The sequence below is a fragment of the Tyto alba genome, unplaced genomic scaffold (assembly GCF_018691265.1).
Source record: "Tyto alba isolate M040663 unplaced genomic scaffold, T.alba_DEE_v4.0 Super-Scaffold_7, whole genome shotgun sequence".
Taxonomy (NCBI): Eukaryota; Metazoa; Chordata; class Aves; order Strigiformes; family Tytonidae; genus Tyto; species Tyto alba.
In genome coordinates this window covers 4,553,292-4,625,380 of record NW_024881328.1, presented here as the reverse complement: position 1 = coordinate 4,625,380, position 72,089 = coordinate 4,553,292, and positions in this window count along the sequence as shown.

The following is a 72,089-nucleotide window of genomic DNA, read 5'->3' as shown; positions in this document are numbered from 1 at the left end:
CATAAAGTGCAGGATGCCACTTTGACAGAGCAAAAGATAACCCAGTTCTCAAAAGGTACTGTACAGGGGTAATATTCATGCTGTTGTATGAGTTCTTTTTACTCTTTGGAGATGTTGATGTGAATAACAGTTAAAAAACAACTTTTAGAAATGGATTATTAACAGAAAAAGTCTTTATTTGGGGTTGATAGACCTCTGTTTTTATATTCCTTCAAGTTTCATAATATATTAAGGTTGGGTGTTGTTTTTTTTTTTTTTTTTCTAATTTTTTTTTTTTTTTAAAGGGAAAAGGGGCTTTTCATTTTGATTAATCCATTTACTTGGACTTGTTTGGTGCCATGTGCTATAAAAACAGAGGCAAATATAAACATAAAACAAATGATTATGCAAGCTAAAAGAATCTCGAAATAAAATATTCAGACTTGATTTGCAAGTGGCTCGCTCTGTGGTCCTTCTGACCTCAAACACAACAGAAAAACACATTATTGGAAACCGCTAAAAAGTAAATAGCACTTTTGGCTAGTAATAAGGAGGGACTTGATCCTGCCTATGCCCTGAGCATTTTCGCTGACCTCCGCCGGTCCCTCGCCAGGTCGTCTCCCCAGCGCATCCCACATGCTTGGCCGCGCTGCCCCCTTCCTCCTGCACTGCCTCCCATCCAGGAAAATACTTTGTAAACCATTTTGGAAATATTTACTTTTAGTTTAAGCCCTTAGTGTTTGTTTTTGCAACTGCTCTAGCAGAGGAGTTTAAGAGCATGCAGATGGGTACAAGGTATTTGATGCGAAGGGTTTGTGTGATGAGCCAGGTATGTGACATGCTTATGACGGAGCCAGGGCCAGATCCTGCCTTCCTCAAAGGCACAGAGCTCTGATGCAATTACTGGACTTTGAGGTATGTAGTAGTAGTAGCAGTAGTGGCCCAGACTACCAGCACGTTTGAGAGCTGGTGTGCCCTTTGATTTCTGTGTAGGAAAGCATGAAATCTCTTTAATTTGTCATTTACGCTTTGTACTACGGGATGAATCTGCATATGCCAGAGCTTTAGTTTTGCGGAGTAATTTTTGAATCTTGTAATGCAACAAGGGAGGAGAAAGAAGACTGTGCAGCATACAGGAATCCCCCCCAAACGATTCCTATCTCCTTTAAAGAAAGAAAAGGCAAGTGAGAGAAATGATTTCATAGATTTAATAAACAGTTCAAAGTCTCCTGCAGGATTTCTCATACTATGCATGTTTTTCATTGTTCTTTAATGAGTAAATGACCTGCTAATGTGCATAAGAACATATCAGAAGCACATGGCAGTGAAGAAGCTTGGGTGGTAGTAGATTTGATCAAAGATTTTCAAATCTGACCCCAAGTATTTGATGAAGATTAACATGGAGACAATTTACCAAACAAATACAGCATTAAGAGCCAAGAGACAGGCTAAGGGAATTGAAGGCTCCAGATTGCCCACATAAAGAATATCGTTAAACATAAAGAAAACAAAGCTAGGATAAATGTCTGGGTTGTGGAATCCCATGGAACAGGATTTCTGCTGCCGATTGATTCTTTATTTTCATGCTATTTTTAATATGGCACATAAGATATTCCACCCGCCCCTCAAAAAAAAAAAAAAAAAAAAAAAAAAAAAAGTTGTGCCTGTGACCTGGGTTCTAACAGTGTTACTCTAAGCATTTAAAAAGATTTCTGGAGCAGAATTGGTTAATTAGTGCTTTGTGTTACACTGTGTTACATATGACCTGACCAGAGATAAAAAGGTTTAAAGGTCTCTTGTAACCCTGCAATGCCATTTGTAACACAAAAATAACCCCCTTTCATTACTGGCATGCCACTGTAGCAGGCAGGTTATTTTTTCCCTTAGCTGCAATGAGGGCAGCTTTCGCATCAGAAGAATTCTTGGCAAATTAATGCGTTACCTCTTGGGCTAATTAAATTAGAAAGGATCAAAAATACAGAGCAGCTTTTGTGGTGGACACAATGTTGTGCTTCATGCATCTTGCTCAGAGAGGAATTTCTGCCATTTAGCCCCTTTTTGCCTCTAGCAGCGTTCTGGACTCTCTAACACAGTCAAGTTCCTAATTTGCCTCAATGAGAGAGAATTATTAACTGATAATAAGAAAAGGAGCATTCACAGCTCCAGGCTGGGCTGTGTGGAAAAGGGTGAGCTACACAGCACCTGAAGCGCATGCAATTTTTATTAATTCCTGCCTAAAACAACGCATTGAGGAGTAAAATTGCTGTGCAAATGACAAAAACAATTATAATTTTGATTCTTTGGTTCTGAAAATATGAACTGTTTTATCTCAAATAAGACTAGATTAAGCTAGTAATAAGTTCACCTCTCCTTGAGTCTACACGAGGCAGTTGTGGTTGTAGCAAGTGCATTTCATTTTGAAGTTGGTTCCACTTAAATTGATTGTTCTTGTCTTTAGAAATATTTTTGAAAGCACAAGCAGTGTAGTTTTTTATTTAAGCTAGCAACGTAAACGGTATGACTGCTTTTACTCATTGCAAATAACAATCGCACTGTTTAGAGAGAATGATCTATACAATAAAAGGTATTAAACTGTATTTAGGATAATACAAAACAATGAAGCAAGAATGTACATAGATGGACATAACCTTATAGTAGGTGCTTTTTTTTATTTTTTTTTATTTTTTTTTTTTTCCTGGAAGACATTTCTTGTTAGCACAGAGATACGTTTTCTAACAGACATCATTGTCGGAGTCGGGCTGGACTGTGCTCCTCTTCAAAATGTAATTAATGAATGCAACCAAACAGGCACACGGGGCCTTACTCTGCCTGCACTTAGGCAGGGGAAACATTTATTAAAGCTAATGGGAGTTGGCTGGATAGGGAAAACAGGATGAAGACCCTGTATTTAAAGCTTAAAAAATAATTCTTTGTCCAAGAACCACTAAACTTTCTCTTCTTTCAAGCTATTGAAACCTCTGCTGTTTTTTCCTATGCAGATACTGACCATAAAAAAACAGTGTATTTTTGCCCTAATAGCTCCACTCACTGCCATACTGGAGTCTACTGAACTTTCAGGGATCATCTGTATCTGCTTTATTTTTTATTTCAACCATACGTGCTTTTATACGTGTCTGAAAAAAATAAATTCAAAGATCTTGGAATAGTAAGGAGGGCATGTATGCAAGTTACAGCAGCCCCAGGGTAACAGTATCCTGTTCACTAATGATTCACATGGAGTTTGTGACTAGACACACTCATATTTTCTTTTCTTTTTCAGAATAGTATGCTGTTGAAATAGCTTCTATTTCATTGGCATACTTAGCATCTCCTCAAATAATTTTTTTTTTTTAATTTTTTTCATATATTTAATTTGGAGGGAAAAAACCCATATAGTAACATCAAAATCTGGAGTTTGGGTAATTTCTTGCACTTGATACGTGTACCAATGCGCGGCACATGCACTTAGTGTGACTTGTGATGACAGTCTCTATCTGCATTTACATTAAACAATGCCTAGAGGCCCTGGTGAGATCAGGTCTGTGTTGAGCTATGCACAGGGTAACCTCATGGCTGTAGGGGAAGTCCCTGCCCTGAAGAATTGCAATCTAAATAGATGTGGAAGAGAAACAAGTCAGAGGGAGAAGAGGAGGGGGGAAAAGCGACAGGCTTGCCTATGGGCATGCAGGAGCAGGATAGTGCCCAGGCACTCCTGGTACCCGGCCCCACTGCTGCTGCTCTGCTCCTGCTGCTCATCTAAAAACCCTAAAAATCATGGGGGAGATGGTGGGAGGAGAAGTGAGAATTGAAGACTTTAAAAATTTGTCTCCCATATTCCTGATGCTTCAGAAGAAGCAGCTTGAAGGGGGGAAAGAGAAAAAAAAAAAAGCCGCAGCTCAATAAACAGTGCAGAGAGCCTAATTATTTCAATTAATTACTTTTGAAATAAAATACTCTTGGCGTATATAAAGGTGGGAGATAATGACACATAGTTTATAGCTTTTTCTTTTTTTATTTTTTTTTTTTTTCAATATTATGGTACTGAATAAAGAGCCCTATATAGAGCTTTTAAGACTGCCAAAAACCTGGAGGTCCGTGTTATTTCACTAACAACACTTGTCTGTGTGTTGGGGTGTGTGTTTGTTTATTTTTGTGAAAAGGAGGGGGGAAATGAAAATGAGAGTGTGTGCAGCTCACAGGCTCAGAACTTGGAGACTAAAGATGTTTCAGTGGGAAATGGCACATTGGTGCCTGAGCCCCGGGCCATGCTGGGAGGATGCTGGTCTGTGGACTTGTGGTTATGTCAGGCCACTGTTATGGGTTGCTGCATTTGTACAAAATCTCTGCCAAAATATCAGATTATAAAAGAATTCTGTTGTCATTTTTAAAGATTTTTAGATGATCTGGGTCATAGGACAATTGGATGAGTCACAGAAGAAAAATGTTCTTTCTGTGTGTCTGAGAATGGGCAGAAATAGAGTTTTATAGCATGACTTTTGAGATGGGAGGGACTTGAAGTCAAACTCCAGGACAGCTAGAAAAGTTTCCAGGGATGAGTAGACACCTTTTTGTTGCTGGGTTAGCAAACTGTAGGTAGTACAGGAGCAACTTCTCACCATACCAACATCAGCCCTTGACATGGCTTACCCATTTGCTGGCAAAGGAGATGGCTTCAAATATTTCTGGCTGTTTAGTTGAGGGATCAGTGAGGCTCTTATAGCACACTATGATGGAGTATAGGCACAAATGAGGTAAAACAAAACTATTTAAAAAATAATCTCTAAACTAGAACTGAAAAATATTTTTATCAAATTATTCAAGAGAGGGAATGATCTCTTACAAGTCTGTAGAAGTCTTTTGAAATATTACTTCCTGTACACTCATTAGAGTAATCTGGTATAAAAGAAAAGATGATTATGCACATAATTTAGGAAAGAGAGAAAAACTTGGATATTTCAAGCAAAACTGAAAGGTTTGTATTAGTCAATCATTATAAAAAGAGAAATTCCTGAACTTGCATTTATACATTTACATGAAATAATTTTGTGGAAACATCACTTTTAATTTCTAGACTCTTATCAGGAAAACTGTGAAAAAGAGATGGCCTGATGGCAGTTAATTTTTAGAGCTAGCTGAAGTTCAGTTGCCAGGAATTTCCACAGCCCACGGATGATAAAGTCTTTCTATCCAGGTGACTTCCAGTAATACAAGACTGGGCATGAAAATCATATCAGAAAATATCCCATGTACATGCAGAAAAATGAAAACCTGGGCAGGTTCTGATTGCTTTTTACAGTTTGTGATGTGAAGTGAGGCTTCTGGCAAAGAAAACCATCCATGAATTTTAAAGAGATAGAGAACCCACTCTGCTGGTCCTGCATTTCCAGGTCTTCTGTCTGCAGTGTGGTCCCCTCTTGTGCTTGGTTTGCACCGTAGGAACGGTTTCTGTCTCCTGTGGTGGCTGTGATATTTTATTATCAGGACTTCAGTGATTTAAATAGAATATCACATACATCACGTTACCATATGCATAAAAAAAGGTTGCCCTTACCTTGCTTCTACTCGCCGTGGCAAGAGGAGCGAGGCTCATGGGTTTAAGCCCCTCGGCGCATGCCTGAGGTCTTAAACATGTTGCTTGTTTTGCTGCTCCTCTGTTATTTAATGGGAGCCATAGGGGATTACGCAGCTTTCAGACCGGTGCAAGCAGCAGGGCTTGCCTGGGGGGAGATGCAACAAACCCGTGAAAGCTGCGTATGTTTTTCTGGTGCAAGCATATTACCGATCTGTAAGAAATTGTCTGTATGTATGGGGAATAATAACAGTTTAAGTGACCTAAATCGAAGTTCAGCTGCCACTACAACTGCGTTTCCCAGTCAGTAAATCGCAGTGAGATGTTGTGAGGTTGTAAATCCTTCTTTGCTGGGCTCAGCCCTGCGAGAGGAGCCGCAGTCGGACCCTCAGCCGGGACCAAAGCGGAGCCCTGCTCGCAGCGCTGCGATGAGCCTGGCTTCTCCTCCCCTCGAGAGGTCAGATCCCTGCCCCAAACATATGTGCGCTTTCCTTGAGCAAATTTTGTTGATGTCTGTTTGCTAAACGAATGTCGTCCTAGATACACAAACTGTTGCATGCTTTTAAAGCAAAACCAGTTTGGTGCTGATGATTCACTCCATGCAGCTCTGCCCAGGCAGAGGGATTCTCTTTTGATTTTTTTTTTTCTTTCTTTTCTTTTCTTTTTTTTTTTTTTTTTTTTTTTTCCCCATGAAATTTCATTTCCTGACAGTTTGAAACATTTCTGAGCTGTATTGTATTTGCTGAGGACTCCCTCTTTTTCCAAGGTGCTATAGCATAATATTTAGTTACTGGCTTAGCATGTTGGAGATGCAGATTTAAACGTGCGTTTTCCTGAACTTGGAAGTTGGTAATGAAAAAACGTGCTCTGCATCTAAAAGGATGGTTCTTGATCTGGGTATGTGTTATTTGAAGGGCCCTTATACTATCTGCATGGAGGAACTGAGGACTTGGAAGCTTGGAAAAGTAAAAAAAAAAAAAAAAAAAAAGTCTGACAGCTTTTTTCTTAATGATCGGAAGTTTTGTTTCATTTCCAGTCAAAAAGAATTTTGGGATGATATAAACTGCTGTGGAAGGAAATTCATTTTGCAGTTCTGCTCTTGGATCCTACTGCAAGTTCAGGATTGTGTGAGGACTTTGCATCTGTATCTGAACTGGAAGTATTGATGTTCCAGCAAGGCATTGATGGGGAACTCTGTCACTTTTGGATAGAAATTTTTCACATGGACATTGTCACTGCTGCTTTTGCTCAGCTCTGGTATCCATTTGGGAAGTCCTACAGTTTACAAATAATTCAATTTCTAGAGGAACAAAGGTGACAGAGAAAATTTTGGTGTCCCGATTCCCCATTCTGGGTTATTTTTGACTTTTTTCTCTCTGAAATTGCTAATAACAGATGCTTGAATTCTAGTCAAGTGAAAAATTCCAACTGATTTCAAAAGAAGTTGGATTGGATCCTAGCATCAGTTTGGCACCTATGAAAATACAAACATATGCAAGGGCTTCACTTTCAACTGCATTCAGATATAATATTAAAAAAAAAAAATCTCACAGCAAAATTTTGAAATTACTTATCTAGAAGAAAAATCTTCAAGATTTATGGATTTTCTGATAGGAAGTTTAAGATACTGATTTGAATGAAAACTTGAATAAAGCTTATATTGCATATTTGTCAAAGAAATTGCCTTTGATCTCATCCCACTTTTTGTGGGTTTTATATTCAGTAATACTTGGTTCTGAAGATACCATACTTTGGCTCGGGATTCCCATGTATATGTTTGATTTGGGTTTGCTCTTGGGGTGTTCTGTTCTAGTTGGGCTCGAGCATATGGTTTGATTTTGAGTTAACTGACACCATTTCTTACATATGCACATTACTCATTCACCATGCAAGTTCAATAAAATTATGGCATCTTTTATTTTTTTATTTAAAGCTGACAAAGAAGTCATACTTAAAACCAATCTAGGAAATTACTTCATTGTCAAAATTATTTCCTCTGATCATTTCCATGCTTTAATTTTATATTATTCTTTCTGTAGCTGTGGTGGAGGACTTTTACCACTGGAATGAATGGGAAAATGACATCATAGTAAAATGTCATGTTTTTTCAGCTCTTAAATGACTGAACTACAATTAATCAAAATTGGTGTGATTTTTATGAAGTGGTATGACCAATAATTTAGGATTTTAATTGGTACCTGAAATCTCTTTTTTTTAGGCATAAACATTTAGAAATAGCTGGAGTTTTTAAAGAACAGCACAAAAATAATATTACCATGCATTACTAACACTGAATATAGACTGTATGGTCTGAAATGGTAAATATAACATGGCTAAAATATGTCTATTTTTCTTTGCACTATCCAAGAGGATGTTGTGCGTAACTCTATGCAAAAGATAGCTTATTTCATTTTAAGTTGCACTAAGCAGCGTATGGGATGGCAGCCTGCCAATTAGTGATCCATTTTCTCAGAAACCTAGTTTGAGGCCATGCCAACCAGTCACATACATCTTATCTTCAGCATCATAGTGCAGTCTCGTAATTCGTGCAAAATTATGTTTGACGTTAAATTATAAACCCTTAGTGTAATAATAAAAAAAATAAATAACCCTAAAAGCAAATTAAAAATTATGTTTTCACTGGAGCAGGTTATAAGCCCACTAGAAATGTGATCTGTAGTCATCAGTCTATGGGCAAAATTCCATTTCTCAAGGTTTTTTTTTTTTTTTCCCCCTCTACTGAGCAAAAAAAAAGCTGCAATTCAGAAAATTAAGTTTAGTTAGTGCAGGAATATATATATGTATATATATATATTTTTTTTTTCCTCCCTCTTTGAGGTGATGAATAAGACCTTTTTTTTTTTTTTTTTAAATTAAAAAAATAGTTAGCTGTGATGCAGCAGGAGGGTGCATCTCTGCCATATCCCTACCCATTTCATGAAGGGTTTAGCTTTTTTTTAGTTGAAAAGAGGGCCTCTTTCAGAAACTAATAGGGAAGAGGTAGATCGGATGCTGTCCCACATCCAAAATTTTGTAGCATGACCCCTTGGAGTGGTCCAGTGTTGCCAGCTATTGGTTTTGGGAGGCAAATCTGCCTTGCATCCCAGAGATGTGATGCAGTACCTTGTTCTTTAAGCCTTTAAGAGACTTGCAGAGGCTGAGAAAGAGAAGATGGAAAGACTACTTGAAATTAAAGCCAACTGGAGGGTTGGAAACTATTTCCTTTTCTTTTTTTTATTTTTGTTTAATCCATGACAAATTTGGTAAATTACAGCTGGGTACTTTGTATCATCTTACGCACATAACACATTACTTTTACACCTAGCCTCAAAAATTTTGTTTCCAACAGAACTGTGGAGGATTATTTATTTTTCAGAAACATTTTAAGATAAGGAAGACTTCTCTACTAAGCAACTTCAAGTCTCCCCACATAGATGAAATCCTAGGCCGAGTTCGACCATTTACTGGTTTGCTGGTATCATCTGTCAGGATGAGTTCATGAGACTGAAAATATTAAAATCTTGGCAATGTTTCCGCACATAATTTTACAAATGTTGGCCATATAAGTAAAAAAGATAATTAGTGAGAATATTTCTGAACAGTCTGAGATTGTTTGCATGTAAAATTCTCTTCATTAACTGGAATTCAAGCTTCAGTGAAAATGGTTTTAGGAATACTTCAGTGCCCAAACATGTGAAAATTAATCCAAAATCACTTAAAATCTGACTTTAACTTGCTTTACAGAGTGGACTTCACTTTAAACTCACAGCCTAGATAATTACTTGACACCTCTAAGTTCATACTTATCACCACCCATTCACAGTGTTCATTTAATGGTATAATGGGCTGAAAAGAGCTTACTCACTTTTAATTTGGATATTGTCTCTTTCTTTATGTGGCCTAGAACACCAAGAGTGGGAGTTTATTGGTTTAAATGCCCCAACTGGGCCTATTGCTCTCTTCTCATTGCCTGGCTGTTTCCACCATTCCCAAAGGAAGACCGTGGGTTGGGAGAAGCTCTATTCTCCAGTGGCAGGCATGGGACAGTGTAGATTTTCATCGTAATGGTGTTTCTGAGTCTACATCTCTGCCTCTGCGAGGTGGCACGCACTAATATGCTGCGTCCAAGATAAGACTTCAAATTGATTGCCAGGTAACTCCAAGCACTTTCATATCTTCTAGTGCCAAATTAATTCTAGCATTGGAAATTAATTTCCTAGCATGTTTTGGGAAGGAAGAGGTGAATTAATTACTGTGGGCACCATGATACCATCCAAAGTCTACAGTTAGTCATTGGTTCAGATTAGCATGAAACCAGTTGTAATTGGGTTCCGCTTCTTTATCATTCAAGAGCTCTTTTACATGACAACAGGATATATGCATCTCCAAGGGATACCTTTGGCACTTCCACTGCTCTGATTTCTTTGCACACCCTTGTTCATTATTGAATCTTGGAGCCAAAGCAGGATACGGGGAGGTCTGTCCGTCTGCTTTATTTCACCTAAGCAAACTCTACGGTCCCTTGTTAACACAGGAAGCATTTACAAAAGTTGTTTAAAGAGCAATTGCTCTTCTTCACTGGGGATGTTAGTCTTTGCTCTGAATTTAAATCAGATTCATGACGCAGAAGGGAAACGTAAGGCTTCTGAGCTGTGTTTATGAGCCGAGCACTGCTGATGGGCTTCACAGTGCTTCAGCAGAAGGAGATCTCATCAGACTGGTTGTGTGGTTAGGCAAATATATAGCTCTATATTGCTCTTCATCTCTAGAATTGTGTACAGAAGACAATTAGGAAGCTTAAAAATACATAACGTAAATAATTTCCGAATGCTGTCAGGTAAATATAATCGTATTGCTGAAACTGGAGATCCTAGAGCCGTACTGGTGAAGAAAGCAAGTCCTGTGTCTATGTGAAAGAATTTAACGAATACAGAGTGTAGGTCAACAAGTGGAGCCTACAGTGCCTATACTTGTTTTTATTGTTGCCGTCACGTTTCCTGTGTGTTTTGCTATGAAGTCTCATTCTCTTTATCTGTCTTGACAGATGGAATCAGTAAATGTTACATTATCAAGTTTTATCTAAAAATGTCTTCCACTCATAGCGCATTTTTATCATGTCATAATAGCTCTTTGTACCAAAGCACTGAGAGCTGGGAAAATCCTTGCTAGTGAGTAAGCTTGCATTTTTAAAGTAGTAAAAAAGTTCTTTGTTCTACAGCATCTTATTTTTAGAGTGAACTTAATTAGAGTGAGTAAGGAATTTCAAAATCTGGAATTGGAAAAAATGGGTCATTATTAATTATTATGTATATAATAAATCCAGGGGCTGTGGTCTTCTTTTTCTTCACAATGCATGTATGTCTTTTCCTTCCTCACAGGCATTTTTCATTACCAAACCACTCTACTTCCTTTCTCTAAGGCCCTGGTTTAGCAACTTATTGAGCTGAGTATCTAGCTCTATGCAGACAAGAAGGACTTTTTAGGGCTCTTTCTAGACATTGTCAGGAGCATTTCCATGCTGAATTAAGCATAAACAAAATCCAGTTTCACTAATATATCTCTGCAGCCACTTTTCCTTCTCCCAGCCCTTCAATACCTTCTCCCTTTCACCAGCTCCCTGTGGGTCTTTAGTCAAGGAACAGGTGTTTCTGTAGGCGGGAAGGTAAGGTTTGCACAACCACAGAGAGTATCAATGTCCCCAGCTCATTATTTGCAAGTAGCGTTCATATTCCCTAATCCATCTAATTCATCTTGGTTTTCTCTGCCCACCCCCTTTTTCTCCCTCTGAGTCAGCATTCCTCTTGCCAACCACTTTCTCTCCTGTTTTTTTTTCTCCCCATCACCCCCAGCTCCTGAGCTCCCTTGTGACCTCCATGATTTGATTTTTCCTGTAGATACCTGGTCCTGTTTTGAGTTCCCTTCTGCTAAATTGCCACCGCTGCTGCTGCCACATGAGTAAAACAGCATACTCTGGGGACAGTCAGGACAAAACCAGCCTGTCTGTGTCATCTGGGCCTCCCCTTTGCTTCTGAGTCACTGGGGAAGAAAATGCCCAGGTAAAGCAATGCAGGATTGCCTTGATGAAAACAGCTCATCTGCAGTTCCCAGGTTTGGAGTAGCAAATATGATCTCTTCCAACTTCCACCATGTTTTCTACTTCTGTGTGAGACAAAAACATCGAAATAATTTTTCCTTTTTTTTTTTTTTTTTTTAAATAGTTCCAAACTAGAAAATGAAAACGCATTTCTATATTTTCTCTAGTTTTAAAAACTAAGAGTTTGATTGCAGCTTCTTTTGAGAAATGGAGAAACACTGGGACATGCGCAGTTCCTCTCTCCCCTTCTCTCAAACTTCTCTGCATATTTCAGTTGGAGTTTAGATCTCCTAAATTATTTGTTTTAACTATGCCATGCTGGAAAGAGATTACAATTACGATTCTTTTGGTTATACAAAAATTACTAAAATTCCAGGACTGGACTGGTTTGTGCTATTCAATATCCTGTTTTTCCACTTATAATTCTAGGATTATTCCCTGTGACATCCTGTCAAATAACTTCAGTTTGGACTCTTGTAAATGATGCCCCTTGGGTTTCTCTGAGTGCCTACAAATAGACAGGAAATGTTCAGCAGTGATTAAACCACATCAATATACTCTGTCAAGTAGCTGCCATATTTAAAACTACAGGTGGATAGATTTTTAGCAATGGAAAAATTGGCTAACTAAACTAATTATGCAGTTTACTTTTAAGCTAGATAAAGCACTATAAATACAATACATATAGCATATTTATACAATGTATTTACAGGAATGAAAAATAATATAAAGAAAAATAATCCCTAGTAGAGTTTTTATTTTGCCTCGTAAAACTCCAGTTTAACTGTATATATTAACTACTATATGACTACTAAAGTGTAAAAGTAAATACAAAAAGAAAGACAAGAAAATGAAGTTTTTACTGCCGTTCAGTATTAGCTTTTTTCACTTGACTGTTGGTTTTTCCATATGTGACTTATGCAGTTGTAATGGAATAATGAGAGATCATTATTACCAGCTTTCCAGTAACAGGTGAAGGGTTATTTTTTCATAGGCCAAAATTTCTCTTAGTGGCAAATCTCAGCCTTGCACTGTTGATTTGAGTTTTTAAGTTTGTAACTGACAACTTTTCAGAAAGGACTTTTAATCTGCTCTTACGTGGCATTAGAAGGAATTCTTTTAGAGTAACCTGTGGAGAGAAACTAACTTTTGGGGGGGAAGAAGGAAAAAAAAATCTTGGAACTAGTTGAATTTCCCTCCAAAAAGGTGCACAAATCTCTTGATAGATCCAGTGCTGGAGGTCATGTTTTGCAGATGCAAGAACACACCCTGTCATCCCATCAGCAAGCAAGTTGTGTACTCTAAAGAAGTGCATTAGTTTAAGAATTTCTGTGTCACGGTGCAGATGATTGTTTACTTGGTTCTTCACAGGTGAACTGTAACTCTGTAAATCTATAGTGGCAGTGGGTGGTGGGGCTCAAGGAAGAACACTTTCAAAATGAAAGAGGTTACCTCAGGGCCATGTCTTTTGTTAACTTGTCTCTGTTTTTGGATCAAGGGGGAGCAACTTATTTTGAAAACAAAACAAAACTTTGGTTGGAATGGTCCGTTGAGGAATGAGTTAGTCACAGTCTTGCCTCTTGTTGTTTCTCACTTTGGAGCTTTTGAACACAGAAGGAAAGGTGGTTGAGAAGTAAAACCTGGTGGTATTTCAGATTTCTAGAGCCTGTTGCTGCAACCCCTTACAGAAGTGTGTCACCTCTCTGCTGGGGTGACATTGGGTTAGACATGAAGCCGACACTGTATTTCAGGACTGATTATTGCTTGACCTCCAAACCTGCAGATTTTTGAACTGTTCTTAGCGGTGTTCTTTTTTTTGAGGGAGAGAGAAGTGGGAGGACAAAAAGAAAGTGTAGTGGAGTTTTGAAACTGGAGCCAAATTTCAAAACTCCTTAACTTCAAGGGATGTGACTTCAGGTGCTGGTTTATTTTTAGAGATAGTGGCTGGTGACAGGCAAGATTTAGGTCTGTAGTCACTCAGACTCCTAAACTTTGGAGTCAGGGGTTGGATTCAGTCTCGTAATTTAGACGTCTTTTTTTTTTTTTTTTTTTTTTTTTTTTTCCCCATTTGTTATACGCACATAAAACTTCTAAATGTTTCACTAAGGCCCATACACATGCCATAAATACCTGCTGTGGACGTTCCCTGATGCCTATAGGTGCCAATGTTAAGCTTGCCAACCTATTACTCCAATCTAGGCTTCATGAGGACTGCTCAGATACATTTAATTAAAATGATAGACTAGAGTTCAACCAAGAAGTGTTGAGATAATTTCATTCCATAGGGGAAGAAACAAGATTAAAATCCAGAAGGGACTCCCCTCCCTTTCCCATTTCTCCAGAATTACCATCAGCCATGAGATTATCTTAAGGGTTTCACGTAGATGCATAAACCAAAAGCATGCCATGAACACCTACCCTTGAATGGAATGAATCTATCATTCATTCAAACAAACAAAACCCCTTCTGAGCCTAATATCCTTAGTGTCATCATTAATTATAATGCACAATCATAATCATTTTGGAGGTAGACCTGGGGTTAATTTGGCCAAACAACTGCTGATCGTTAACAGTGGCCTATTCAAGTGTATGAAAATGATCTCCTGTAGTTCTTACGTGTATGACGGAAGTAATATATTGTGTTCTTTTTTCCTACAGGCTGCATGCCAAGGTATTAGTTTTCCCTGCGACTGATTCACAATAACTGGATACTGTTAGCTCTATCTTTTTTTATGAACAGGTGGATAGGAAATCGTTTTGGCATAAAATAAATAGGGAGAGGTGCTGCAATGGGTTGTCTCTGTGTTAAGGGCTTGCTGCCAGTCTTTTTTTGTTTTGGTTTGTGTTTTTTTTGTTGTTGTTGTTTTTGTTTTCTTTTTATAGCAGGCTTTAAAACAATATGCAGGTTTCTTTTAGTCAGAAGGAGAGTGAAGAATGGGTCTTTTGTGGCATTCAGTTATGTCATTCTCCTTCTACCTGCACTGACACCCTGCTGCTCCCCGAGAGCTTTGCTTCGCTTGACAGTAGCTTGGTAAAACTGATCTTAATGAAACCCCAGAAGTAGGAGAAGACATGGCAAAATATTGAAATCAGCTCTGCTTTTGTGGTTGAGCTGTCCATACGGCAGCTAGGGCCTGTTACAATATTTACGTATATGCTAATGTAATTACAGAATGGAGGGGGATGTTGATTGAAAAACAAAAATAAAAGCAACATCCTTTTCTGTTTCACAGCTGCATAGAATAAACAGTTTTGAAGACAACAGTTTTAAATGGTGAAATTTTAAAATATTCCTACAGTACTTGAGCAGATCAGCCTGCAGGATACATGCTAATTAAATTAACTGCATGTCTGTTGATTTGATCCCCTTTAGTGGCACCCCAAAAATAAGTTGTTTGGATGCAAATTTATAAATGGAAATAAGTGGATCCATTAGGCTCCTTTCCACTGACAGATTAATAAGTGGTGGCTGAAATAACTCTAATAAAACAACTGATTATTCAAATAATGGGAAGCTGAATAAAATCAGGTGTGTACAGCACACATTTTTTTACCCTATGCCTAAAGAAGGGTGTCCTAAATTCGGGCAACCAATCATACATTTTGTTTTTAACTACAGTGAATTGAACTGATTCAGAGTAACAGAAGGAAAAAAGAAAATTATATGTGAATGATCATATTAATTCATTTTTTTCTCTGTTTAAGGATTGTTGTCTGGGAGAAGGGGAAAAGGGAATGAATAGATGCTGTACCTGAAAGAAAACTCATGATGGAACAAGGTGATATCATGAAAGGTGAAAAAAGACTTAGTTGGAGGATATTTCAATTCTAAAACATTATTGCCCATGTATGTTGTAGGAAATACACATGGGCATAAATGTCTAATTTTAATGAAAGAAAAGAGTTGATTCACTCATAGGCAGTAAACAAAGTACCTTATTTTATAATAGCAAGAGCCAAGCATATGGTATTCATCATTAGCAGTAGCACCAGAAGCAGCTTCTGCTGGGCTGTGGCTGGGTAATGCTGCTCCAGCCCGAGCCCCCCCCCCGTGCCTGGGTCCCCACCTTCCCGCTGGTAGCGATGCCCTGGCACCGCTCCGATGGGCACCCGCGGCTCCCAGCCTCCGCGTCCTGTCTGACATCCCGACCCCATCAGCTGCTCTTGTGTCTTCTGCCATTTGGTCCTTGGGGTCTTGTCAATGGAACAAGTTCCCTAATTAATTTTTTTATCTTTCTTTGCTCCTTTCTCATACTACAGTTTATGAGCTCTATTAATCTACAGGGCTATCAGGTCTATCTGAAGAAACACTATATGACAAATAGAGCTTTTTATTTATTTTTCCCACCTCCTCTCTTAGTGATTGGCTGGGGAGCTCGGAGACCTGAATCAAAACCTGAAGCTGTCAGCTCACTGAAGTAGTGAGTAGCTTTTAAAATGTCTTTACCATTCAACATTATCATTATGCTTATATAGTACAACAGCAGCTAAACATTGGTTTGATAGTCACAGTGATCATCTGTATTTCTCTATAGCTTTCAAAATGTTCCTCTAAAACACAAATGCTTGGCAATACATCAGGATTCAGACAAATGTTTAATATCCATGTTACTAGTGGTAAAACTGAGATACAGCTTAAGTGGCTAAGCTCAAGTACGTTATGGTGTGAGACAGCTTTCTGAGCTGGGTAGTAGCCCCGGTAGGTCCCTCTCACTGGCCCGTACGGCTCCAGTAACCAAAATTTTAGTCTTACAGACACTTCAGCTCACTTGCCAATGACCTTGAGTACGAGCTCGGCAGTTATTGTGGTGCTATGTTAAATTACGTTTGAGATGAGAGGAAGTTTATATGGCTATGGGTATTCAGATGCCAAGTTGGATGGGAAACATTTTGCTGACTTGTGATGGATTTTTGAGGCAGGAAAACTTGAGCTCTATGCTTTATTATATTTGTAGATATCTAGAAATAAGAAATGAGACACATGTAGATGGCACAAAAAGAGTAGTACCTCTAACATCAAGCAGAAACTACACAATAAGAAGCTGCACAGAATCTAGTTGATTTGGTACCTTTATCCAAAGCAATATTACCTGTCAACATTTTCCTTTGCAACCTTTATTCTTGTTAAAAGACAGTTATTCCTCAACATCAAACTTCCCTTTGTTCATTTCTCTATTCATTTAAGCTACTGAGTGTGACGAATCTAGCAATGGGCAGGTCTGTGAGTAGTCTGTTTTTGTTGTCTTCAAAACTCCAATTCAGTTTGTACTTTCTTTTTACCAAATCCCTTGATATTGCATAATATATTGTTATGTTATGTCAAATCAGGAAAATAATTGGAAGCTACCATTCATCTCAGAATATTTTAATTAGTGGATTTCTTTTTCTGTCTTAAATTACTAACAATTTCCTCTCTGAAACTAGAAAAGAATGGAGGACCTCATTAGTTCTGTCTCTATATTGTACTTTAGCACTTCTAGAAATATTAGTTTGTTACTGAAACATAAGTTTTGCTTTCAGTACCATACATTTACTTTCCACCCTCCCCCCCCACCACCCCCCAATATTCCATATGAAATATAATGTTTCTATTTTTCCTTTTTCTGTAAAGGTTGTTCCATAATGATGATAAGACTGTGTGAATACTAATATATGTATTTGGTATTCTCTACAGTGAAGGCAATGTAATTTTTGTTCTGTAAATACGTACAACAGTTTATTACTTTTATGAAATATTGGAGGAATTCTAAGATGAGTTTAGTAGTTTGGTAGGAAAGCCAAAATCCAGACAATGCTTCAAAGACTTTTAAAATAAATCTTTATGTCGGTGTTGACAAAACTGTGGATAATTCAGCTGAAGTAGTACCCTTTGAGACAGATTTTCCATTGAGAGGCAATTTCAAAAACACAATTACATTCATATTTGGCCAAAGTGTTGTCCTCTCTGAGGCCACCTAGATGCAGAGCAAGCTGAACCCTCTTGGGCTAAATTAAAACATGAGCCTCTACCCAGAACCAAGGGACCTCTGGGGTCCCTCTGGCTTCCAAAGAAGCTTCCTGTTCTCACATAAGCTTACGGAGGAGTTGATGGCAGTTTAGGACTTTATTACTTATTCTATAGTACAACTCATCCCAAATCCTTTGAGGTGAAAGAATTTCTGTATTTCTGTTTTTGACCAAATTGCTTGGCTAAATTTAGGTATCTGCTTGGCTGAGCCAAACCATTAGTCTTTGCCCGACTAAGGCCTGAAAGTCATTAATGCAACAAATTAATAGTCTAGGGTGAATTTTAGGGTTTTTAATTTTTTTTTTTTTATTTATTTTTTTAAAGAGTAGGGTCATTTCTCCTTCGTTTCCCTGGGGTCTTTTTGTATTCTCAATCCTTGTAAATATTTGTGAGAAAACTGCACTGAACAGACTTGAGTTTTAACTTGAAAAGGAGGATGTACTTGATCCAGCCTCAGTGTTCAGGTGATGTTGAATACCCACCTAGGACAACTCTTGTCCTGTGATCCACCGAGCAGGGTGGTAATTTCTACCTGTCAGGCCCCCAGCTTGCAACAAAGCAGGAGCAAGATAATTAAGATAATTAATGAAATTGGAACAGGGAAAAAGGCTGTAGAAAGTGGGGAGGGGAAGTTCACTTGTAATTCTAAGGATACAACTTCCCACACCGCCTTGCACCCTTTGGATGAAGGTGCCGTGTTTGCACTGAGTTTGTCCCTCCTGGGGCTGTAGTTGATGCTGGCATCCTGGTGAGAGGAAGAGGAGGGTGGTGAGGCTGACAGGAGCTGGGGGGGCAGGTGGGCTTCACTCTGTCCTGCTCTCATCCCTGGGACGAGGGGACATAGCACCCTTGACTTTTGGATTGGTGGCTGCATGGGATGGGATGAGCACTTTGGAGAATTGGTAGGAGCAGGCAGATTTTACCAATTTATGTTGCCAAGCTACATACCACAAATGTGTCTGTAAGCCCTGAGAAATAAATATGACTGCAGCTTTGTTTATAAGTGGCATAAAAACAACAGAGACAGCCAGTCAACCAGCTTTTATAAATTATAATTTTAAACTGAAAACATAATATGAGGTCAAGACTGTTGCTCCGATTTCCAGGAATTTTCTTTTTTTTTATTTTTTATTTCGCTGATTTTTACCTCTTCCTCCCTCATGTACTTTTTCCCTTGTTCAAATGTACAGAATAGATAAAAATGAGGAATAAGGAGTATGATCCTTGAAGAGGAAAAGAGGATTAGTTCAAATTAATTTATGGGGTACCTTATCTCTTTGAGTAATGCCACGTTTTCCAGAGGTAAAAGGTGTGCAGCCCTTTAGCTTCAGTTGCTGTACTTCAGAAATTCAGCTGAAGATGTGTTCGTAAGCAGTCAAAATGGCCTTCGCAGCACATAAGGGAAATTCAGGTTTTAAATTAGGTGTTTAAATTAAAAATACCCCACTAACAACAATTCTATTGCTGCTGTAAAATTATCCCAAAGTTAAAGGTGTAGCACTTCGCACTACTGACATTGGTGGTAGATGGAGGAATTTATACAAACTTTTGCTAATTAATCTCAACTGTTTATTTAAATTGAACAATATTTGCTTTTGTTGTTTAACATGCAGATGTCCTCCCTTTGGATTTTTTTTTTTTTTCAAGATTTTAAGGCTTTTAGTGCTGCCTAATCTGTTTAAAGGTACTGTATATCACATTTATGAAATGTATTGGTACCAGAAAGAAGCAGACGACTTTGTTTTTAAACAAAGACCTCAGGATAAGGGGCAATGTTTTTCCCCTCACAGGTGATGGAGTACGTACAAAGAATGCAGCGGATAATGGCAGTCCTGTCCTCTGAACAGATGGTGATGGTCCTGTTGCTAGGATAAGGCCTGAAGAATTTAGTTTTTAATTCCACATTATTTGCCTCAGTGCCATGAATATCCCTAGGTTTCCTCAGGCAAAAATACAACAAATACACAGAAAGAGAAAGAGAAGTGACATGTGGATAGAAAAGGAGACAGAGCACGGGAAAGGACTGGAGCCAGGTCAATAGAAGCTTTTGGGAAAATGTCTGCTCAGCTGTCTGCAATCACCTGGGTTTGAAAGGCAGGCAGGAAGGAAGATTGGTTTGGCATGAGAACGAGGCCTTTGATGCTTTAGATACCACAGAGAAAAATACGCATTTCTTCCCATTAGAAGTCTGTTGACTTTCCTAATTAAGATAAACATGTTTCTGAAGAAGTTAGCTCTCACAGTACTACATTTGTAAAAACAACCATGCTTTTAAAATATATACACAGACAAGGACGTGTGCCAAGAACTAGTGCTGGTGTGGTCTTACAAATCACTTTACAGGAATATTTTTAAATCATTGCCTTATTTAAAAGTAAGCGAATTTCATTCCCTCCAGTCAATTAAATATCTAATTTCAACTCAAGTAGATAATAACCAAAGTATTTTTATATAAATGAATGAACAGTTAGAAAACTGTTAAACACACAGCCCTCAAGCATGAAAAATATATTCGTTTAACTGTTTTATTCTTTTATCGTTAATTTACTACAGAGATTTTGTACTTACATCATTTTAGTTTGTGGCACTGGGGGAAACAAATCTTATTTCAAAAAGATTAATTCAGATTGAAATTCTCAAGGATCCCTGTGCCACCTGAATTATTTCAGCAACCACATTATGTACGTGGTGGATGATGCCGATAGACGGTCGTGATTTTTCCACAATGGCTGTTTAGCGAAAGAAGCTTGTGAAAACTTCCAGTGACCCAATCTCCATAACAAAGCACATGCAGAATGTTTAAAAAACATGTCAAATTCATAAAAGGGCACAGTGCTCATAGAAAGGTGTAATGTCTGAGGTTTGGGGGATTAACTGTAATATTCTACCCACCCTTTCTAGATGCCTGCACAAAGCCAGACCATATCACGTGATTTAAAGGAGCCCCTGTATCTGTTACTCCCATTGTCAGATGCTCTGTGATTGGTGTCTTGTTCAAATTGTTGATTCCACCTCCGTAGCAGTTTTGTTAACTGGGATGTATCCACACCATTCACATTGTGATCTATCACATAACAATGTAGTGAAAAAGAAACCACATGATGCAAACATCTCGTGTTTTGTGCCTAAAAATAAGTTGAGAAAAATCTAGATGAGAGTATATGACAGAAAACATACTGTGTGCCAAAATACACCATACACATTATTTTTGTGTGTGTGTATGCGTATGTATAATTCATGCTTTTATCCCTAAAAATCAACAAAATCTCATTTTATCAACAACAAAGAAAGTTATGTTTCAGTAAGAGTTTCAAAATTGTCTCAGTTGGAACAGACACTCTTGCAAGTCTTCAAACAGTTGCTGTTTTCATTATGTGTCCAAAAATATTCATAAGTAGTATAAAATGGACCAGAATTTATTGATATCTGACAGTTTGGGTGCCACAGTTTCTTGGAACCTCATAATCTCCAGATAGGTAAGCAAACGTATTTTCCCTTCTCAGTTATATATTCTTCTCTTTCTAATCGCCCATGGCACTACTTCGCTTTTTACCTTGATCCCTCTGGTGAGATTGGTGATTGGTTCATAGACTTTCTTCTTCCACCATCTACAGTGTCTTGAAAAAAATCCAACTATCTGATTTGTTTTCTTAGTGCTTATAGATGCTACCTGGCTGTTCTCATTCTTCTAGGGCACAGTCATTATTTCTACCACATTCAGAGAACTGATAGGCTTTTAGTTAACATTAGATTACAGAATCACAGAATGGTTTGGGTGGGGAGGGAGCTGAAAGCCCCCCCAGTGCCCCCCCCTGCCCCGGGCAGGGCCCCCTTCCCCCAGCCCAGGGGGCTCCCAGCCCCGTCCAACCTGGCCTTGAACCCTTCCAGGGAGGGGGCACCCACAGCTGCTCTGGGCACCCTGGGCCAGCGCCTCCCCCCCCGCACAGGGAAGAAATTCCTCCTCATATCTAATCTAAATCTACTCTCTGTCAGTTTAAAGCTATCACCCCTCATCCCATCCCACCCCCCCGATTCAGAGTCCCTTCCCACCTTTCCTGCCCCCCCTTTAAGCACTGGAAGGCTGTTCTGAGATCTCCCCGGAGCCTTCTCTTCTCCAGGATGAACACCCTGACTCTATAAGATGTCCTAGATGCAGACAGCATCTGACTGTGTAGGGGACATATCTACAAGTTAGATGTCTTAGTGAGGCTGCTGAGTAGATGTATTCTTCAATCTGTTGTGCAAAATGATGAGGTGAATTTGGTTCACTGCCCTTCATGTGTAAATAAATAAATAATAATACCTCTGAAACTTGATCAGAGATGAAAGAAACCATTTCCTTCAGAGAGCTAGAGAAGTGGTTTCCCATGCCGTGTGTTTTATGATACACACAGAAGCCTTTGTGGCTCATGTTGTTTATCCTTCATATTATAAAACGGAGTCAGATGCATGCCTTAAAATGAGATAATGTGTCACTTCTGATGTTACTCTTTTTCTCTAGTTTGTGTTCTTTCTTTTAAATATTGGCTGTTCTTTGAGAAGCCCCTTACCAAGAAGGATATGTGTGCTATTCTTCTCAATTCCTGGTTCATAAACTATCACACAGTTATATTTTTAGATTATCAGAATGGAATTCAAATTGGAAAATACTTTATTTCTTAATCTCACCAAGATTTGATATGAATTTCCTTAAAAATAAGCTGTTTTCTTTGCTTTCTAATCTTTGACATTTTTTTTGTCATACAAAAGCAAAAGGTGCCAGTGGCACAGATACCTCATGTAATGAAACACATAGATTTCTCTTCTACTTATTTTATTTCTCACATTCATCATTCATATTTAATGCCACAGGCATTTGACTTCTTAATTCCCTGTATTGAATTGACGAGGCATGCACAGCATGCATTCCAGTTTGATGACTTGTAATTCTTCTTCATTGATGACATACTTTTTCACCTGAAAAACTTGTGGTGCAAAACTTCCTCTCATATCTGCCATGTAGTCAGTATCCTTAACAAGGTGGTGATGGCTGAAGAGCTGAATGCCTGGAAAGTGTAAGGTGCTAACCTTAAATGCCTCTTAGTTTGAGAGAATATTGGCCTAAGGGTTTTTCTGTTGAAATATATATATATATATTTTTTTTTTTTTTTTCCCTGTAGTTGAACTTCAGTTGTTGACTTCTCTTATGTTGGCTCTAGAACATGACCTTTTGCTTTGTGGTTCTCCTTTTGTGAGCCAAATTTCAAGTAAAGCATAAGTCTCCCACCCTAAGCTAATTAGCATTAATCTACTGAAGAGGTTAGCCAATAATATTTTAAACAAAAAGGTTTCACAGACTTCACAGGACTAGCAGATCATATTAATGACAAATTACAGTATTTAACTTCAGTATTTTGAAATAAGATAAGATAGACTAAGAATTATCCTGAACATTATTATTTACAGATATCTCACAGGAGCATCACAGTTAATTATTTGTAAAAGTTTAAGATTTTAGAATAAAATATTCTGTAGAACTACAAAGTATTATGGGTCATTATAAAAAAATTGCACCTTTCCAGGTTTTCAGAGCACTTGAGAAACATTTACCAACTCTCATAGCCCCTGGGTAGCATTGGGTAGTCTTATTGATTTGCTAAATGTGTAGACTGAGACGTTGAAGAGTTACGGTTTGCCAACTGTGAACACTGATAGCCAAATGCAACGTCTGCAGGAAAACAAAAGTTGACACTGAATTTCCCCTTTAACTATTACAGAGAAACCTTCTGGACACTTTCTCTCTGACGCTTCCAGAAAAACAGAAAAAGCATATATAGAGAGAGATGAAGTTGCCTGGTTATTCAGGAAGAGCACACCTGAATGAACACAGGGGACGGTGGAGGTGTTTTACAATTAAACTCAACTCCAGAGTAGAGGAAGAATACCTTTTAATTCAAAACTTTTTCAAGGTGTGTGTGTCCTTCATGGAAATAGGTGCAGTGTGGATGAATGGGGAGAAGATTTTTCAGAAAAGGAGGATTAGAGAAAATAGGTCCGGTTGGGTTGCTCGTGTAGGCTTCAGGCTAGGCACTAGTTGATGAAAGCTGTGAAGAATGAACATACAGCTTTTTGAACAGTGTTAAAATCTCTGCTGTCTTAGTAGTGTGTTTACTGGAGTCCTCTTTCCCTCCTGTTGTGAGATCCTGTGAAACCATTTACTGCCTGACAGTGACCTCTCTGTACACAACGGCTTTCTGTCTGTGATTCCAGCACAGCTGTCCTGCTGTGAAAAGGCTTTATTCATTGTCAGACATGTAGTGAAGAGGAGGAGAGGTGGAGGTTATCCAGGTACTGGTCCTGTTCAATGTAACATCAATTTTTCAGGAAGCTCCAAGAAGTGAAAGAAGTTATGTTTGAGTGAGTGCAATGGTCATGAGAAAATGAGAATTATTCTGCTAATGAATGGAGATTTAACCTTAGTCTTTGTAATATCCTTGAAGTTTTCCTTTGGAATATATCAATAAAGTATTAGGAAAAAGAAAAGGTACCTATTGCAGAAGAACTTCAAACATTTCAGTATAGAAATACAAAACTTATGCTTGAGGGGGGTTTCAGAGGTCATCTACTTCCAACTTCTGTCCCAAGACAGAAGCAGCTCTACCTAAAATGCACATCCATGGTCAGTTTTTTTTTCCCTCTTGGAAATTTCCTGTTATTTTTATAACTTTCTAATTTTTCCAATACTTCTTTCCCTGCCTTTCCTCCCCTACCCTCCCCAAACTTAATGTATTTAGTGTTCTGATTTCTCCTTAGTAGTTAGAAATGTCTCAGAAAGTGGTTATTAATAAATCATTAAAGGTTTGCATCTCATTTAATTTCCTTGCTGCTTTACTACTCTGTATTTTCAACCATAGTACAAAGCCGTTCTGAAAATCTAAAGAGGAATCTTTTACAACTGAGCCAAAGCTAAATGATGAGGGGAAACCTGTAGATTTTTTTTTCTTTACCTGCAATACTCTTTATTATTCAAGCTATTTGCTTAGATAAAAGATTTCTTAACCTGATCTTATTTTATCTGGCATCTATGAAGAAGGAATAATCATCCATGCAGGGCTTTACAAACCGCACATCTTGAAGAGAACATGGAGTCACTTCACCAATAGGGCTTTCCTGGGAATAGGGAATAGCAAGGTTGAATATAACGCTTGATAACTATAGATATTTTCAGTAGCACCAAAGGAGGTATGGGAAGTGATGAAAAAACTTATGAAAGGTAAACGGACTATAATTCATACTAAATATCTCCCCTTGTGCAGAAGCTCTTTTTAAATTACTCAGATAAATGAGCTCATTTATAGAATATTTTGTACTGCATGAACTTATATGGGCACCTGTCATGTATATATATTTTTAATACTGAACTCATATAGATGGCTTAAAGTCCCCCTTGCCCTTTAGTAAATTTAAATCTCCCACAAAGCTGCTGTACAGTAGTCATAAAGAAACATTTATGGTTCAACATAATTTCCCTTCATTTCTTTTTCTCTTTCTTAAAAAAAAAAAAAGGCAGTTTAAAAGTAATAAAGCACTTCCTTCTGTAAATCTTTGATCTTTTTTCTTCCTAAGGGAAGATTAATTTGTAAATATGCTAATGGATTTGTATAATATGAAACCTTCATAAGAAAAACTACATTAGTTCATATGAATGAACACATCTATCTTATTCAGTTTATAAACTAATGGCTAAGAGCATCAACACTGCATTCTGCTTGGTCTCATGTCCAAAATCACTGCTTGCATTTCTAAGACAACACAGAATTTTACAAAAAAAAAATATGTGTTAACTAGGACCAATTTTGTCACCTCTGACTATTTTGAGGTTTATTTTTTTTTGTTTTTGTGTGTGGGTTTTTTTTTTGTTTGGTTTGGGTTTTTTTGTTGTTGTTGTGTTTTTTTTTTTTTTTTTGTTTTTGTTTTTTTTTTGTCAATATAGTGAGGTTTGCTGCTGTTCCAGCCAGATGAATACCTTGCTGTGAAGAAATCCAACATGATGGGAGTTGCACTATGTGGACATGGAGCACTCAGCCGCCTGCCCTCCTAATAAATCCCACTGGTTTCCAGCAAGGTGCTGAGCATGCCAGCACAGCAATCACTTGGGCGGACACCCCAGAAGCTGCAGGACCAAAGCTGCTGCAGCATCTAAGTCTTTATCCAGGTTGCTTACACAAGCTGAGAAGTTAACCCCAACCAGCACCTCCCTGGAATAGTTGATGCTGTTGCTTTCTTTTCTAGCTAGAAGTTGTGGAGGACTTTGGTCCCACCAGCCTCTCCCTACTTGCCCCCGTCATTGTAGCTGCAGTGGGGGCAAAACTGACCTCCCTGCCCCACGGCAGGAGGGGAAGAGACATGGGCAAGGTCTTCATGTGGGGGGATTCACCCCCAGTAGAGGTGTAGTGGGAATTATTTCACTGGAACCTTCTCTTCCCGTTACTCTTACCTATACTCTGGGAGCCTTCGGGCATCCCAGGGCTCCCTCCTCATTCTCTTTGGCTCCCCAGGCCTGCGCTTCACTTCTTCCCTTGCTTTTTTTCCCTTTCTTTGATTTATCCCAGTGCTTAGCTGAGAATCCAGGGAGGCCTAAGGCTTGCTTCCAGCCTTGCCTGCTAGTGAGGCCATGGTTCCTCTATCACATTTCTTCCAGAGAAACAGGGGTGCAAGTGGAGATGGAGAGGACGAGTAGAGCCTACTGTGTTGACCTCTTTCTTTCTGACAGTGTCTCTTTGCTATTTAATTTTCTCCATGCTCCTTCTCTCCGGGTTTCCTTTTGACTCTTTTCTTTCCTGAACCAAACAATACTTACAGAAACTTGGCACTGTATTAAATCAAGCAGATCTAAAAATCAAAGTCTGTGTGTTGATCCGGCGGGGCTGTGCTGTACGACTGTGTGGTCACCCCGTGGCAACCCAGCCTGCAGGTAAATGCTCTTCTTAGCCATGGGTTCATCCCTCTGTTTCTCCCCAAAGAAGAAATACATGTGTTTTGGTTTTATGCCCTTAAATATATAGTATATCTCTTAACAAAAAGAGTAGGGGGAGGATTTAAATTGATTTTGAAGCTAGCCCTAATTTTGATCCAATTTTGTCTGCGGAATGAAGCTTAGTGCTGGAGGAGTCTAAGTGGTGACCCTGAACCTCTAAGCTTTATAGAGGGATTTTTTAGCATTGCAGGCCTGGTTTATTAAGGTAAGGATAGATATCTTGAACTTCAAGCCAGCATAGTCAATGAAGGACTTGTTTGATGTGCTTGTGGGACGCAGCGCAGAGGAGGCGCGTCGTTAGTGGCTTCAGCGGCAGTGTTTTCCCAAGGGCTGATGGATTTGTGTCCGGCTCCACTGCAGGGCTTTCATCCTGCTAGACATAAACAAAAGGTGTGCATTTCTTCAGGCATGGAGCCTACCAAGATGCCTGCCTGCTGTCATCTGACTGCTCCCCTCATTTGATGCTATTGCACTCTGGATAAGAATAGAATTGTAATGTGTACCTTAAGGCTGGAGAAGAAGGAGCACAAGGAGGCAATCCACAGCTGATTTATAATGGGGGTGGGTGGGAGGGAAGTGTCAAACACTGCTCAGAATAGATGAATATTATAAAGGGTCCTGGAAAGATCAGAAATAAGAGAGATTCAGATCTTTTTTTTTTTTTTTTTTTTTTTTTTTTTTTCCCTCTCCAGGAAATTCTTTCCAGTGCTTCTCAATAATAGTGGGGATAGAGGGTGAGCAAAGCAAAACTGGTGGGAGAGACTTAGCGGTTGTAATGAACAGAGCTTCAGACATGAGCTTGCAACGTGATATAGTCTGTTCTCTTTTTAAAAGAAAAGGCAGCAGGGTGGAGGGAGGCTTTAGGTTTTTCTCTAGCAAAGTTTTCTTCCCAACAGTCAAAAATAATAGAACGTAGACATAGAAGAGATCTGTTAATTGATCTTGTCCATATCTTGCCCAACACAGGGTTATTCCCTGCAGCATATTTACTAGTGCTGAGTTCAGCTTTGTTTTTAAAACCTCCACAGTGACAATCTCCCGAGGGAAGTGGTGAAAGCCTGACTCTATAGCCTACTACATCTCCTTGTCGATCTGCTTTGCAGAGGGAAACTCTCACAATCAGGAAATATTTTCTGACATCCAGCCTACCTCCTCCTCCCTTTTTTTTTTTTTTTTTTCCTATTTTAATTCTGTCTTATTAATTCTATTTATACTCTTCTGTATCATCCAAAATAATGTCCTTCCAGGAGCGCCATGGGTTAGCTTATAACATCAGAAGGCTGGATTCTTGAGAAAGAAGAGCTTTGCCTCATGCTGGCACTGTTTTGAAGTAAATGCATAATTTTAGCTACCTGACCCATTGCTGGCCCATAAATCATTGTTAAATAATCACCTTAACTGCATGTAGAAGTTTTGAGTTGGTACCTGCATTTTTCCTGCCTCTGAAATTGAGATATTCTGCATGAAACAGATCCAAGAAATCAATAGTATGGATCTACAGCATTTTTATAATTTATTTTGTGCTCTGGATCTTTTTTTTGTTTCACATTATCAATAGATGCTTCTCTGTAAAACATGTTCTTTTTCATTGTCTTTTTGCCCCTTCTTAAACTTAGCACTAGATCGTGATTTGGTCAGGGTCCTATTTAAATAGTTTTGGGGTTGCCAACATGGTGTGTTCTGATATTCAGATCTCATAATCCAATTTTGAAATTAAAGAGCTTGGGGCAAAAACATTCACAGAACTGAAATGCATGTTTTTGAGCACTGAGCCAGAGTTTTCTTAAGAAAAATATACCAAATCTCCTTGTTATTTTCCCAATTAATATAACAAATGTCATGCACAAAATCGTTCTTTTTTAACTTGTGCCCCATACGAGGTCAACAGACAGCAGAAGTTTAAGCTGGGCTATGATTCCAGGCAAGGTATCTGAATTCAAGCTGAATATGGAAAATATGCAGAATAGCAGCTGATTTATAGTGCCTCATTTTCTGTCTTAACAGAACGATGTTCTCTGTATTCCCAACAATAAAAGCAACAGCAGGGAAAAAATTAATCCTTTTATATTTTTTCTTTTTTCTCCCCCCCCCCCCCCCCAGGTTTTTCTCCCCTCTGCCCAAGTCATCATTTTAAGTTTCTCAGTATTAAATCTAAAGGTTCATCAACTCACATCTTTACAGCTCTGTCTTTCTGTATACAGGACCCTGTCTGCCTGTTTCCTCTATTGCACTATTTTGTTTGTACTACTGTAATCATTTTGCTGGCCCAGATCTGTGTGGGTGTGCTGGCAGCTTTACAACAAAGTTACATGGGAACTGAGTTAAGGTTGAATATTTATTAGAAGAAGCCATCTGGCGTCAGGCTGTCTGTACAGGGGGGCTTATTTCTTTAGTAGTCTCTCCTTTTTCTTTCTAGCTCTTCCTCTCTCTCCGTTTCTCATTTACACGCCGCATATATGTGAAAAGTGGAACACACATCTTGACATATTGATTTGATTCTTGATATTTATAGCAATTAACCCCGCTCGTGTGATTATCCTTGTCCCCTCTCCCCATACCTCTCTCTCCCCCTCTTTCCCCACGGTGGGGGATGCTCAGGGCTGGTTCCCGTGGTGGCAGCCCCACGGATGCTGCAGGGCTCCTGCCGCAGACCCTTCCCGCTCGTGCTGTTTCCCATAGGCTCCAGGCAGCTATAACTTTGCTTAAACATCCCGCTCCTACTCCTTCCACACTTTCCCTCCTCCAGCCCGTGAGCTCATAAGAGAGTGCTGCGCTCCGAAAACTCCCGACTCACCATATTAAACAAACTAACCAGCAGAAGGGTGTCCGTGCTATTTCACCATTTGTATGACATAGCCAGGCTTCAAAGTGCAGCACTAAATTGCCAAAAGATGTTTACTTTACTTGCTTAAGAGCTCCTCGTAATTCAATTGTTCTCTCTCCCGCAGTAGAAACACACATGCATCCTGAGAGCCGTGCTCTTGTGAGCTCCCACTAGTTATTTACCCATGGGGTTTCCTCCGTTGTTTTTTTGCAGAATGGTCAGCGTTGTTTTTTTTGTTTTTTTTTGTTTTTTTTTTTTCCAGGGGTTTATGGCTCAAGGTAATTTGCTTTTTCTGGGGTGCTCAACTGCAAGGAATTTGAAAAATACAGCTGTCTAGCTGGTTTTTGTTTGTGTGGGTTTTTTTGTTTGTTTGTTTTGTTTTGTTGTTTTTTTTTTTTTTTTTTTCTTCCCCCCAATGATAGTCATTTAGTGGCTTTTCCAAAAGAATTTTTTTGTTTCCTATTTTTTTTTTAAAACATGCATGAAGTTGAACATCCAAAATCGACAATCACCTTGGAAAACCTTGACCTGTTTTTCTTAGCAGGTCAGGGAAGATGATGCAGTCTAGCTGGCAGCCCTTTCCCAGTGTTCCTGACTTTTGTAAGTTAATATTCCGACCTCACCGCCTTGCGTAACCTCCTTGTCCGTCGGTGTGGTGGTTTTGGTGGCAATGCCAGGTGGGAGAAGGGGAGCACTGGGCAGCAGAGATTCTTTCCACTGACAGAAACAGTGAGTCACTACTGTCCTGTGATTGTTCCCTGGCCTTTTTGCAAAAGGCTGCCTGCAGGGATGAAAGGAAAGTCCTTTCTCCATGACCTATGCTGGGGGTTAGCAGCCTACCAAGCTCTGGCAAAGCACAGCACGTGGGCTGATTTGAGTGGCATAAAACAAGGAGCAAGGGCTGTGAACCATGATATCTTGAAGGACAGAAGCTGGGAGAGATGGTGGTTCCCAGCTTCATCCTCCCACTACTTTTCCAGCAACCGCTGCCCCATGATACTACTGGTCGGATGATTGGCAGCATGTTATCTCCTCCCCCAGGTAGTGTCTCTTGGCTTGCTGTGTCTTTTTATATTGTTAATCTGGGAAAGAAAAAGATAAGGATTTTTTCATGCAGTGTTCTAGGATGGCTGAAGAACTGTGCTGCTTGTGGGAAAGAGATGGGGAGTGGTCCAAGGAGGTGGTCCAATATGGGGGCAATGCATGGAGGAGGAACGGTGCTGGTGATAAAGGAGGCTGGAAAGAGGTAGCTGCTGAACTGACCTTCCTCTTTTCTAAGTTTATATGAAAGAGGTTGCTCAACTTAACTAGCCTACAGTTATTCTTCCATCTGCAGTATGGAGATGGGTTCTCTGGTGAGAGCTCCTCTGGGGAGTCTTAGCTCCTGACTCCCTAGCAAAATGGGAGAGGAAGAAGGTGAATCACGTAGGCTTTGTTTTACATGCCCTATGCACGAGAGAACCAGTCCTGGATTTGAAGCTTACCAAGACTTTCACTACCCAAAGACTGGAAGAGTTGCATTTAAGGCATTGGGCAAGAGTTGTTGACTTTGTTACCACTCTTATAGTCTTTGTCCTTTGGCAAGACACTTAAGTCACCTTGCCTTGCTTGTAAAAACATAATGATAATTACCTTCTCCTAGAAGGATTGCAAATTAAAGATTGCTATTGGTAGTAAAATTCTCTGAGATGCTTAGAAGAATTATTGTGCCAAGGTGTATAGCTTAATCTCCCTTGTCAAATTTAGATGTCTAGTAGCTATGCTTTTTCATTGATACAGGAATCTATTTTATGTACAAAAGAACAGACTGAGCTGTTAGTTACTGGTCTGAACAAAATAATAAAAATGTTTTGAATTCAGTTTTGCTTTAAAGTTAGTTGCACTTATTAACTTTCCATGCTCTCTGGACAGGCAGCGTAAGTATTAATCTCCGGTGAAGTATGCCAGCACTCTCCCTGGGTTGGTGTTACACAGACCAGACCAGATAATGCCGGAGCAAGGACAGTAACGGGGCAGCAACTTCTGACGAGGACGAGAAAGCAGCCGTGAGACAGGATGAGTGTTCAGGATGGAGCAGGACATGGGAGAACATCGGTGCCAGATTGAGTATGTTAAGCAGTGAGTACTGTCACCAATTAAAATAACCATAAAAAGCCAGACATTCCTCACTGAAATAACTCATAACAGATCCCGAGCGCTGCGTTACCTTTCAGCAGAGCTCTGCGAGGGAGCCATAGCCTCAGCAATGTGTAGAACTGATCTGGAAAAGGGATAGAGAAAAGCTTGTTCCCATCTCCCTTCCCAGACCACACCATCTCATTAGTGTTACTCCTTGCGATGGCTCTTCTGAGGCTCTTTCCCCATTTTTAAACCCTGTGAAGCTTTTCAGCAATCCTTTTTCTGGTGTACCCCTCTCTTTCTGTTAGCACAGATGCTCCCATCTGGCTGATTTGGGGGTAACTCACGAAGCTGGCAGCTTTACCTTCCAGCTCTCCTGTCCTATTAAAAAACTGAATTTGGCCCACTGTGTTCCAGGCATGGATTGGGAACTCCTCCAGGGCAGAGGTAAGGGGAGTTAGAAACGCAAACCAAGAAAGCAGGACCACCTGAGGTCCTCTGCTTGTCCCCCTTAGTCCTTTTCTTGAAAAAAAATTACACCCAGGAAACCCCAGAGTAGCTAATCTAATGTGTAAACACAAAGTAAGGGAGCATGTGTTTTAATGCGTGCCTTCAAGCTGACAAGTAGCTTGTTTTTCAGTACCAGAAGTAAGAAAATACTTTAGATTTGTCTCTCATCTTCCTGGGTAGTCATTAAAAAGTTTCAGTTCAGCCTTTTTTTCTGTTTAAGAATGACGATCAAATTTACCTGTAGCCAAATTTATTATGTTAGTTTTTAAGCCCACAAGTGTGAAAGTGCTGGCATGTATTTGAATAAAAATACAAGTTGAATAATAATAACAAAGTAAAATACAGACTTCAAACTATGAACTCAAGCAGTGTGATTTATCTTGAAAGAGGAGATGAGTATCTGAATTGTAGTAGGAACACGTGGCCTCTGTGGTGGAGCAAACCCGTCCTCCCAGCCCAACGGTTATTCAGAGAAAGAGCCAAGTAACACAGTTTAAATAACTACTATGCTAAAATCCTCATTGGTTTAGTATTTTGCAAAAGGAGGATAAGAATATAACAAAAATGCTTGCATTTTGAATTTTTAGGTATGATATATATTGCATACCAAATCCAGCATATACAGTATCTATATTCTGTTCTAGTGAATATGTTTTACAGCAGTGAAACATCCTTAGGATCCTAAAATTAAACTTTTCAGATATCAGTGAGGACCTTAAAATTCACTCATTATGCAGGCTTAGACCACATAACTTTTTAAAAAATTTTTCATTTTTTTATGGAGGGGGGAAGGAAGAGGTATTATGTTGTTTGTGTTGTGTTTTTTTTTGGTTTTTTTTTTTTTTTTGATTACTTATTTGTTTGTTTTTTGAGTCTATATTAGCTGCTTTAAAATTCAGTCACTACTCACAATAGCCACCTCTAACACTTGCCCCACAGTTTCAGTGTGCACATAGGGAAAAAATCAGTGCCTCAGGCGTGTGTTTGTGCTACCAGTGCCGCTGTACACACGTGTATGCACGCACACATACATGTGTGCACACACACAGGGTCTCTCTGCCTTCTTGTCCTTTATAGCTATGAACAGGGGATGCTCTTGTTTGCGAGGGGGGTTTATTAGACATTTTCCAGTATTGCCAAAACAGGCGTGCTACAGATAAAATACTTGCATTAGAGGGATTTATGCTGCTTCCCCCGTCACTCAGAGGAACCCAGCCGCTTGAATCAGGCTGCATCAGACCCAGATACTCTGCTCATGAAATAGCACATGGTTTAAAACTCAAACCCTCCTCTCCGCTGCTCACTTAGTCAAACAAAATATTTTTTATTGTTCTTTCTTGACTTTTTCTTTTCAGACACAATTCCTCTGGGCTATTGTTATTTCAACAAAGGAGGGGGAGGATAGGCTCAAAAGAGGGGGAGGATAGGCTCAGCTAGTTACTCTGTGGCTTTCTGGTGAGGAATTAAGAAATACTCTAACAGTTTAATAATGATAATCTCCAAATAGTTCATAACGGCATTAAGGGTAATTAATGACATTTGAACAGTAAGAGTTCTTAATCCCTAGGGAACTGTGACATCTACAATTTTATTTACATCTGAAGTTTTTTCAAAGGTAAAGGGAAAAAAATATAATCTGTTTTTAAAATGGTTTCATATTCACACTCTTTCAGATTTTATCTTTATTTATTGTAAGAAAATAAAAATAATACATTTTTCGCTAATAATAAAAACTGCATTCCATGTTAAATCCAGCATTAGTTTAAAAATAAAGAGGAACTCTTATATGTTTCCTGTGGGATTAAGATTTTCTGAAAATTATAAATCACCAGTGATACTGTGGTTTACAAAGAAGGATAACTTCTTCTAAAAGACCCACATATTTACATTTTAAAAATATTTTTCATAGCCTTTAGAGCCATTAAAAGAACTTAAATAATTTTGATGATAAATGCTACGTACTGTAGCTTTTATGTTTTTGTAGCACTTCTTATTTTTTCTTCACATAGCTGACCTCGCTAAACCTTTGAAAAATGCTGTTACATCCTTTTACGTTTTCACAATTTTACAATGAGGGGAAAAATAACTCCTGTGATAGTTTTCAAGATAATACTTGAGCTAGCCTGATTCAGATGTTTAGGTTTTGAAAGTCAGCAGAAGGAAGAGGGTTTAGTTGACCTTGGGTTTTGAGAATAAATAGGATAACACCTGATTCAAGACAGGAAGCTTTAGTTGGGGTAAATATACAAAGCGAACCAGAGTGTGTCAATCCAGTTTAGCATTTGAATGCAGCCTCTGCTCTTTTGGTTATGCTCTTGAGCCTGTTTCTACTTTTGGCTTTTACATTCCACAGAACTTCTGTAAAATCAGCAGGGACAGTGCTAATAAATTTATAATGTTGTTTTGTATTTCTGAACATAGTACCTCAGTAATTAAGTGAAATATTTATGATGAATATAAAACAATGCAAATTCATTTGTTTGCCTGAAAGCTAGCTTGTTATTTATTTAGATTTATCTTTGAATGATTCTTTAAATTGAATCACAGTATGAATGAGAGTGATATTTAAAGCAGAGAAAATTTGCTATAGTGTATTAATGCATTACAATGTATTATCTAGTGTTAAAGCTATGCAGAGGATGATTAAAATAACCCAGAAAACAAAAAAAGCTTTGACCTAACAAGCATTCTTTAGTTGTTCTCTTTTTTTTTTTTATTTATTTCAGGAAATTCCACAAGCTAAATCATTTCCCAAAAGCTGAAATCCTTGATAAATTTTATGCTTTATTATAGCTAGCTGTACATATGCAAGCTGGATCTTGAATTTTAGGACAGGTAGGAGTAGGTTCAGCATAATGCAATCTCATTTTTGCCTCAGCTGGCTGTATTTTGTTTCATGGACTACTACTTCCACTAGTTTTTGTCATTTACTATTTTCAATCCTCTAACCAATTCTAATCCAATGAATGTTGTGACCTATGAAACGAAATGTCTGTGCAAAGTGTCCCTGTGTTGATGATTAAGAACTAAATTGTTTACTTCAGTCAGACTTTTTTTCTCCTTCCCTAAGTAAAAATTACCTTCCAAAAATAACTTCCTTTACAAATGTACTACTGTTGCTCTCCTCATCTTTCCTTTTGACAGTCATCGTGTTTATGTCATGGCTAAGGAATGGTTATCTTAATATAAAAACCGGAAAATATGTTTGTTTAGTTTGAAAAAGATATTTTATTTCATAACTATTACATGATAAAATGTTGCACATCTACTAATAAGAATAGCTACGTATAGTATTTTATCTGACTCGGGATGAACTGCTATTGTGCTGACAAATTGTTGAGACTCATAGGTGGGAAGCCTCGCCTAAGATTTTAGGAAACTTTAGCAGTGCATGGTATACAAATATCTTCTGTTCCTTGTTTGATCTTGGTTTTGCCAAAACAACAAAGCTGACCGACTCCTGCGTGAGTTGACAGAGTGCAGCTGCCATAGGTTCTGCCTTACTGACGAGCCTACAGCCAATACCTGGGTGCTTGGTGGAACTATGGCCATTACTTGGAAGCTTTATTTAGAAAAGCATGCTGTTCTTCAGCCTCGTCATCGTTTTGTGTTTGTTTTATAAACATATTTTATAATAGATTTACTTCATTACATGAAGGCCTCCCGGTGGCTGTGTTCAGACCGAGGGCAGGGTTCCTGGGCACTGGCAAAAGCAGAGGCTGAAGTTTCCACCTCTTGGCTTCCTACGTTGCCCCCGGAGACCCGGACTGCGACACCCGAGCAGCCAGGGACGCGGGGATGAGCTGTGTGTGACCGTGCGGATCGCAGCGCCTTCAGCCCAAGGCGAAGGCGGGCACCTGTCAGGATTCACAGGTTGGCATTTCTGTTTGGTTGAATAGCTCAAGAGGGGAAAACATTAGCGAGGCGTTAAGAGATACCAAGTGAAAGATGTGCCATGCTGGCCAGGAGCAGAGCAAGGAGTTCTGAATGACTCTCTTGACACTTTTAAGAAAGTTTTAGACACTTCTTTTTTTTTTTTTTTTTTTTTTTTTTTTTTTTTTTTTTTCTTTTAGAGAAAAGAAACAACTTAGACTTAGCAGAAGGACTTCCATATTTGCTTTTATTTTGTCAGTGAATATATTTTATTTTTACGTTTCTCATGACTCAATATTGGTAATTTTATCTATTAACATATGCATCACACATGGACTATCAATGATGTAAAATATAGCCATTAAACCTAGTATTTAAAAGGATAAATTATCAATAAATTAACCATGCATGCTGCTTACTTTCTGGGCTCTTAGAAAACTATATGAAGCATGCTGTAAACATAGAGGAGGGCTCGAGAAGTTCAGTTGGCTTGAAATGTGCTACTGTGTGTTACTATACGAATGCTGTTTGGAGTTTCTTTCTGCCACGTACATGTTTTTGGGAAACAATTTCCTTTTGGAAATGTTAATCAGGCGCTACGATTTGATGCGATAATAGGGCTGTGAAATCAAAGAGTAGACCTCCGTTGATACAGAAATATTAAGCACAGAGAATGGGAAATGAGTGATGTGCTATACCATATATTACTACAGAAATTTAACTTATGATTATGCCTTAGAAAGTTACAATCTAGACATGATGGACAGTCTCTGTCCCTTTTCTTGTTCCTTGGTCAAAAGGTCCTTCTGGGTTTTCCTTCTTTTCAGGCTTTCCTGGGAAGAAGATGAAGTTGTCAGCTTTAGTAAGTACAGTGATGCTTCCCTTTTCCTTCAAACCTCAGTGGCATGAAATTTTCAGCTCTCTTCATTTTTAAAATATAAAAATTTATTTCTCCTGGTGGATTCCCCATGTGGAGAGATTTAAAGAAATATATGAAGCACATTCATAACAGAGAACAAGCAAACATTCCCACTCTCTCAATTACTTTTGATTAAAAAAAAAAAAAAAAAAGTATTTTTGAGCAAATCTCATAATTTGAGGGCTGGCTCAAGGCTTCAGAGCCCCAAACTGGCAGTGTTGCAGAGGTAACAGGGTGTGCTGGGGAAGGGCATGACAGGGAAAGTCCTACCATTATCTCAATCCAGCTTCAGAAAGGAGCCTAAAAAAGCCCTTTTTGAAGGGATATTTTGGTTAATGTTATATTTCCCGATATTCCCGGATTACACGTACTGTCGAGCCAAAAGAATATTCAAAAAAATCTCAAAATAGAACTCAAAACAGGCCTCCAGCAGTACAAATAGCATTCAGACCAGGGTGCAGAAATAGCCCGAGCTCAGCTCCTCTCCGTTCCCGTGCTGGGCCCGGTGCTGGTGGGCTCAAGCCCATGGTGTCCACTCTTGGGGTCCTGGGGCTCCCTGGTCTTGCTCTGGATTTCTAGGTCGCCGTGACACCCACAGCTATGGTTAGACTTCCTAGCCGTTTTGTCAATATAAATAGTGATGCGTTTATGTTGGGTCTGAGGAGATGTAAGTTCTTGGCCTTGGCTTGTTGATGTCATTTTGGAAAAGACCCATGAGAAGTTGAAAGTGCATGTATTCAGAGGAAAAAAAAAATAATTAAGAATATAGTTGTTTACACTAATGATCTGGAACATGTTATCTCAGAAGGGCTTTCGCTATTGAACACTGCAGTATGTTTTTAGTAACGGTATTGCTAGTTCCTCCCTTCCCCCTCAAAAAAAAAACCCAACAACAAAACCAAAACAAAAAACAGAAAACAAACAAAAAACCCAAACAAATCCGCATTAATGTGGTTAGTAGTATAATTGCCTCAGTCCTAAGATGTGTTTCTGTGCTGTGGTTGACAGTGCTGGTGAACTGGCTAAGCGATTCTTGGATTTTAAACCACAAAAGGCTGATCATGAGTCCAATATTCACTTTTCAAACTTGGGAGGAATGTGATTTTGGCCTCAGAAAAGGCACAATGCCTGTATTTCTTAGCATCCTCATAGATATTTTTTTCTTTAAGAGACCCTCCATAGGAATACCATGGTGTGCCTGTAACATTGACTCTTTTTATCTCTCTTTTTTTTTTTTTTTTTTTTTTTTTTCTTGGCTTTTCAGCAGTTGCAGGTCATAGCTTAAAACTAATAGCCTTCTAGAACAGGCTCTGGGTTTGCCTGAGATAAAATGTAGTATATGTGATGGACAGCAGACCCAGTAGATTTGCTCCAGTAAATGATAATATTTTCTGCCTTTGAAGAGATGTTAATTGTTAGAAGCTTGCAGTATGCCAGGTAACTTTTGGTTGGGAAAAGAGAACTTACAGTGACTGGAATATTCAATTATTATGACTGGTTGGTAGGCTTTGATATGCACATGTCTTTATTGGATGCTGTAATGGTGTCAGTGAGCTCACCTGACTGCGGGGATCATGTGGGATCTATGAAGCATGTGAGTATGGCCCAAATCCACCAGGATTTAGTGGGAAGCGATAGATCCCATTTCGGGAAGAGTCTTGGGGGAGGAAGTAAGAACTGGGGAAACATGTAGTATACTAAAACACTAACACTGTTATGCAAGGAGGCAGGTCTAAGTGGGACCTCAGTAGCACACAAATGGATATTATAATTTTGGAAACATTGATAACAGAATATAGTCAATACAAGTGATAGTCTACGTATAGGGCTAGTAGTGAAATTGTGGTAATAATGAAGAATGGTGAAGAAAAACAAGAACAACTCAGAACCCAAATTTTACCTATAAATTCAAATACAGATATTTTCATTATTTTTACTGGATTTCTGAAAGCCACTTGTACTAACTTATCTCCATACATTTAAGTGGAGATCAGATACCATGCCAGTAACAAAAATTTGCCTTAATTATGAAATAAACAAAATTTTTAGTGGAAATTGAAGTAATTTAGTTCTCGATCCTGCAAAGAGTTTTATGTTTGTGTTTAATTAGTGTTAATGTCTCTTAAGTAGTCCCATGATGAATCCTATTCATGAAAATGGTGCTGCTCAACTAGGGTACAGTGAGGCATATAAATATGGCTTTGCAGGGTTAAGGCTTGGTTTATAATCATGTAGATTCGTTTTCACTGGAGATCTCAAGAAGAGAAGCTTGAATTCAGAGTTAAAAATACATTTTGATTTCACTGTTTTATTCCCCCAGTTATTAAGAAAAAGGCGAGACATATTAACCTGTTGCTCCATATATTATGCCATACACAATGCTTGCTCCTGTGCATAAGAAAGAAAAGGTTTAAAATCCTTATCATTCTGCTGGCCTGATTTCCACCCTCTCATAGCCTGTTATTCGCACCAGCTAAAGTATTTCCACTATCCCTCAGAGAAAAGCAAAGCCAAAGCAAATTAATCAGAGTAGCCACCTGCTTATATAGCTTAGATCATCTAATCAAAGAACAAGAGCACTACAGTGATGGAACATTCGGTTCAAATAGCAAATAACACATATCAAAGATTGAGAGGAACAGTGTCTCTGTTTTGAGAGAGAGTAATCCCTGCTTATCAGTTGGCTATGATGAAATGGTCAAATATTCTGAATTTTAGATCACACACTGCATTTGTTGTAACTTAATACTTCTCCCAAATAAAAACAAATGAGGCAAGAAGATGCTTGTCCCATTAGCAATGTGTAAGTGAAAGTCTGCAAATAAGTAGATATCTAGGATACATTACACTGATAAACACTTTAAATTATTAAAAATATTAATAAGGAGCACTAAAGAGGTTGGATTTTTTTTCCAACTAAGAAATGGTTTTCTGATGAAAGTGAGAAAAACTATTCTGTATCAGTGAATAATTTGTATGTGCTGACGCTGAAAATTCCATAAAGCTAGGAAAATTTCCAGTTAATAAAATTTGTTTTCCTGGAAGAACATGTCTACTTGATAGACACGTGTACACACCTGTTCTTATAATCACTCTTAAAATTTTGAATTTGCATTACAAATTTTCCTAAAATTCAGACTATCATAGAGACTTCATTCAATAGGAGCACTGAGATCACAAACACAAGGTCAAGAAGCATTGGGTGTGGGTGCGTGTCCATGTGTGTGTAAGAGTGTGTTATGCCAGATTAGGAGCAGCGCTTTGCCTGCCTGCCTTTGCTCAGTTATGAACACAAGGAGGGATGTTAACTTGCTTACATTTTAAAAATGCAATCCACAGGGGTTATTCAGAATGAACCCTGTCAAATATTGACATACATTCAAAATGAAGGAAGAAGCTTTGTTAGTGCCTGGCCTACTTTCACACAACTAGTGAAAGCCAGTGCCATGAAGAAGTTTGAAGAGGTTAGTGTCTTCTAGCAATCTGCCTGTGTTGACCATTGTTTCACTGTGCCCCTCCTGATGGACCTGCCCAAGGTCTCCTCTGTGTTCAGCAAGAAACTTTTCCTTACAAAACTTTAGGCCTGTGACTGCACTTGCTGCTAAACTATGAAGGCAGGCTTCCACGGGCATTCATGGGATCTTACTGGCCTGATGCAGTGTACATGGTACTGGAGAAGAAATGTGTATCTGTGTGTGCTGCAGTGAGTATCTCAGCTGAAAGAAGGAGCAATTTTATCCCCTTCCTCTCATATTTTTTTTTTTTTTGCTAAAAGGAACTTCCCAACATAGGTGAAGAAATGGCTGGTGTTTTCCTTAATTGAAAGCAAAACATTAGTGGAATGAAATGCACGTCTGCCAGTGATGCTCAAGGTAATTTAACATTGAAAATATTGTCAAGAGAGACCATGTCCTGTATTGGTGGGCAGGTGAAGTCACAGAGACCAAAGTCCTATCATCAGGACTTGTTAAGATATTTGGATGAACCTGTCTGAATGGAAGAGGTGATACTCCAGTGGTGAAGACAAATAGTCTTTCCTACCATCTTGGGTTGACTGATCAGGAGATTACTTCTTATGTAGGTAGGTGACTTGATCTGAAGTGTTACTTCACCTGTTATACATGCTTCTGTTTTCTTTCTAGTTGTTACCATGAGAATAATGTGATATATTGTAAGCATGCAGCATGTTAAATCTGGACTTCACTATTAGCTTACTATAAAAGTTTAAGAGCTCTGTGATTTTCTGCTAAGCCTCAAATTCAAGGTGAAAGTCTTGGTTCTTGCTATCTCAGGTATTAATGAGCATTTCATAGGCAGTATAGAATAAGTCACCTAAAAATTGTTTACCATAGTTGCCATGTTTTCTATGGTTTCTACAGCCATGGAAAAATCACAGAATATTCTTGTTTTTCAGTTTTCACTTCCTCAAAGTGGTATAAATACTACTGTCTTCACCTACTTCAGAGGGGTGTTGTAAAGACAAATATCTTGAGTCTTGCTGACTACTAAGATCCTTCTGTGTGCAAATATCCGTAGTGTGTCTTCAGAAGAAATTTCTGTAAAGACCTGTGAAAGGGCTTTACCTGCTCACTGCTCTCCTATTGCATACTACTCATGCTACCCTACCTTTGCTGGCCACAAAGTACTTGCAGTGTTATTTTTAAAGTCCGTCTGCTTGACTAGTGTCCATTTGCTGGTTCTTTTGTGCTAGAAGTTTCCACCAAGGGCTGAGATTGATGCTTGAAAAAGGAAGGTGGAGGATTTGAAGACCAGTCCCCTGGTGAGATGGCATCCTTGTGAGCAGAGTGAAAATCAGGAATACATTCTACAGGTAGTTGGGCTGATTTAAGGGAAAATGTGGGGAGACAAAAAGCGATCACCACTGCGCTATGAAGATAGGAACAGAAGGGGAATGAGATGCTTTGAGTGGGAGGGTTAAAATGTAAAATAACTGGGTCAATAATACTAAATCTCACAAGACTTTGTGTTTAACTAGGCATACCAAAGGCTGTGTCTTCTGCAGCATGACGTGTGCTCCTTCCTTCCCTCACTTGGTATTTATCCTTTGCTTGTGATGGTGAATCAGACAGGTCACCCCAGTGCATTGCTCCAGCCTGTCTTGCACACAGCATGGCACTGAATTGATGGCTGCTCTTCGCCCTGTGACTTCCAGCTCCTCTCAGCTTTAGCACAGTGAGTTCCCTCTGATCTGAACGTCTTCAGCTGTTGTCCTCCACGCAGGGGGCCCTCGTGTTTGGCAGACACTGCTGGATCAGGCCCATGCAACTGCTACCACAGCTCGTCTTGGCCAGCTTAGCTCCGGGTTACTTCAGTCTGAGGATGAAGTCAAAGATCTTTGATCCCGATGAAGCCAAATGCATTGGCAGCTGGAAGGCAGAGGGACCAGGACAGGTTCCATCAGGAAAGGGGTTGAGCAGTAGAGAAGGAAACTCTTGCACTGAGAGAAAAATGCTCTCAAAAAAATGAAAAGAAGCTTTGTGGTTGATTTATATTTCTATTATAGGCTTATCCTGTTAGCTTGTTCTTAGAGAAGAGCTGTTCCCTGAGGTACGATTTATCCTTTTTAGAAACTCTCCTCCCCCAAGAAACTTGCAACAGAAAAAAGAACAAAAGTTGGCGCTGTGTTTGAAGGAGAAATCTAGCAAAAGTGATTGAGCAGTTGTATTCAGGACTGTATAAAATGTCTAACTCATCTGGGATGCAACCACTCGGCATAAATAGTTGAGGAACACTTGCCCCTCAAACAGAGGGATTTCATGAGAGCTATAATGGTGATTTTAGAGGTGTCTTCCACAGCAACATTTCTCCCAAATTCTGTTAAGGTGATATTTTGAGAGTTATAAAAAATAAAATTTTGGAACTCTTCTCTAGGGATCAGATTATTACTTTCTTTTTTTTTTTTTTTTTTTTTTTTTTTTTTTTTTTTTTTACTCCATGGGAGTCATGGGGAAGTTAGAGGATGGTAAGTGTAGTGGGGGGCTAGATGGGTGCAAGAGACCTGAAAGATAAAGTCAGGCCAAGAGCTTGCAGAATGCAGGAGAGCTTCGCACCCATGAAGACACCACTGCTGAGACAGGCCTGTGGCTGTGTGCACACCCAAGAAATACACATGTGCTGATAGAAAACAGATTTAAAAGGTAATCATGAAATTGCTTTAGAGCTCTGGATGTGTTTGGAAGTTTGTGACTGGTTGTCAGTGATGTCATAACCATATTTATTATAGCTCATAAATGGATGGGTCTGACTGTTTTCCTTATTTTAATGTATAAATTGCAGTTTATAATGGCAATAAAACACTCCAGGCTGTGCATTTCAGGGTGATTATTGCATTTCTCAGGTGGTTAAAGTTACTCTAACTGCCTTTAAGCTCAGATTTCAATAGTTTTTGCCCAGTGTTCAGGCCATTTTTACTTGTATTTTTATGTACAAACCTCAAATTAAAGTGTTTTATTGCTTTTTAATTAAAATGTTGAAGTGTAAAGAAGGAATGGTCACAGGCAGATAGAAAGTCGTGGGTAGTAGGTGTTTTGATGTAAGAAGGGAATGTATGAGAATGTAGATGGGGAGAGGAGAGGCTGCAGAGCCTGTGACTGTGTTTGGGTATTTCACAGGTACCCACTACTGGTTCCAGTAAACACGTGGTTCAGTAGAAACATTTGTGAGCCAGAGGCGTTGGTGTCTACCTCATAAAATCTAGAACAGAGAAATTACAGACTAAATGGCTGTGAACCCTTCTTAATTAAGTGCTCAGCACCAGCATGCCCTCCTGGTTGAAGATGAGACGTACTGATATTCCCCATGTGGTAGCTTGTGATGCTTCAGCTCATGGTGTTCCTGGTTTTTAAAGGGGAAAAAAATGCTCCAGTCTCCTGTGCTCTCAGTCTTGGAGACACTGACCACCTCATGCATAGGTGATTGCACAGGGCAGACTCCAAATCCAGTGGCGATGGTGGGCTTTTAATGGAACATAACTATTCTAGAAGAAATAATTTCCTGGGTATATGAATGAATTAATTCACCAGTTTGGCCCATGTGTAGGGTGAAGTATTTGCTAATTGAAATCCTTTTGGATGACATCATGTCTAAATATCTGCTTGCTAAAGCAAAGCACCAAAGTCCTCGTGTTACACGTATTGGCTGAGTGGTGACTGCTGTCTCTGTGTTAAGGGAAAGATGGTCCCGTAGAGGTAGGACTGCTCCCTGTTGTCATGGGGCTGATGGATCCACAACGATGCTGTTCCCCCACGCCCTTCTTGACACAGTACTGCTCCTTCTCTTACACTGGGACAGCACAGAGTCCTGGACCAACCCACTGGTGAAATGTCCTCTTGCTGGAGGTGCTTACCACCCTGAGGATCAGTGAGGCCCCTTCCTAGCTTGATCCTACAAGCCTCTGAGAGGGCATTGAAGATGAGTGGCACAGCATCCACACGAGGTTTCTGCTCCTTCCTAAGTCCCCAACGCTGACAGATGTTGTTTATGGTGGTATCTCCATCTGCACAAACTTTCTTCTTGAGGTTGGGCCATCACAGCACTTTCGTTGGGTATCTTGTTATTTGCAGTCATATACCCTTTTCCACGATGGGTGTGGGGTTGGATAGTTGTACATACAGGTCAAGCTCTTTAACTGGGATTATCTTTTATGGTACATCTTTACAGGAATTAGAGTCCAAGGCCTCTAGTTCATATTTTGTGGGTATCATCTTAAATAAATTAAAAAAGAAAATCATGGACCTGCACATATGCCCTTAACAGGTGAGAGCATGAATATTACATTTCCTCCTTCATGGGGGAAAGTTAAATTAGGGACTGAGCCTTTTGCTGAGGAGAAAAAAACACCAACAAAACCAACCAAAAAACAACTGATTGGAGTGTCTAATTTTATAGAAAAACTGTACATAAAATATTTTTTTCAAAGCAGGTTTTTTTTTTTTTTTCCATTGTTTCGCCCATCTTTATTTCTATTTCTCCTGTGCAAAATATCCCTCTTGCATACCTCCCCTTTCCTCCCATACAAGAATGGAAGAAATGTTTAATGGGAAGCAAAGCACATTAGGAATATTAAGGAAAAATTACAGTATATACACTATGAAATGAAATGCATCTTTTGTGAATAAATCCCCCCAGAAATCTTATATTTCCAGGCATCTACTCGCATACCTTCATGTAACAACTTATACATTCGTAAAACATTCATTGAAAGCAGCTCTGCAGTTTTATAGAAAACAACATGCCAGGGATGCAAGAATCTTGCCAGTTCTGTGAAAAATGACACCAATTAAAGCTTAAATTGCTTGTTTTCTCATAAGGTACATATTTTCATAACTTTGAAATCAAATAATTGCTGCTTTTATATTAAATACAATAAAACAAAAAGGATGCTAGTTTAGAGGAACTGCTACAAGCATTTTAATATAATTTTCCCACCATTTAAAGTCACAAAATATGGAAAACAAGTCAAGTATGCAAAGTTCCAAGGAGATAGAGAAACTCCTTCAGATTATTACATCATTTGTCTTTTGTGTCAGGAAATGTGTATGTGATTTCATTGTTTGATTAAATGCCAAAAAAAGGCATATTGCTCTTATCTAACTGATTACAGATTTTATTCATCTGAAAAAGTATTTGTTCATACTTTGACATTAGAAGGCAATATTTTTTTTAATGGTCCAAACAAGCATTTTCAAAAAAATATAATCCTAACTTCCCAGGCTTGCTTTTTATTTTGTATTAACAATGCACTGTACTAAAATTTCCCATACTGGAACACAGTCCCTAGTGGTTTTCAAGCTATAAACTGAGTAAACAGTCCCTTTCTTATTGAGTGTCTGTGTGAATGCATGTTGTTTCTGGAATACATCATATTCATTTGCAGAAACCCTGTGTATGGATCTTTAACACTTTTTTTTTTTTCTCCTCTTTTTCCGAGGTACCTAAAATAATAGTATTACAGTCATATAACTTGTTGGGAAAAGCACACTATGGCTCACAATCTGAATTAAGCATGTGTCATTGTGGGTAAGTTTCATTTAAAATACCTATATCTGCTAATTATTTAATATGCTAATGTTATGCTGCTGTACTATCTCTGAATTATGTTAGCATGTTTTTGGCAATGCTGCACTAAGGAGAATATAAGAAAATCAACTAAAAATATTTCCATATTGAGTTCCCTACTTTTTTTTTTTTGTAAGTGCATATAAAGGTGGCACTTATCAGTGACATTTTTTGGACTCTCACCATATCAGGGTTGACAAACTTAGCTTTGCATACTGAAGAATCCTTTAAAAAAATACATAAATAATCTGAGGACAAACACGAAGCTTCATCTGGGGACTTCAAGGTCAGTTACCATTGGCCTGGCCTCCATTAACCCCCACAGGAAATCTTCCAGGATCCTTATTTTATCTTGAGTGGGTGTTCCCAAACTATCAGTCTTTTTTTTTTTTTTTTTTTCCACCAAAATAGAGACACAGTTTCCTTTAAAAGACATGAATTTCATCTGGTAGAACATTTTAAAAATGTTTACAAGTCACAGAGAAATTTGCAGAGAACGGTGATATTTTAAATTCCTCTATTAACAAAACTCTGTCTAAATTTGGAAGAAGAAAAAAGATTTGAAAACTTAGTAAGCGATTAATAATAAGATATTAAAAGACAGCTAAGTATTTTCAGTCACCAGGGAAAATAAACTGGTATGATATAATGAGATCCCTACAGTCTTGTGATCAATCCAAAGTAACAAGAACGTAATACCAATGGGTTAACTAATTATATGTATATATTTAAAAAGTCTCTCAGTAGTCTGAATCATGTCCATTATGAGCACTGAAGATTACATGATCTATTATTAACCCATTAGTACTACATTTTCGGTGTGCTTTGGCAATGAAGAATGTTAGCAGGAGTAAACTGTCTGAAATATGGGTCTTTTTAATAAAGTGGGTAATTTTTTTGTTGGGGAGGGAGAGTATATCTTATTTATGGTGTCATTTTAAACTCAAGTTACAATGCCTTAGATTTAAGAGACAGGCCAGTAATGCAGGCAAGGGTGTCTCCTGCAAGGAGACAGAGATTAATGCCATGTGTACTGATGATTCTCCACCACAATTTAGGATTCTGGTGGCGCCATGACGCCCCTGTTTTTTATGGTGGTTTGCCAAGAGAAAATTACTTAAACCAATTGTGAATGCATTCCTGTTATACTTTTACACAACCACATTTATGTACATAAATAGCATAATGAGTATTTTTTAAATGATCTCTCATTCCAGATTCACCTACTTTGCATAAAATGCCAAGCGCAGGAAGGAGGGGAGTTGGGGTTTTGTTTGTGTTTTTTTTACTTCTTTTTTTTTTTTTTTTTTTTCTAAATGAGAAAGGTTTTCATATGGGAATATACTTATTTTTTTCCCCCTCCTCCTTTCTCCATGACAACTGACCACAATTGAAGTAGATTCTTTTTAACATACTGTAATGTGAGAATTTTCTTCAGCTGGAGGGTGTTTTATTCCCTAAATTGAAAGCTTTTCTACTTTACTGCATAAAATGTGAACTTGAAGATTAAGATGGGTACCTTTGCCAGGTAAAAACTGGTACAGAGTGAGCTTGAAGGCCCTCGAATCCATAATAAAGTTTTAAGATTTTACAGGTCTGAGGTTGAGAATGGCTCATAGGCTGAAATGTTCTGAGCTGAGCAAATGATGTCCTTATACTGAGGAGAGTTTGTACCAGGCAAGCAGAGTATTTTAAGATGTTTTGGCTAACTTCACAACTACTTTTATCAATTTACTTGTGTATGAGTATAGGTATTCATGTAGCATTCATCTTGTTGGTTTCAAAATTTTGCGAAGGAGGCATTTATTCTTTTTCCCCAGTCTATGAAGAGGCGTTTGTGGAGTTGTCTATTTTATGGTGTTATTTCTGTGAGGCTGCTGTAGGTCAATAAAACAAGATTTATTAGCGGCTTTTAGAAATGTTGGTATTCTAATCATTGCTATATTTTTAGGAGCAAGTGTCTTTTTGTTGCCTGAACCACTTAATCTGTCTCCAGGAGTTTGATTCTTGGTTATGTTCTTGTTTGAAGTCACTTCTCAAGTGCAAGTGTGTTCATGCTGGGTGATGGAGACCACAGAGCTTGGTCTGTCCCTCAGAGGGTTTTGAAAACTCAAAATGAAATTACATATCTAACTTGATATTTAATGGGAGAAGGGTTGCGTGTAAGGACGATGGGCTTGGAGTCCACCTCTGCTTTTGGTTTCTTGTACTCTGAAAGACTTGTAATTCTTTTAAAGTTAGTGGTTTCCTACTGTGACTACAAGAACTATGGTAATCAAGCCTGAAGCTTTTGAATGTCAATGTCATCGTGTTTAAATATTAATCTGGCTGGAGTCAATAGAGGTATACTGCTGTAGCTGGGAGAGAATAATATGCATATATAGATAAGGTCTTTGTTCAAGGCCAAAAGGAACATCCTCCCTTAGTCCCTAGGCATGGGCAGTTCTTGGTCTGACATGTGGTGTGGAGGGGTTTGATAAATATTCTCTAGTGAGAGTTATAGTTTTTGTTAAGAACGATGTCAATGAGCGTGCTGAAGAGTGAGAGTATATTGGATACTGTCTTGCAGCTATTGCAACAAACAATAGACAGTTCACATTAAACCCATACAAAGCAGCTGACCTAACCATATTGCTATTTTTATGGTGTTCATGGTAAAGAGGTGTTTACTAAGCAGACCTGTCTACTCCATGCAAAAAAGGTGGTCTCCAGTATATATTTATGTGTTATTTATAAAAATATTTTGGTTTGAAAATTAGAGATTGTGTTAAAATTATTACCTATAGCATTTGAAAAGTAATTTCCTCTTGATGTGCAATTAAGGTCAATGTTTACATATAACTTCAATGTCATAATAACAGTTTTTTACTGCTACACGTGGTTCCCGTAGTTAATATATCCAGTTGTATCAATACTGGCTGTTATACTGGTGCGTATACATGGGGTGGTCCTGGCAATACACTTTCTCTGGATGTTGGAGAAATCTTCTGGCAAAAGTGAAGAAGAAGGGCTAGAAGATAAATAGTTTGGCAACCAGGGCAGAAGAGGTCTACTGGCAACTGAGGGGGAATTATTGGCACTGAAAATGAAGAGGGTCTAGCAGTGTGGAAGGAGAGAAAGAGGACTTTGGAAAAGAGATGGAAGGGCCAAGTACACAGGACAGAAAGGTCAAGAGGAAGATTGGCAGGAGAGCAAAAGAGTTTGCCTCCAGAGAGAAGCAGAAAGGGATGACTTCTTAAAATAGAAAGTCCAAAGAGTATCATCAAAGGATTCAGCTGTGGGAAACCTGTCCAGCTAAAGAGGCAGCAAGTCTGAGATGTTTATTATTTTTAATTTTTTGGAATGCTGCAAGATGTAAACCAGTCAATTTCATTAAAAAAACATGTTTAGCTTCAGACTGACAAATTTGCCTTTCAAATTTTCTTCAGAAAACTCTGGTGCAGTTCAAAATGTCCCAAACTAGAACCCCATGTTATCTCAGGGTCTTACCATGTCTGGGTCATAAACTGCTCAGCTATTTGAAACACAGCTGAAAATGGGGGCAGTGGACTACTTTTCAGACATATGGAGCCTTGTAATAAGGAAAAATTATAGTTTGAATCATGAAATATTAAGTGTATTTTAGCCCAGTCTGACTCTTTTCACTGGGTAAAATTTTCAGACTTATTCATATTTAACTGTTCAGGTACCTTTATGATCACCTATTATACAAACATCAGTACTTAGGTTAGCTTCCAAAGACAGGACTTGCTGTTAAAATTTTGCAACAAGAGGAAATATCTGTTACTTTTTATGAGTGTATGAGATAACACACTGTACATCAACTGTTGCCGAAACATTGACTTATGACATAATTATTCTAGATAGCTTGATTATTCCTTGTTATTTTACTTCTTGATATAAAATTGGTTTCTGTCAGTTTTGAACTCCAGACCCAAACATGGACAGTTCTTGCAAAGTCAGCTATACAGAAGTCTTCACTTAATGAACATATTTACTTTTGTGCTTCTATAAATAATTTATAATGTAAATGTCTAAGGCCTAGAGTCCCTTTTCCAGAGGAGAAGTAATGTTGGTACAGGAGTTCAAAAAATTTAATACATTGCTGCTTCTGCTCACAGCTGTTCAGCTTTATATGATATGATATTAAGTGATAGTATGTTTGCTTTTCACCTGAAATTTTCACTTTTCACTTGATCAATAATGTCAGTGAATATTATAGAAAAACAGAGCTGTAGACTTTATTCAGGTGACTGCTCCCTGGACTGTCTTGCTCAAGGGGACTTCCAATTTGTGGCTGTTAGGTGTATGGAGAGGACACTTGTATAATAAAGGTTGGGTGTTTATGGGAGTTATTCCCAATGCCACCGTGGGCCTCTACTTTTGTGTCCTGGTTTAAAAGAGAATTAATAAAATTTAACCTTAGTGCACAAAATGTTTGACACATGTCATGTTATCATTGTAGTCCCATAAAAATTTTATACTACAGTTTTGATTTATTTCACATCCATAATAAAGAGAAAAAGTTATCATTTTACCAAAATACACACTTAAGGCTTGAGCCCTGTGTGGAAAGTTTTGATGGTTCAACACTGGTATGTAAGAAGGAAAAGAAATTTAAAATGTCCTTCTAAGGAAACTTCTGTTTACTGATGGTTTCTAGCTAAGTAAATCCACTGTACTGGGCTGATTATAATTAAGTATTTCAGAGGAAGAGAGAGGGAAAACATTTTGATGAATTTAAATGAATTTAACAGAAGCAAATGTTGATACAGGAGACTGTCACATGTCCAAGTTTCCAACAGCTGGATGAGAATTGTGTTGTAGAACAATAACCCTACCTAGATTGCTTTCAGTGGGATCAAAGCCCATATTCACTGAATTTATCTAGGATTTCTAGTTAACCATGAAGTTTTGCATGCCTTCTGCCTACCAGTCTCCTCCATGCCCACTGCAGATGATGGCCTACAGCTGAAGAGTCCATGACATAGGTCACCTCAATATACCTCCCAGCGAGAGCCAGCCACCTTCCTAACCCCTATAACCTTTCATCAGGAAGCTGACTGTGAACGTTTAACATGATTATTTATTTCATTATTTCTCCTGGGAGGAACAAGGCTTTCAGGGAGGGCTTTGGGAAAGCAATACGGATCGAGCCATACTGTCATATTCAGCTGATACAGCTGTTTATTGTACAGCCTCCCCTTTGTGTTTGGACAATTGCCATGCATGATTTAAACGTGTCTGGGGTCCTGGTGGGTGCAAGAGCCTTGCTGGGCAGTCTCTGCTGGGACCAGTGACGGAAGAGGGCATCAGTCTTGCTATCTAGTTGGTAAATTCATGCAATGCAAAAAATAAAGGAAATTAAGGGCTAATGCTCTTAAAATGGGAAGCCTGACACATAATGGAGATGGGGCATTGAGCCTGGGTATGTCAAGAACATAATTTTTAACACAACAAGACAAATGTAACCAGGCATGACACATTGATGTGCTGACACATGAACCAGCATATCTGAAACAAAGTCAGTTTGCTGAAAATCATATAGATTCCCTTGCCCTGAACAAATTTCGGTTTACAAGACTTCATGATTAACAAGCTTTCTAGAATATTACAACTTTCTAAAGAGTGAGGATTTTTTTTTTTTTTTTTTTTTTTAAAGAAAGCTAAATGGAACACACACATTGCCTTTGAAATGTAGCCATAGGAAGGTCATATATTTAGGTGTTACATATTAAAATATTGATTTTTTTAAAATATAAACCCCTTGCTTACAATAAATACAATGCAAGTCATAACCTTTATTATAAAAATATTTCGGTGTTCCACAGTAAAGGGTCATTAACATTGCTAAACTGTAGAATTTGATCATTAGTGGAGGATACTACATTTTGTTTTTAATAAGGCAGTGATTTATATAGAATCTTATTAAGAAGCAAGATATGGCTCATTTCTGATCTCTGACATGCTTAAAAGATGTTGCAAATTAAGGGATTGATCCTGTAGATTGCTGAGCTGATATGAAGAAATGTCGATAAACAAAGTGCTCACTCTGTCACTGGCCTTTACCTTGCACTTAAGTAGATGCCCAGCATGTGATGGAGGAAACTGAGATGGTAAAGCTTTCCTGACCCCAGCCATTTCAGATTTCGTATATTAGATGTGAAGCCAAGCATATGATTTTTTTTTTTTTTTTTTTTTTTTAAATCTAGACCACTGGTAGAGCGTTTTTCTGTGAAGTGGAGAAAACCTCACCCTTAAGAGCACATTGGGATGTTCTCCCGTGTGGAGTCCATAAGGAGCTGACTTTGCACCATCTTGTACTCGACGTGCACAGCCAGGCTGCTCGTGTGTGGCCAGCCATTGCACAGGGGCAACTGGGAGCACTGGGGAGGGTGGATGGTAAGCAGAGGTGAGAGGGGATGCAGCTACAGCAAGGAGATGGTGTCTGTCAGACACTGGCTCTTCGTCTCCTTTTAGTGAGGGCTGGAGCTCAGTAGCTGCTTCAATGCAAAAAGTGTCTGAAATTCAACAACACATTGGCAAAGGGAGTTCACGTGAATGACTGTTATCTGCCTGACAAACTCAGGATGAGCTTAAATAATTAATTTAAATAATTCAAGGTGCAAAGTTCAACCAGAAGGATTGAACTGGGTACTGGGATGATCTTGGCTCTCATCAGCATCTCTAGCACTGGGAGCCACAGCGGTACCTGCAGAGCCACTCTCTAAGACAGTGACAAGAAATACAGTGTCTCCTACAAGTGTGACACAAGCCACCTGCCTGGGACGCAGGTCTGCCTGCATGGCTGGGACCTCCTGAGATGGGCAGAGTTGAAGTCTTTGGGTTGAAGGACGCTTGGGGTGGCAGTAGCAGAGCTAAGGGCATGAAGGGAGGGGACTGACGCATGGCAATTAAAATAACTGCTGGAAATGGAGAGTTCCTAGGGGGAAATATCTTGCCTTCGTATAAGACCCTTTATGTGTGCAAATCTGTGGACAGTGTGATGAAAATGTATTGTTGTATGTTACCCAAGAAAATTTCATAGAGGGGAGAAAAAATTTCCTTTGCCAGAATGATCCTGTTGCACATGCAGTACTTATTAATGTGGGTGAGGTTTTTTTTTTGTTTTTTTTTTTTTTTTTTTATTTATTTTATTTTATTTTATTTTTTTTAGGTAGTGCATGTTTTTCATTATTTTAATTGGGAAAAGCCTGATAAAAGAGAATGTACACTTCACGTGTTAAAGAACATGCTAAAGCTTTTTTATTCATATGTGAAACCTGCTTATATGTCACTTTATATGATTTTCTTTTTAAATTTTATTAGCTGAATTTTAGTGCTCTTTAAAGTAAGAGTGATAGCAACCAGGTGCATTATGGGGTAGATGACACAACCCTGCCAACACACCTATGTGAATAATTCCCACATTTACAGTCTTTGCCTTTTGTGCTGGATGAGGTAGTTGTTTTGTGCTGTTGATATATCGAAGGCTCTCAGACAGATACCACTAGTCTAATTTTGAAACTGTAAATTACATTTCACTCTTCTAAAGTGAAATACTAATTTAGAAAAAAAAAACTCAAACAGCATTGTTCTTCACAGATTTTGAATTTCTGTTTACATGATTTTTCTCTAATATTTCTCAGTTCTGATGAAAATGAAAAGAAAACTGAACAACAAACCCAATCCCCTTACTTCACCTGCTTTCTGGCTCAACCAATTGAAGCCTTCCCATGGCTGTTCAAATAACATCTGGAGGGAATGCCAGTTTGTCTGGTAAACAATCAACAATAAATATATATACTTGTGAAGATAGTGAGAGGCACAAACTGCATCCTGTGCAGCTGCTGCTGTCTGTACCTACACGAGCTTGTAAGTACAGCTTAAAGATTTTAAAATTTTCTGTGGCTGTATCTTTTTTTTTTTTTTTTAAAAAAAAAAAAAAAACCTTCAACATACTCAAGCAAAGATATTTGCAACCTGTGTTAAAAAAAAAAAAAAAAAAAGAAAAAAAAAGAAAAAGCTTTTATATTCTTTCTCTTGAAGCCTTTGATCCTGACTCTCCAGTCGTGGGAACAAGGAGAAGTCATCTTCCGTGAACTGTGAGTAGGAAGCTGCGAGGGAATCGGCAGATGAGTTTGAACGTTAGGCCTTGTTTATACTGGGGATTAAGTCATTTGTGGTCAGTAACCAATGCAGCTGGGCTGCTGCAGGCTCCCAGTTCACATCAGATGAGAATACTGGCGTGAAAACCAGGGGTACGCTGGGCTGCTGGAAAGGGAAATTTCTGCCCTGGCCGCGTGCGTGGGGGCATTTCCCTCCCCCCGGGTACCGGTGGTCCTGGGCCGGAGCCGACCTTGTGTTCCCGGTCCTTGTGTTGCCAACATGTCAGGTTGGAGCAGCGCTCCTTGGGTGAACGGAAAACTTCAGAGAAAAAGGGTTCTGAAGAAATTGATCAAAACCATAATTTTATGGGTGTAGCAATAAACAGCCAAGCCAAGCCAGAGCGGCAGAAAGAGCCGCTCAGGGCGGCTGCTGCTTGGTGTTTCTCAAGGTCCTAAAGAAGGCAACAATCAGAAGATAGGGAAGTGAAGGGGGAAAAATGCCTAAATTGCTGCAACGATCTGTCTGCGTAAACATTTCAAACATCTGTCTGCATTTGGAAATATCCTGGGTTGTGCTCTAAAAGTATTAAGACTTTTTCCAAAGGTGATTTTATTGTCAACTACTATTATGGCAGATTTATTATTTTCTAGGAGGCACATGGTTAACATCTTTCTGTGCTTCTAAATATAAACTTGCTTCCCAGTAGTATTATCCAGGTCTCATTCCTTCTCTATTTCTCTTTCATTTTTTTCGGCTCCTCTCTTCTCCCTATTTCTCCTTCTGTCACCGTCTCTGTGCATTTGATGAGGTTCTGAGTTACAAGTGGACTCTGTGAGGATGGATTCCTTTTGTGATCTGTGCCGAGTTATACCAAGACTTTCTGTAAAGTTTTACTTTCGTGGAGTGCTATATAGTGACTTTTTATGTGTCTAAGAAATGGAAACATTTTGTCTCATATAAAAAAAAAAAAAAAAAAGAAATATTTTTATACTGTGCTCCATTCACAGACCACATCAGAGGTATTCTAAGAATAGAATAGATCAAATATATTTTATGGAAATATAATGAGAAAAGGATGTGTTCCCAAAACTCACTCTGAACAAAGGAATGCAACATAGTCAGGAATACTTTAATGCGCCTAACAATTTTCTCATGTGAAAGGCTGAAGGAACAGTCTTGGTTTGAAGAAATCTTCCAATTCTCCCCAGGCACCCTGAACTTGAAATCAGAACTAGGAAAGCTATATATTACAAAAAAAGAAAATGTATGGAAAAAGTGACTGAGGGCATTAACCATAAAAGACGTTTTGAAAAGAAAAATAACATCAATATGAAACATTTTGTCATGTTTCATTTCATTGATCATATATTTATTTTATGTGCTCTGGAGCGCTGAAGCTTAGATGTAACTACATTTCAGGAGCCTCATATTAGACCTGTCATTCTCTTTGTGGTGAAAACTAAATAGTGAGGAAAAAATAAAATAGATTGCAGTTATTAGATTTGGGTTGGATTCCATCGGATTGTGCTTAGAAACTTCAAAAATTGAACTTAGAAAATGAGACATAACATTAACAGCTATTAAAGACACTGCCGATGTGACAGATAGAGAAGTAGGAGGTACACCTACAATGTAAAATAATGCATCTTTTTCACAGTAATGCAATATGTTCACCTTAAATAGGCTTGTAATTAAAACTGTCAGAGTTGATTAGATCGACCATGTAAGAAAGATGCATTTGTATTAGTTCTAATTAAATCTATTTTAGACAAGTTGAAGTTACAGATTGTTTTGTGTGTTTTTTTTTTTTTTTTTTCTGTTTTGTTTTGTTTGACTTCCCGATACAATGACATGTATTTCAGCTGCTGTACAGAGCTCCCAAGTAGTACAGATCTCAGTTTAAAAGACTCAGCCTTTTCTGTAGCTGGTCTCTTCTCCCAGGTTACTTCTATCTCAGGTCTGGACTTCCTTCCTAGGCAAAACCTGCAATGATTTAAAACAGGGCTGTTGCAGGAACACAATAAATGAGACCAGGCCACTGTTAGCATCATCAGAAATTTTTTTTAGCATTGGTAAGGAAAATGAAAGCATTTATCATAACTCAGGCTCCCGAGTTATTTGTCTTAATGTGTTTTCCAATAAATGTAAGGTTGGCTTAGAAGTTAGAAGCAGAGAGAAGCGGGGTAGGGAAAGGCACGAGCTCGGGATGCTCTGGCAGCCCCTAGCACATTCTCTCAGCTTTCTCTGGTGCTGGGTGGCTTTTCTCACACTAGGCATCTTTGAAGATTGCTGGTATAAAGCCCAACGAGATACACTGTGTTTTCAGAACTCCCTGTTGGAGTCTGACACCCTGTTAGAGCTGAAAGTTATACTTTCTTTGAATTGACTAGAATGAGGATTTGGCCCTGAGTGGATATTTTCAGATATATCAGGCAGTGTAATCTATAAACGCTAAAGAAGCCCCACCATAATGGTAATTTAAACAATGGTGTTTTATGCAGTTCAGGTCTCTTAACAGGCTTTCAGAGGTGTAACTCCAGGGGAATAATATCTGTCTTTCTCTTGACTCCTCATCCACCTTCTCAGTGCAGAGCAGACCGTAGGAGCAAAGCGAAAGCAAAGCAGTCTGGAGCCTTTTGTCTCCTCTCTGGCCATGAACCATGCTCTTGGGCTTTCTCCTTCCCACAGTCCTGGTGGCTTTGGGTGAGCACATGCCAAGACCGTTTTCTCCAAGGCAGGATGTGTCTGGAGCACAGAGGGCCATCACTGGGGGGGGTTCCCAATAAGGGGTGATGGCCAGAGTTGCTGATTCACCTCTGGGCACAGTGTGGCTCTGCTGCTTCAAACCTCTCCTTGACCCCCAGTAGCTGAGTGGGTCAAGATTGATGCTTGTGGCTCTGTGCATGCCATCTGTCTTTTTGAAACAACCTGAGTGCACAGGAAACCTCCAGGAACTGAGAGAGCTGTGTTTTGGCTTGTAATGCAACTGGAGAAAATAAGTTGTGCTGTTTTCCTATTGCTTTTCCTTTTCTTGGTGCAAAGCTTTCCATTTAAATGGCAGCAGACTTGAGGCACAGAATGGGAAAATTGTTGAGCTACACAACTGGGAAAAGGGCCTGATTTTCTGATTTGGTATCCATGTTATCCAATTAAGTTTTGTCACTGTCCTGTGATTTCATGTCCAGTGCAGTATTGCTTCCACAGAAGAGCTAATTATAGAGTAAGATAAGTACCAAAGTGCCCATATTTAATTAATATTATATAGTATATACAAGAAGATTTTTTCCCCTAAAATTGTTTTAATTAACTTGAAAGAAAAGCTTTTGCTGACTTTTTATTGTTGCAAGATAGAGAGAAAATTATTTCATGCTAACATTGGACTGTATTTAGCTTCCATCTCTCTATCTACAGAAGAAAAATTGAAAATTAGTTTATGTTAGATTGTATTGCTCCTTTTTATCTCATAAGGGTTTCCTTGAAGTACCATTAAATAATGATAAAATCTTTAGAATATTAGTTAACAGATGATAAATATTTAATTTCTGTTGTTTGGTTTTGTGTTTTGACCCTTTTATATTTCTTAGCTGAGGAAGAAATCTTCCACCTTTCAGAAACCTGATATTTTGCACCAAATCCCTCTCTGAACAGGTTGTATGCTGCCCTTTTCAAAATCAAGCTATCGGAAGATGCCCTTCAGCAGAAGCGTTAAGAGGACTTGGTGAGCTTAACATGTTTCGCCTGCTTAATTTAATTTGGAAAAATTCAACCAGAAAATGAAGTTATTAACAGGTTGGTACATTCAGAGATAAGATGATGTCACAGAAAAGCAGTCAAGTGGGTTGCTTGTCAAAATATAAAATATGTATCTGTCAGAATCAAATGATAGATAAGCTGTGGCTGGGTGTAGGATGCAGTGAAAATAGTGTGCTAAAAATTGAAACTGAATCCCACCAGTCTGGAGCACAAGCTTTTAGTAACTATTGTGGTGATCAGAAATATAACAGTTTTGGGGACATGAACTGAACTGCTTAAACATGGTACGCGTAATTTTTTGGCACTAGTGGCCAGAAGCATGTACATCAGCACTAGACCTCAAACAAACTGGAGAGACCTTGAAAACGTGGCTATTTCAACAGATGACTTTGAAACTGGGACACCCCATTAGCTTGGGTATGCGAAAATAAGGATTAATAAACCTTTCCCTGGGTAACACGTGGACCTCTAAGGCCTTAAAATGTGAAAATAGAGTCTGTCTAGCCAATGTGATGAGCCTTTCTGTATTAGAGAGGTTCAGATCAAAGAGAGAAGTCTCCAGTGTATTCTTCAGGAACACATACGTGTCATGTCAGTCACAGACCTCTTCCTGCCTCCTGGCTTGCCATATAAAATAGCTGGCACCAGGAATTTGAAGTTAATAAACTCGGGAATTTTAAATGGAAATTTGGAGTCTCGTATGAGCAAAACAGAATGGGCTACTTAGCAAGGAATGCAGTCAAACTCCCAAATACTGTGATGGCAAAATGAAAGAAGTACCATTATAATAAATGTCGGTATTGAGTTATCATTGAATTCGGGAAAATGATCCCACTTATGTGGAACTTGATTTGCTGCAAGTTGCAAAAGTGAGCTTTAGGACTGTAAACTCTTGGAGACAGCCCATGAAATCTCTCTTTGCTCAGGATCTTCCATGATGCAGAGTACAGCGGTGACTAGGAACTCTCAGGAGTAGCAGTAATACAAATAATAGAAATCCTAACTAAAATGCTGCTCTTATATTTAAAGGTCAGAAGGGACAAGTCTGACCTCTTGATCTATAGGCCATAGGGCTCTGTTCAGCAATACCACCGTGATGTTTCTAGTTTATGCTTCAGCTTAAATAGTTCCTAAAACCTCAGCTTGGGAAATATTCTTCCTCAGGAAAGACTAAGTTTAAATATGTTGTTCTGATGTTATTTTTTTCAGTATTTAAAATATTTTTCATTGAAATTTCTTTAGCCTTAGCTTTTCACCTTTGAAATTTTATTGTTCTTTGCACTTGAATAAACTTCTCCATCAAAACCCTTCTCTTTTATAAATGAAACAGAGTTTATATCTGTAAGGTAGGTTCCTAAAAATTTTAGTGTGGTTTTTTTTTTTTATTTTTTTTTTTCCTAAGTCAATTCTAGGGTTTTTAACATACTTTTTATTGTGGGAATGCCAGAACTGAATGTTGTTTTTTTGTAATGACTTCCCCAATGCTGTACACTGAGATGACAGCAAATTTCTGCTGCTACGTGTTATCCTCCATTTTATGTATTCAAGGATCATAGTCACCCTTTGGGACTTCATGTTGTTGGAATTATATGTGCTAAGCTTACTCTGTATCACGATAATTTTTATTCAGCAATAATTGTAATGGTGATATAGAATGATCTGTATTGTTGTCATACATAAGTTTATAACATCATAGATAAGTATCAACTTTTAAAGTTGAACATATGATCCTTTTTTTGGTTAAAATCTGAAACTAAATTGCAAATCTCCCAGCATGAGGAACTCGGTTTTAGACTTGTATAATGACAATGCCCTTGTAATTGAAAGAAAAAAGAAAAGGAAATTTGGGAGACTATTAGTCTACATGTGGTATACTTTTTTTTCTTAAATTGCAAATAAAAAAAATCCAATGACACATTTGGGCTGAAAAACTGTTTGCTGCACATGTTTTATATATGTGGGTTTATTACACAGATCATGTGTCTTAATTAGGTAATTTATATTGTGTTATCCAAAGAAGATGTTCTTGTTCAATTGGATACACAATAAAAGTTTCAAGAAAACTTGTTAATCCTGTATTTACAGAGATCAGTGCATGGATACAGAATAACAACTACAAATGTATCTTAATATGCTGGTACAGTTACCTCCTAAATTATGCTCCATTGGAGAATCAGTGTTGTTATATATACGCATGCAATATAGGTGGGCATGAGTTGTCTTTTTAGTTGACTTTTTCTATTTAATTATCTTCCTGAAACTAAATGTATTAGCTTTACCTACTGGGCAACTTTTAATGCAAACCCAAAATCTAATGATAAAAAAACCCCTAACCCCAATGAGGAACGTTCAGTAATTTCATTGTCTTGGGCAATTTGGCTCTCTTTGGTCTGTGCTGTTTCAGAGGGGTAATGGCAGCCTGAACTTGAGGTACCCTGACTTTTTTTCCTCCTTCCTACAAAACCTTTATATTTCCTAAATGAGTGTTTTGTTTCCTTGTATTAATCTGATACTGTTCACCCAGAAACTGAATCTAGTTATCGCTGGTTACGTTAATTGAGATCTTGTAGTTTCTCTTCCCCTTTGTCATTAAGCTGGATTTGAGCTTCACGTACCCTTGCAATTACTTTGAAATTCTAAGTCTCCTTGCAACTACTTTGAGAAATCTGAAAGCTAAATGATTCCCAAGTTTAAAATATGATGTTCCCTAGTTGAAAGGCAAGAAGCAATATTGTTATATTTGTATTCTGATGAAATTCATTATGTACAATATAATTTATGTCTCCATAACAATCTACTTTTCTTCAATTAGGGATTAAGCCAGATACTGAATTTCCTCCAGATCTTTGTAGTAACTTTTATTCTTTTTTCATTGAGAATACAGAAGGAATTTGAAGTGTGTGTCACTGGCAGTAAAATACACGTTTACAGAGGTTTTTCTTCTGTTTATTGTAAATCAACTACAGAACAGCAACCCGTGGCATTAGTCCAGGAAACTGAGATTCTGAAGTTAAGAAGTAGAAAGATGAACAGAAAAATCATGTTTATGAATCTCAATGAACATCTTTCTTGCTATGCAGTGAGGACCTGATTCAGCTCTCTTTGAAGTCAAGGGGAAAACTCCCACTACCTTCCATCAGGAGTTGGCTCGGACTCTGCTCACATTTGTGTCCAGGTTGGGGTGGGATATGGCAAGATGCAGTACACACAGAGAACTGTAACTAATGGGATTGGTCCAAAGACCTTGGATGCAGTGGGAGATGAAGGTGAAGCTATTTATCGCACCTCATCAGACTGATTTCCTTATTCATGGAAACCCAAGAGCACTGGAAATGGTGCCATATTGATGGCCAACTTGTTGATGTGTTGCGAGTCCTAGCTGCTGTCCACAACTCCATTCCTCTGAACAGTATCTAAAGTGTAGCCTAGGAGAAATCTGTTGTAATTTGTTCTCCTCCTTTCTGTATTTATAAGCCTACAATATTGTAAGTTTTTACTGTGGGTGGACAAGCAACATCCACTCATATCAAAGAAGATACAAGTACAGATAAATATAACTTTATACATTCATTTTTATATAACTTATGTAAATGTATGCGCAAGTTAGTCACAGTCCCAGGCTGGCAGCAGATCGCTGATGTGGTCATTGTTGTAGCTTCGTTTGGACACTTGTGTTGCTGGATGATCCCGGTGCCTTTAAGCAGAGCTTTGCATACATAGGTTTGCTCTGTGCTTGCCAGATCAAGGTTTGGTTGGAAGGGAATGGCAGGATGGGACAGAGAGGGGCACTTGTTTCTGGCAGTTGTTCATCTCTACTGCCAAGGTAGGCCTCAGACAAGTTGCACGTTGAGGGTCTTTGCATTTTCTCTCTTGAGGGCATTAACAAAAAGGGTTAAAGTCTGAAAACTGAGGAATGAACCACAATCGGTTGGCGAGTGGACTGTGGCCCTCAGTGGCATCCTTCTCCTTGCTCAGTGCCCCAGTCTGCCTCCTGTGCCAGTGGGATCGTTGCTCTACACCTTTTAAATGAAAGAAAATATTTCTCCCCATCACATCACTAATTGCTTTAGGAATGGCATGTTTTACCTACTTGTTGTTCAGTGCTAACTGACCATCTTAAAAAGCAAATCAAAATATATAGACACGGCAGCTTATTGTTTTTGTTTTATGGAGACTTATCTGTTGTTCTCCAAAGACTAAACAAAACAAAAAGGTCAATTTTGACATGTTAGGTTCACTTGTCCGAATTAGTATTCTTAATTCTTATCCTTATTTTAAACACCCATGAATGACTCGATCCTATTGCTTAAATTATAGGTTTTAGTGCATGAATTTTAATAATTCTAATTAATGGTGCTATCTTTATTATATTACTTTGTGCTTTTGTTCACTCTTTCATCATGAGATCTCAAAATGCTCTATTAAACCACACCAAATCTTTGTAAAGTATATGAATTTTAGGCTATTGAGTTTATGTATCGGATAAGTGTAGAAAGGAGAATGAACAGCTTTTCCAAAGTTCATTTCAGATCTTTGCGTTCATTCTCTGCAATATTTAAACACTGGGAAAATTAGGCTCCAGAAAACTTGACTCCCACTTCTACGCACTAAATTATGGATCTCTTTACTCCCCATTCTGAATTTCAAGTAATCTTTGAAAAATTTGTATTCAGGAGTCTTCAAATATGAATAGTGATAATTATATCAATATTATTAATATGCACTATTAAAAGACATAAATCTACATTTGAAAAGCTTTGATGTGCTTACAAAACTGAACTTTTAAATTAAAGTACATTTTTAAATCATGTATGTATTACAGAAATCTATTAAGACTAGTCTCACAAAGATCTGCATATGCTTAGAGCAATGATTCACGTGCTCCTGCAGTGGTGCCCAGGGAGCATTGTAGATATCTGATGGAACAGACTTGTTCAGCATCTCACAGGTTGTTTCTCAGCCCATTTTTGTTGTGTTTTCTCCTCTTTGTTAATTCTGTTTTTTTTTGTGTGTTTTTTTTTTGTTTTTTTTTTTTTTTGTGTGTGGTTTTTTTTGTTGTTGTTGTTTTTAAATCATTGTTTCTTGTATCATTACATTTATATGTGCTTTTTATAATGCTACAATGGTGAACTCTGAGGATTACCACCTGGAGAAGTTGTGAACTAAATTCATACCAGATCTCCATGGTGGACTCTTATCTCTCTGATAATCTTGCCTTTCAAACACAGACACACCGATCACTGTAGATAGAATTGTACGTTTCTTAAAAGTTACATAGGTCTTCCATTCCTTTCCCACTGCTGTACAGCAAGGTGAGAGCTGGTCTTTCGCTACACGGATTTCCTGCTTCTAAAGGATTTTCATATTTCAGCCTTGTTAAATAGCTCAAACTGGAACATCATTACTCTTTCTTTTCCATTTGGACACTTTAAGACTCTTAGCAAGTTTAAAAATAATGAAATTGTGATATTTGGTTACCATTATAAGCTTGCATTTTGAAAGCTGTGCTTATATTTTGAGGTTGCTGGCTAGGAAAACCAAAATTAACTGAACTGACTGTAATTCTGAATGCTTCCCTCATTTTAATGCTGTTTTTTGCTGTTGGGAATTTTAGTCTAAAGGAAGGTGCATGCTTAAGAGTTGCTCTCTGACCAGGTTGCTGAAGGCACAAAGTTACTGACAGAGAAGCAGAAAAGTTTTGAAGAGCAGTATGAGTCTCCCTGACTCTTTTGCAGTAACCACCAACAGCTGGAGAACAGGCAGCAGAGAGGGAAGAGAATCACATCTTATGGATGTGTGTGCATAGACATGAGACTGAGCAGAGTTTCCAGGGGAAAGGTTCAGGTTTTTGTTGCCTTTACTTCAATTTCTGTAATTACATGGAATGGAAATTTTTAAATGCTAGTACAAATCTTTGCAAAATATATGATTTTTAGTCTATTATGTATTCAATGCAGCCAAACAGCATCAGGGAGAGGACCTAGGCGGGGGGATACAAAAAGTGGGGAGAAGAGAAAGGGGATGTTTATAGATGATCAGGGAGGTTTCGGACTTTCCACTATGATTTCATATCCCGGGATCACTGGATTCTGCCTTCTTCAGTAGAAGTGCCAGGCAGGGCAGAAGTATATGGGAGTATGTCCCATTGTAATTTATGGCTGTAAATGGTGGCAGGACAGTGCCCATGTCTATCTGGTCTCAGGTCATATGTGGTTGGAAAATGTTTGATCTCCTTCAGAAGACAAGGAGGGTCCCACAACCACCTTTATTTCACCCGCTCTGGCATCTGCTGAAACATCTGGTGGTGGCTAGTGTTGGAGACATGACAGTAGACGTGTTGGGGAACCAGTCTGGCTCAGGATAAGAGTTTTTATGCTTCTCTGTGCTGCAGAGCATTGGGGGATCTGGAAGTCTTTCATGATCTGACCTTTAGGAGATTGAAATGCTCAGATCCCAATTGTCATTGAATAAACAGCATTTCTAGCTTAAAACTTCAGGAAGCACATTTTTATTTTACTCGTATACTTATAACCAGTGATTAAAGATTGAGTCTTTTAAAAACTTTTACCTTAGACCATCAGATTTTATGCTTAAAATATCCACCCCTTTTTCCTCAGTAGTATGCTTTTGTAAAATGCAGTCATGTGAGAATAGTGTTGACTAGTAATTATTTACTTGGTCGGACTGGTTAGTTTTCCTTCAAATGAGGTAATTCATTTTAGCAGTGGCATCTTCTCTTAAATAGTTATTTAGAGAAAAGCTGCAGAAGATAGCAACTTCGCAGAGGAGGGGAAAAAAAAAAAAAAAAAAAAAACAAACCAAAAAAACAACCACACACAAGTTGGAAGGGCTTAGAATAAATTATTGCATGTCATTCTGTGGGAAAATCTTCCTGTACGAATGCTGTGTTGTTCACAATGTGAGTGCCAGATCCACTCAGCTCTGCTTTGCACTTCTGTCACCCTTATCACTCATGAGACGATACTCTTCTACTGTAAGTGCTACCCCCAGCGGCATGTATTCATTTATAGGACTTGCATACTTATGCTTAAGTCAGACACCCAAGAGGCACAGGATGAATTGACAGTATAGGCAGATGCTTTCAGCAAAGAAACCAGGATGTTAAAAGAGCTTTAGCGTGGTTATTGTTTTGCCAGGCAAATCCATGTACTTGTCATCAAGGTGTTCGGGAGTATTTCAGCCTCGTCGTACAAGCTGAATACAAGAGCTGTAATCAAGAGTTACATCATTTGGTGAGACAAGACCTCAAGGAATACAGCAAAGGGAAATGTGCATAATTAGAACAGTTCAGTTACAAGGGAAAAGGGCTTTGATAGTGTTAGAAACACAGCTGAAACACACAGTCTCCATTGCCCTGTCATCAGGTATTAGATGGTAGATGTCAGTGGGCCTGAGAGACCTCAGGAACCAGTGAAGGAGTGAGGGGTTTCCCCTTTGAACCTCCTCAACACTTATGAAGCTATCTAAGGTGACCATCTGCTGAGCCATGAGGTTTCCTTTCTGTGGACAAACACTAAATCAGAGCTTAAAAAGAGGGTCACTAACTAAAAGCTTAATTTGGAAAAAGGAGTTTGGTCTAATAGTTGGTCAAAGAATGTTGAAAAATGAAAGCACAACACATTTTCCCTCTCTCCTCAAAATTTCCATAAAGGAAGAGCCTGACATGAAGAGGGGTGAGACATGATAGCCATGGTGACAGGGAACCCATCGTAGGTCATCAAATGCATTAAGGCCAACGCGCTTCCCATGGTGCTTTCCACACTAATATTTTTGCCAAAATCCTTCCTAGAAATTTCACTTGGGAGAAAAAAAAAAAGAAGTTCTCTAGTGACACCCGTTCTGAGTATACCACATCCAGCCTGCTTTATTTATACTTTTTACAAAATATTTATCACTGCCATAGTGATAACTAACCTAAAAAAGGAGACGAAGTTTAAAAGCAATTTGACCTTCTCTAGACCCTATCTACAGACATCTCTATTCTTACATGTGTATTATTGGCAAATGTTTTGAATTTTTGAGTTTGTAGAGGAAAATGTTCAACATCTCAGGGATTCTTGAGCCATGGGAGACTGCTTTCCACCCAGCGCTAAGTAGGTTACCAGACAATATTTAATTTTTAGGTGTCAAATATGTTGTAACTATCCCTGGGCCTTAACATGCAGTGACTTCATAACATTGATCCTCTTTGCCTTTTCATTATTCTATTTATTGTAAGCCAAAAGCTGGCAGTTGTGGCAGCATGTGAGTGAGTGACTTCCAAGAAACACTGTTCGGTGAGCACTGGAGGAAGAGACTTGGATGCAGCTGTAGAGCTGATGCTCCTCCAGGACAGTAGCACCAACTGACATCACTCATTTTTTGGGTGAGACTATGGCTGGAGCCCTATCTCCCAAAGCAAGTGCTGCAGAAGGCTCTGCAGGTGAGCAATTCTGAAAATAACAGATTTAATGATAATATAAAAGTCACGGTTAGACATTTTTTTTTAATTGAGGCTTCTGGCTGACCGCTGCTGGGTGCTGTGGAACGTGAGCAGTGCTATGAATATCAGGAATGCTAATAATGGGGTCCCATTTCTAACTTGGGAACAAGAGTCTCATTGCGTGCACATAACTTCCACAGGCAAGCATTCCTCTTGTCTTGCTGGATGTCGGGTGTGGTTTTGCGTGAATAACCCTGGTCCTTTAAAAGAGTACTGAAGGACAGACAAAGAACTGTTTCTGTGCCAATAATCGTAGTGTGGAGAGGCGCCAGGCTCAGGTTTTAATCCTGCAAATGACACCAATGCTGTGAAGGATGCAAATATAGAGTGCAATTCAAGATCTAGGTCTTTGGGTTTTTTGGGGGGACGGGTTTGTTGTTCATTTGCTGGGAATTTTTAAAAATTTTTTAAATTAATTTATCAGCATTTTCTATGGAAATGTTTGACAATTCATAGTGTTGCTTATTAATAAGGCATTAATTGTCTTCAGGGTGTTTAATATGGAGCGTTAAAACAAATAGCATAGGTCATGTGAAAAGTATCAAAAGACCGCATGTATAAGCATCTGCATATTTGATTTTGTTTGCATCAGATTCCTCGCTCTCACTGCCTTAGGATACCCAAGAGGGTCGCAGTTGTCATAAACATGTTTTAAGTGGATGCTTCAGAATTGTCCTAGGATGGTATTGAGCCAATCTAACGGCTTTCTTGCAAGAAATATGCACAGCGGAAGAGGGAGAGCGGGAGGAGGAATGCATGGTATTCCCCTTCGTCTTTCTGGCACAATTGTCCTGATGGTCCTGTTTCAGCCAGTATAATCTAGAACAGCTCTGTGGCCGTGCTACAGCACGTGAAGCTCCTTTTTCTGACCCTTATATGGCACATAATTGCAGCATGGCTGGCGGGGCTTACAGCTCCTTTTCTTCTTCACTCCCTTCAGCCATGATGAGCACAAATTTGATGTGTTTAGGAATCTGGCCTTATATTTTAAAACTCTATGCAAATATGGTAATAATAACTAAACTGACATTTGCTTTTGCTTCTGTATAGTATGTCTTTAATATGATTACTACCCTTAACATTTAAAGGAACTTTGACAGTTATGTAATCCCTTCAACATTTAAGTACAACAGGAATTTATTATTAAGTGCAGTGGCTGGAAATGGAGCACTTTTTTCATTCACACTATAAACAGTTATGTTGGATTAGTAATCCTGCTTGTCAGAGTTGTTTACTGTTTGATATTAATCAGTAGGTTTATGAAAGGTGCAATAGAAGGCAGAAATGAACAGTGAAGAAGTTGTAAACATTGGTTCCATAAAATCAGACTCTATCTAATACTTAAATTCACAATATTTCTTTCAGTGACCATTAGATCAAGGGAAAAGGAAGTACTGCATTACAGTAATGGTACCCCTAACTATCTTTTGATAAACATATCTTTAGTTTGTCACTATAAAAATGCAGTAGCAGGTAGTGATGAAAGCCAAGACTTTTGAGAGCGTTTATAGATTGTTTTGTAAAGAGTATGTTTTTCAGACTGTTGTATAGATCGGGTATGATACCTCCTAGCAAAACACTTAACGATCAAATATTACATGACAAAATGAATAGCATCTCCTTTTAGTGCTTATCCACTGTTAAAATCATGTGCAAATCACTTCACCTGAATATTTCTACCTAATTTGTAGGTTGTTATCTTTGAGCTACATAATTAATTTTTGTATCTTGCAAACTGTTGCACTGCAGGGTTTGTTTTATTAATGCTTCTGAATTCCTAGTACATGTTCATGCAGTACATACAGAGGAGCCAGGTCCTTTGGTTGCAAATGTCATCCTGTGAGATCTTTAGATGATCAAAGTGGAAATGACACCATTGTAACGCAAGATGTCTTGAAACAGTGCATAATAAATTACCACGATTGGTTAATGAACATACATGATTAATGAAACAAAATATAGACATATAATAAAGGCTTTTCTTGTAAGTGTCACTCATCTTCCCTGTTCAAGTGCTTCCAGATACGTCCCCTATACACCTAACAGAATAGTTGACACGTATCCATATGTATAGAGTAATATACAGTAGTGAAAGCAAATTACAGTGTATGACCTCTCCATTAAAATTGAAATTAAATTTAATAGTATATTTGACATGATTCTATGTCTAGGTTTGTTTCAAGTTATTTTTTTCCCCTCTATTTTTTTAATCCTGCCTCTTATAGTTTTGTTTTGTGTTTAAAAAAAAAAATCTTCATTGAATAACATTAGTCCTCGTTAAACTATATATATCTTTCACTGATCACTTTTAAAGCAACATGGCATTAGTTTTTAAAATTCTTCTGTCTAAATTTAGCATTTGTTTGTGGTAGGATCAAAAGTGTCAAAAATCTGCATCACTGCTTCATTATCAATCACTGTGATATTTTTGGAGAAGCCATTTGATTTGCATCGTTGGACCTCCTACCTAGCATCACAGAAGGCTGCACATCAATAAAATTAACTTTTGTCACTCAAACCAAATTGGGCTGAGACACTCTTGCCAAAACAGCTAATGTGTGTACAAGGACAGTGGATACCGGAAATATTCAAACCTTCTTTGGAAAGGCAGAATATGTTAATTAATCTGCTTCTGGGTGATGTCCCAGAGCTTTCCTTATATCTCAAATGAAACTCCACAGCAAGGCAATAGAAGGCCCCCACCCACAGCCTGTAAAATGAAAATGTTATGATCCAACTAGAGGTGCAGAGAGATGGAGACAGGGTGGACCAGACTCTGCCTTGCACTATCCCAGCGGGCAAAGCCCAGCTCAGCTGTGCCTCACCTGCAGAAGCCTTGAAGCTGTGATTTTTTTTTTTTTTTTTTTCGAAGTTCCCTGTTGTTCTGGAGGAAGCTGCTGCAGCTCTTTGCAGAGTACAACGTACCTCTCATCTCCTGCCAGCTCTGCAGAGCGGAGCAGTTCCGAGCAGCAGGATCACCACCCTCGTCGCCGCCTTCCTCACTTGCCAAGAGGGAGCTGCTCTCCTTCCAACATCTGGAGGTCTGGTCTGCAGCATGGGGTGTCTGGGGTTCACACGTTCCCCTTCTCCCATGGATCCAGTTCCAGTCATGCTGGGAGCCTTTCCCAGTGAAGCCCAGCCAGGCTGGTTGTCCTTGCTGCCAGCAGGCCACTGCAGCAAGGCAATAAAAAGACAAGAAGACTCAGCCTTCCTACAACGTCTATTATTTTTTGCTGGAGGTTGTATTAGAGAAAGTCAAGGGAGGTGCATGTGTCCTGCCTGGCTGCATCCTGCCTTGCAGCAAATCCACGTGAAACAAAGTTGATTTTTCCTGGGCCTTTTGGCAAAAGAAACAATTCTGCTAAGTTTTACTGACTCTGAAACTCTGTGTAGTTTTAAGAGAGAAAGTGAGGTTTTGTTCTTGGGCATCCATATCTTATTTTTGATAAATGTCAGCTCATCATCCAGTTATTACTATTTTTCCCCTTCTCTCCCAAATTTGTTTCAGGTGTTCTCCACTGTACTGTAATTATACACAATATTGTCTGCTAATGATATGTGCTTGGTGCATCCTGTCCTCCCTCCTCCTGTGAATCCTCCAGTAGTAGCTCATTGATATGTCCCTCATCCATATTTACTGAAAGATTTTGGTATTCTCTGAATTCATGATGAAGAATAGTAGGTTTTTTGTGCATTTCTGGGGTTTTTGTTTGTTTCTTTGGGACTTAAGTTGTTCCATGGTTCCAGTTTGCCACAGGAGTCACCTGGTCCTTTTTTTCTTCTTTCCTCACTGGTGGATATAATACGACAAAGCCCTCAAAGAACTGAAGAAACCACTGAGCTTTTTATATCCCCTGAGGAAAAGGTAGCAACTTATGGAGAGACTGCAAAAAGGCAGGATTAAGGGACTTTAGAAAATGTAAACCTTTTCCTTTTTGGGTTGCATAGGCCTTTCCCAAGACATCAGTTCTAAGGGAAATGTGCTACTGTAGCATAGATGGATGTAAAGTTTAAATTCAAGTTTGAACAGAGTAAGTACATGTGCACTCTAATGTGCTCGGGGATGGATGCTGTCAAATCTCTGCCTTAGTCATTTAAATGACTGTTTCAGTATTGTCTGAATACTGACACAGTGATACAAATATTTAGACTTTGATCTATTTACAAAGCCAGATAGTTCTTGGAAATTTTCATAAGTATTTCGCCATTTCCTGAGCCAAGGAAAGGATTTTTCAAAGCCTAAGTCAGCTTGTTTTATCTCAGAGGAAATAATGTTATTTTAGTGTACCTGGTGAGACCACTGGAATATGGACATTTCAATGTGAGAATACTTCAAATGCTCAGGTTTTTGCAAATGTTTTTGAAAAGTGAAAATCCAAACAGGACTAAGGATTTTCTTTTAAACCCTTAAGCAAATGAAATATATAGATTTGTGCTCTATTTTTTATATTAATCTTCAAATTCTAATTAACAAGTAATACTGGCCATATGCAAATTCAAGTGAAATTTTATTAAACTTTATCAAATTAATAATATGGGACATGAAAGGAAATGATCTTAAAAATATCAGCAGAACACTAACTGGTAATAACGCTAATCGGCTTCTCTTTGCTCCTATACTGCTGTGGATACTTGGATAAGTCAGTTGGAAAGAAATAGATAAACACATATGAATTGCACTCTGTGCTGGGTGAGAAATAATTTCAAGAGGCTGAACTGTTTCATGGCAAGAACTGGGCCAAAATATTAAAAATGACAACATTTTTTAAACCAGCTATCATCCTTTCAATGTTTAAAAGGAGATACATTTTGACAAAAAAAAAAAAATTGTTATTTTTTCAACCTTTTTGTAATTTAAAATTGCTGGTTAAATTACTGCAAGAAGAAATATGGGGTACTCCAACAATTTATTAAAAGCTTGGAGAGAAAAGTCATGAAAAGTAACCTGATTCCTCAAACAATTCTGGTGTAACAAGACTTTCCTCTATTGGAAAAAAAAAAAAAAAAAAAGGTTTATGACAAAAAAATACTATTGGTTTAATCTTCTAAAATACACTGATTATCGTAAAATAGACCCTACATATTCATAGTTATTTGTTTTAAATATAAATGCCGTTTCAGAAGAGACTGCCATTCAAGAGTGGTCGTTTGAATTGCAGCAGGTGGAGCTGTACTGGGCTGCAGCTGTCGGAGGTGATGCTGGGAGCTGGTGCCGATGCAGGGGGACGGAGCCAGCATTGGGGGACACCTCACCACCACGAGGAGACTGAGAAGGTACCATCTGGATGATAGGGGGACTCCCAGAACTTATGGTTCCTTTCCTTGGATGAAAGAAAAGCTTTTGCTACAGCAACTCCATTTCTGGACCTGTCAGAGGGTTATTTTTGTCAATAGAGAAAAACATGACTTGGGTCATCTTATTTCTATTCCCTGCTGGCCTCTGATGTTCTGTGGTCCTGGCGTTGGTTGTTATGTCTAATCATGGACTGTGCTCTGCTCTGACATCAACTTCTAGCCAATCTCCAAACCTGAATTAGTGGCATCATCTTGAAACAGATTTTACAGCTGAAAGTAAATAAACTGTGAAAAATCTAGTCCAGAAGACAATATTAATTAGTACAAGAGCAAACTATCAAAGCATCCATAGAAATAGAAAAGCTTCCTTGAAGCAAACGGTCCTTTCCTTTCTCTTCATTGCTTACCCCTTTAAAACACAAGATGAGTAATTTTTAATGTT